Source organism: Xenopus laevis, chromosome 9_10S (genome assembly GCF_017654675.1).
Source record: "Xenopus laevis strain J_2021 chromosome 9_10S, Xenopus_laevis_v10.1, whole genome shotgun sequence".
In the NCBI taxonomy this organism is placed as follows: Eukaryota; Metazoa; Chordata; class Amphibia; order Anura; family Pipidae; genus Xenopus; species Xenopus laevis.
Window position 1 is genome coordinate 46,032,584 of NC_054388.1, and position 72,089 is coordinate 46,104,672.

General features: G+C 43.5%; 1 protein-coding gene across 5 annotated transcripts; it reads right to left on the reverse strand.

Annotated features, from left to right (window-relative positions):
* Positions 1-12,489: 12,489 nt before the first annotated feature.
* On the reverse strand, positions 12,490-44,147 carry LOC108702158 (axin-2). Of its 5 annotated transcripts, none has more exons than XM_041578054.1 (11): positions 44,056-44,147; positions 27,862-28,763; positions 22,304-22,444; positions 20,845-20,947; positions 19,590-19,724; positions 18,492-18,970; positions 17,908-18,084; positions 17,380-17,601; positions 16,108-16,197; positions 15,491-15,652; positions 12,490-14,412 (listed from the first exon to the last, which is right to left on the reverse strand). In XM_041578054.1, the coding sequence occupies exons 2-11, from the start codon at positions 28,671-28,673 to the stop codon at positions 14,286-14,288; spliced, it is 2,448 nt and encodes an 815-aa protein (XP_041433988.1). In that variant the 5' UTR covers positions 28,674-28,763; positions 44,056-44,147; the 3' UTR covers positions 12,490-14,285. The 5 variants fall into 5 exon arrangements, with proteins under 5 accessions (XP_041433988.1, XP_041433989.1, XP_018093150.1 ...); XM_041578055.1 differs by lacking the exon at positions 44,056-44,147 and adding an exon at positions 30,079-30,387 and having other exon boundaries at positions 15,445-15,652; XM_018237661.2 differs by lacking the exon at positions 44,056-44,147 and adding an exon at positions 30,079-30,386.
* Between the last annotated feature and the right edge of the window lie 27,942 nt (positions 44,148-72,089).

The following is a 72,089-nucleotide window of genomic DNA, read 5'->3' on the forward strand; positions in this document are numbered from 1 at the left end:
CCTACTGTGTCCATCTTGTCCTACTCTCATCTCCATCTTTCCCTACTGTCTCCATCTTGCCTTACTCTCACTCCATCTTGCCCTAGTGTCTCCATCTTGCCCTAAGCTTATCTTAATCTTGCCCTAGTGTCTCCATCTTGCCCTAATCTCATCTCCATCTTGTCCTACCATCTCTATCTTGCCCTACTTTCATCTTCATTTTGCCCTTCTGTATCCATTTAGCCCTAGTCTCATCGCCATCTTGCCCTAGTCTCATCTCCATCTTGCCCTAGTCTCATCTCCATCTTGCCCTAGTCTCATCTCCGTCTTGCTCTAGTCACATCTCCATCTTGGCCTACTATCTCCATCTTGTCCTACTGCCCCCATCTTGCCCTACTCTCATATCCATCTTGTCCTACTATCCCCATCTTGCCCTACTCTCATCTCCATCTTGTCCTATTGTCCCCATCTTGCGCTACTCTCATCTCCATCTAGTCCTACTGTCTCAATTTTGCCCTAAGGTGGCCATAGACGTAACAATAACGATCTTTCTTGGAAAAGATCTTCCCAAGAAAGATTGTTCCTTTCAACACACACTTGTAGAGCTGAATCGTTAGATATAAAAGGTAGAAACAATAGAATTCTACCTGTATCTGACAATTCAGTACTAACAATGGCCGAAGTTTGGGTGCCTTCAAAGGCACCCAATCAAAATTTTCTCTCCAGCCCGATCGACGAGCCGACCGATATCCAAGTCTTCTATCCACCATACATGCACCGAATATCGTACGAAAATTAGTTTTGTACTATATTATCTGTGTGTCTATGGCCACCTATACTCATCTCCCTATATATATAAATTCCTACTGCTCCACAGAGCTTAGTCTTAGTGTCAGATGATATCATATGAAAGATATGGCTGGAGCTTATCTGAGTGCTTTAGTGGGGATTTTGCGAGAGCAACTCCTGCTAACAGATATACAGGGTTCAGATAATTCCCAGAACACTGACTCCTCTCTGCCTTAAAGTGCAGCAGGAAAAAAGAAATGCAACAGCAAATGATTCCTCTTTCAGCAACTATAAATGTCTTAACTTTCCATCTTGGAAGGAGATATCAGCAATGTTTACAGTAGCTGCCATACTGATTACTGTTCTGCAGCCTGTAGTTTGTGTCTATAACCAGCTTGGCAGATGGTGCCACTGTGCAGGAAGAATAGAACCTTTGGGCACACAATAAGCTGTATCCTCCTACTGTACTGTCTAAGGGAAACACTATAAAACCTCACTTCCATATGTTTAAATAGAAATATATAGACAAGGAATATTCTAGGCACACAATAATCCATAGTTTAATATTATGCTCTAAGTGGAACTAAGCACACTACCTACCTGTAGGGTAGGTTTTTGCTTTTAAAAACTAACTCTTACATAGGAACCCCAAGGATGCCAGTAAATAATGAGGTGCTTGGGGGAATGCACCATTTACAGGGGGGGGATGAAGCATTTTGTGTTTTGCTGCAATTTCCACTTAGTTTAGGGGCCCCAGTAAAATCCGCAGGAAGGAGAGGGAAGAGGAGATCTGAGCGGCAAACCTATTTATCTGAGCCGCAATCTGTGGCCCATAGTAGGAGAGGTGGGCCAGAGACTAGGCACTTATTAAAAATGTTAATACACCCCTTTGCTTTTGATGTGTGCAGAAGACGGGGGAGACGGGTACAGCGTGGGGACTATAATCCTTTATTTGTCACCGAGTCTGAAAACCCAACCGTGCGACATCTCAAACTCATATCAATCATTTCACTTTGCACCACAGTTACTCCCACCACCCGCAGAGGCCTGGCACTTAAATAAGATTCATTTCATCCCCTTCCCTGTACAGAGCCAGTGCATGTCTGCAACTTCAGCACAAACAGCAAAGTACAGTGGCATTCCCACAGTCACAACTCCCCGCAAGACAAGTTTCCTAAGAAACAACCTGACCTAAATTCTCAGAGAGGAGAATTCAATAAACAGAGCCCCCTCATCCTGCCCTGGACCCCCCACCTCCAAGCAGATATTAAAGTATTCTTGATTCTAGTCTCCTTTAATAGACAGGTGTTTTCTCCAAGAACTGTCCCCCCTGCAGTGACCGACATGATGGGTACTTACCTGGGAATATTGAGAAATAGTGCAGAGTAACTAGCATGTTTCTCACATGTTCCTTTAAATATACCTGTATCTGTTCAGACCATTTCTTCTCTAGGGTAGAAGCTGCCATACTGTTTACTGTATGAGGGCCAGTAAAGAGCCTATTGTGTGCCCACACCATAATACACACATAATAAACAAAAGCCATGAATATCTTGTAAATTATATCCATATAAACGGTGAGTTCTGATGTCATCAGTTATAAACGGTGAGTAGTGAAGTCATTTCTGTCACATGACTCACTGAAACTTGTGTATTATAATAAATAAAGTACCCCCAGTTGTAAAATATGAGGATATTAGAAGTTAGGCAGGAAGTAAAGCAGGTTCCTGCAGGGCCGGAGCTAGGGGTAGGCAGAGTAGGCACTTGCCTAGGGCGCAAAGCTGGGGGGCGCCAGGCACGTACCTTCTATGCCTCCTACCCCTACTCCGGTCCCCTCTCTATTTGTCCATTCACGTTTGCTGCGATTTGCGCATTCGCATGAGCAGTAGTTCTTGCATGCGAGCCAGCATCAATCCGCACATTTGCACTCATCATCATCATTTATTTATATTGTGCTGACAAGATACGCAGTACTTTACCTTAGTTATAAGAAACAGGGTATAAATGGTGAATAACAAACAAGGGTTACAGAATACAGTGGGATTAGAGGGCCCTACACATGAGAGTTTACAAACTAAAGGTTAGGGTACAATTGAGACATTAGGATGTTAGAAACAATTTTGTGATTTTTGATACAGCAATGATTGATTAATTGAGGTACATTGAATAAACTTATAGGAGAAGGAAAGTCCTTTTACAAATCATACTAAAGAACTCATATTAAATAACTTATACTAGATAAAGGCATACAGATGGTACTCTCTATTGAGTCCCTTCGGGTACACTGTATCATCCATGTACACATAAAATTCATCATATTATAGACAAACATTGGCCTCTGTTACGGAAAGCTTACCTGGACATTTCCAGGAACCCCCACTTCTTTCCTATAAACGTGGGAGATAGGTTGTAGGTACTATGTGTAGTAGTTCACAGAGGGCCTTGGCACCTTTAAAAAATGGCATGTACCCTTGTGGCCAATGCTCAAGTGTTATACTGTATGTACTGATACATTTACACACCCGTACTCAGGGAAGAAGTACATTGCGTACATTGGAGAAACCATACAACCCATTTGAAATAGAATTAGTCAACATAAATCTACCACAAGGAAGGAAGTAGTGAAGTTGCCGGTACCAGCACATTTTAAGTCAGCACAACATTCCGCTGCCTCCTTTAGATTCCACAACGGAGGGGCAACAGGCTCTTACAACTCCAAAAGAGGGAAAAGTTTTGGATACACACATTTCAGACAATGTACCCGAAGGGACTCAATAGAGGGTACGATCTGTATGCCTTTATTTTGTACGAGTTATTTAGTATGATTCGATTGATCAAGGAGGGGTAGAAGTTGGGTTTCAGACTGATATGATGCACATCCCTTACTACACTATTGTCTTTTTGACTATAGAGGTTTGATCATTTATGCGCTTTTCTGTTTTGCTTAGGTTTATGTAACCTTATAGTGAATATATACCATTTAAAGTTGAGTATCAATGGATATGGATCAAACATTATGTTGTATTCTAATGTGAACCAATTTGTATCTTAATTTGAACTAATTTGTATACTAATGAGTTGGGTGTAAACATTACCTATGCCTTTAAATAGTATATGATGTCATTGTAATTACTAATGCTTGAGAAAGAAGCGGGAGCATCGAAACATTTCATATTACTTGCCAGTTTGGTAAAAATCTTTTTGTTTCATGCACAAAGTTGCCTGGACTTTTTTGTTTTATATATATATATATATATATATATATATATATATATATATATATATATATATATATATATATATATATATATATATATATATATATATATATATATATATATATATATAAAACAAAAAACAAAAAATATATATATATATATACACTGTATACAATTATTATGCAGCCTGGATGGCCTTTGCTACTGGGTCCCAGTGCCAAATAGAATCAGCGAGGGCCGACGGAGTGATCTGCAATTTGCATGAATAAGGGATGACACTCAAGCAGAATGAGGCAGGGAATTGTGACCCTCGCTAGAAACAGTAGGAAGACGTATACATGAAATTATTCTACCGGCGGGGAACACAAAGACATCTGAAACTCCCGCTGCCTTTCTTCCTTCTGCCGCATCTCTCAGATCCACAGCCCATATGTTACTGATTTCCCTCTGTCGTTTCAGAGCCGGGTTCTGTTCTATAAAGAAAGAAAATTCTATTCATCAACAGATCCTGCTGGGAGCGGCTGACCGAGAGGACACTTTCCTTATCTCTATCTGAGGAAAAATGCATATTATTTATATATCGCCCCCATCTCCCATTTTTATTCTCCAGCTCTAATTTGAAAACTTTTGTGTCTGAAGTCTAAGGGGGGGGGGGGGCAGAGCAGCAGAGAATCTAAACATAATGGGTTTGTACACAAAACCAACAGCGATGATTGGATACAAGATATTGTGATGTAATTTCTATGTGATCAAATACATGGATTTGTCTCTACTTCAACACTCACCTCTAAATGGAGATAGAATGTGTACTGTACTTCTGGGAAGGGACTGTGGCTGTTGGATAATCAGTATAGTAGGGATAACATGGTGCCTATAGTAGCAGTAGGGATAATAGCCTCTGGGAAGAGACTGTGGCTGTGGTATAGTAGGTGTAGTAGGGAGAGATGGTGTCTATAGTAGCAGTGGGATAATAGTCTCTGGGAAGGGCTGTGACTGTGGGATAGCAGGTATAGTAGGGAAAGATGGTGTCTATAGTAGCAGTCGGATAATAGTCTCTGGGAAGGGAATGTGGCTGTGGGATAGCAGGTATAGTAGGGAGATATGGTGCCTATAGTAGCAGTGGGGTAATAGTCTCTGGGAAGGGACAGTGGCTGTGGGATAGCAGGGATAGTAGGGAGAGATGGTGCCTATAGTAACAGTGGGATAATAGTCTCTGGGAAGGGACTGTGGGATGGCAGGTATAGTAGGGAGAGATAGTGCCTATAGTAACAGTGGGATAATAATCTTTGGGAAGGGACTGTGGGATAGCAGGTATAGGAGGGAGAGATGGTGCCTATAGTAGCAGTAGGGATGATAGCCTCTGGGAAGAGACTGTGGCTGAGGGATAGCAGGTATAGGAGGGAGAAATGGTGCCTATAGTTACAGTGGGGATAATAGTCTCTGGGAAGGGATCGTGACTGTGGGATAGCAGGTATAGTAGGGATGAAATGGTGCCTATAGTAGCAGTGGAGTCAGTATACTTTGGGAAGGGATTGTGGGAGAACGGATAACAAGAGCAAATTGGCAGCACTAATGATAACTTATGCACCATTAATATTGTACAATTAGTAGATGACAAGGCTGTGCCTGTACAAAAAAAAATCATATAAATTAAAAGAGTTTAGGAACCACATCACAGGCAGAATGTGGGTCCCAGCACAACAGGCCCATGAATAGTAAATGCTAATTACAAAGGAGCAAAAATCCATGGAAACAAAAGGCAGAAGGAGGCACAAATCTTTCATGTTGCACATTGCTCAGAAGAGCTGAATCTGGGTGCAATGTGCACCATGAGCATCAAAGCTCTCCTATAAGCTGGGATGTAATTTTAGATGAGGATTAATAAAGGTTATCGCTAGGAACCCAATAAAATAGAAAGAAATAAAGGGAAAGAAATCTAAAGAGCTATTTGATAATATTCATTTAGCGGCGCGAGTTGATCAAAGACTCTGGGACAATGCATCGCCGAGTGAAGGATCTGTCCCTCTCCCCTTGTTTTATTGCTTGTAAACTTGTGTTTGATGTGGCACAGACGTTCGAGGCTGCACGAGAGATGAGAGACTAGAGATGAGAAAAAATGGATTTCTTTGCTTTAAATTAAGGGCCACATAAAACGGATCAGAGCCGAGAATGGAGAGGGGGCGCAAATGAGGGAACAGATTCTTCACATGGTAAGACCTAATTATTTCTAAAGCACTACATGATTAACCACTTCATGGCACTGACACTGAACTGTAACAGGAAAATTTCATCTTTGTATTATTTTTATTGATGCATATGGGTGAGAGACGCCATTCCCTTAAAGGGATACTGTCATGGGAAAACCTGTTTTTTTCAAAACACATCAATTAATAGTGCTACTCCAGCAGACTTCTGCGCTGAAATCCAATTCTCAAAAGAGCAAACAGATTTTTTTTATTTTCAGTTTTGAAATCTGACATATTGTCAGTTTCCCAGCTGCCTCCAGTCATGTGACGATATTCGGTGCGTGTATGGCAGGAGACAAGCCGGCCGATATCAGCAGAAGACTTAGGATATTGGTCGGCTCATCAATCGGCCCAGGTGGAAAATTTTGATCGGGAGCCTATGAAGGCGTCTGAACATCAGCCATTGTTAGTGCTGAATCATCAGCTACAGGTAGAGTTATATTGTTTCTACCTGTATATCTGATGATTCAGCTTTACACGTGTTTATTGAAACAAACAATCTTTCTTGAAAATATCATATCCAGGAAAGATAGTAATTGTTACATCTATGGCCACCTGTTACCCTCTTGCTGTACTGTCTCCATCTTGTCCTACTGTGTCCACCCTGCTCTACCGTACTTTCTGTTCCTCAGTCTTGCTTAGAGGTCAGCTCAATTACACAGACTGAAAACAGCCGCTGACAACAGCCTGTGTGTCCATAGCCTTATAGGTGGAGGAGCTCCTACTCTGTCCTTACAATGTAAAGAATCATCACTGAGCTTTGCCACATTTTCCTAGCTATATCTGTTAGTTTGAGAGGTCCTTGGGCAATCAACAGTGTTTGCATCACATTAAAATCAGCTGGAACAGGATGTTATATTTGGTTTTAGGATTAGAGTGTGAGCTATGGGCACATTAGCTCCTCACTTTGGGTCCCTGAGCTACCCCATATTTGCCTGCCTGTGAATAGTAGTGTATAAAAGTGTGACTATGGGGGTGTTGGTTAATGAAGGCTCCATCGGGCTCGTTATAAATGAAGTGCAGAACATTTGCCGCTCGTTCAGTGGATTGAAAGAGACTTTCATCTCCAGTTAAACAACAGGCTGTCAGGCACTTGAAGAGACTTCTTGTGTGCAAGAGACGGCCGAGCACAGGTAGGTGGGTTTCACCAGACTGATAACGATGCGAGGAATGGAGGACGAGGGAACAGTCTCAAGCTGCCTCTGGAACATTTATCTTTCCAGGAAGAAATCTGCAGCTCAGTGTGATTCATTTTAATAGCTGCACAATAATATGCAACTTCACTTTAACTCTCGGCCCTTTGATGCCCAAACTTCAAAACCCTCCTTTCTTCTCCGGGAACAGTTGTGTCCGTTTCCTGACCCATTACCAGCCAACTTTATCAAACTCAATTAAAAATATTGAAATAAGTTTGAATAATAAGCCCCCCCCATGTGCGTCGAAAAGAGTCGATTTGCAGGAAATTAAAAAAAAAAAAACAGAGACAAACTAAATGAATCTATTGATTTGGAAAGTTCTTTCAGAAGCTCCTGATCCTGCGGCTTCCTTAACTCGCAGATTCAACGCTCGCTTGTGTGAACTCGGCATGACGTTGGCTCCCTTTGGCGCAAAGTGAAGGTTTTACTGATCTGCTTAGAAAATCGGCACAGAAAGTCTTGACTTTACTCAGAAATCAATGGACACAAAGCAAAGGAGAAGGAATTGAAGGAGAGGATCCTGACGTTGGGGGTCTGTTCAGGGGGAAAGCTGAAGCAACTCTGCTTTTCGTTGTATTCTATAGCAATGCCTCGCAATGAAGCCCAGGAGACCGTTTTGGCTATTGGTTCTACTGGCGGAAAGAAAATATATAAGCAGTCGTGGCACACTGCAGTAATAACGAAAGGGTTCTGGCCTCCTATACCAATATGGTTGCCATCTGTCCGATTTTTCACGTGGGCAGTTCAGTTCAAAACTGGGTGTCCGGGTTTCAGAGTTTGAAAACCTTGCCAAAACACTGCCCCTTAGGCTTTACCTCATCCACCAATCACTAACTACTACGATATTGGCCAATGCTCATATAATCAATCCACCCAAAATGCCTTTGCCCCACCCACTGACATCATACCAACATCATCAGGCTGACTCCTGTCCGGTTTCCAAACAGGGGAAAAGGTGGCAACGATATACAGTATATTCTGCATAGGATGTGTAGCATCACAAAATCCAGCATAGACGAGATTATATTGATGACATCAATATGGGGGTTCAATTTGGAGCCAAAGCTAGAAATCAGGCATGGATGCTAAGAGGGTAGTAACATTTAGGGAATATCAATATATCATCCTTTCAGTCTTGACAGACAAATACTTGGGTTCTGCATGCCCAGACCACATCACCATCAGTCACCAATAAAATTCCAGCCACTTGCCACTAAAGTGAGAGCAGGAAAGAACTCCTCCTTCCCTTCATATGGCATTGATATCACCTTCTTCCCCCAGTTCCAGGATAGGTAGCAATAGTGAAGGTAAAAAAACATTTAAAAAAAGAGGAGCTAGGATTGGAGAGTGAGACAAGAATAATAGTAAACAGGGATAGCTCGCGTTATAATCATGTTGAGCATCATGTGTCCAGTCTAAGTAGGCCCATAAGTAAACTAAAAAATGTTCATGTGTTTTTTATATATATAAAAATTCTTTTACAGAAACACTTTTTTGAAAATTTTCAGGAGCACATTGGAATGTACACTATGTTTGGACTGTATATAGAAACTGCTGGTAACTGAAGGATACTTGTAATAGAAATTTTCTACTCCAGAGATGGACTTTACAAATATCTAATTAACATTCGTTAACTCATGTGGCGGGTGGAGGCGGGGGAGTACACCCCTGGGTGGTTATTTAAAGCTTTGCATTGTACTCTCAGTACACACTTGATGCCCGAAATATGTCGTGTGGATTGCAATAAACATTACCAGTAATCCTGCATTTTGCCCCCCACGTTGATGGTACTTATTGGAATAGATGGTGTGAGGAAGGAGCACCAGTGGGACATACATGGGACACAATATACTGACTTTGAGTGTATAACCACAGTGTGAAGGAGCCAAGAAGAACAAAGTGCAGTGCAGACTTTAGCGGACATCCAAAGTCTCCTGCTGTTGCAAATCCCAAGGCTGTAGAACTATACAATGGTTTGTAGCCATTAAACAGAATAGGGACCATGGATGATTTGTTCCATGTTGGTCTGCTAAACTCTTTACTTTGCTAATCACTTTTAGTGATGTGGTCCCATTATGATGTACATCCATAAAAGCATTGTTAGCATTCTGTTCCATGGAAAATATTACTTAAATACTGATTTATGGGAAAATGTATATTATTATATTTAACAAAGAACTATTTCTTATGTAACCTTAACATAATAGATATCTGTCACGTTCGGCACCCAACACCAGAACAAACACCAGGCACCCTGGTCTCGGCTCGTGCTTCACCAGTAGTGTGACCGCCTTTGGGCCTCGGGAGGAGCCCTCGGCTTACTTGGATGCCACCTGGACTTAAACGAGAGGTGCAAGATGAGGGTTCTGGATAGGCAGAGGGGCACGACTGCAAAGCAAAGTCTTTGGACAGAAGACCGTAGTACAAGGCGTTAAGTAAAAGAGTAGTCAAATCAGGCCGGGTCGAGGCAGGCAGAGAATAAACGTTATCAGGCAGGCGAGGGTCAAACCAGGAAGACAATCAGAAGGGATTCAGCAGAAGGAGTAGTTGGTATACAGGCGAGGGTCAGGATCCAGAGTTGAGAATAGTCAAAAGCCAGGTAAGGGTCACAACAGGAATCAAACAAGTTCAAGATACAAAATAGCAAAAGCTCAAAAGCACCAGGTATGAACCTATCACGGGCAAGGTCCCACAGCCCTAATGGGCTTTAAATAGCGTTTGAATTACGCGCCATTGCGCGCTGACGTCACTACGTCAGCGCGCCTGTGCCTTTAAATTACACAAGAGCGCGCCGCGCGCGCCTTAAGACGCCGGCGCCTGCGGCCTAAAAGAAGCTGCTCGTTGCGGCGGGCGTCCCTGCCGTCCCCCCACTAGACCACCAGGTACGTTCCTTACAATATCTGAATGAAAAGCATGAAACAGGAGGGTGATGTAGACAACCTGTTTGTTGACAGTGACTTGAGATCTACTGATCAACACCTAAAGGTCTACTGGTAGATCCCAATTTACAGCCCATACTGTACCTAACTAAAAGGGAGTTGGGCCACCTGTAGAAAGCCAGTTGGTGGAGGAGATACCATAATTGGTCAAACTACATCTAGTTTGTGCAGAGCCTTCTCCTTGTCGTGGCAGGTTTAGAGCAGGGGGATAAATACATGTTAATAATAATAATGTTAATAATGGTACCACTATGTCCTGGTTCAGGTGAAAGGGAGATTCTACTTTGGATAAGAACCATTCTCATCACTAACTTATCCTGGTGAATTACCAGCCAGGTTTCTTTGACAAGGCATCTATTTCTGACACCTTTATGTGCACTGCTTTTACTTACTGGTGGATCCTGTAGAGTTTTGAGTCATACATTAAGGTCTTAAAAGGGTGTGGAATCTATATAAGATGGTTTGAGGACTCCCTGATGATAGGCTGCCCAGTTCTTGTAATAGAACATTGACAGAGCAGAGAACTCCACATGGTAGAACTCAGATCTTTCCTGAAGCCTCTGTTAAGACCTTTACCATGTCCTGTGTGTGGCATGGCTCCTAATCACCTCCCCTTTTATAGCACCATGTGTGGAATGTCTTGTTGTACAAGGCCATGGTGTTAATGTCCAGATTTTCCATCTACTGGCATATTTCTGATTGCAAGGGCCACTCATGTTGGCCTACCTATCAAAGCAAAGTAGAACTGCTGGTGAGAAAACAACACTAACTTTAATAGTCTTAATATTTGAATTGTTCCTACCAGTGGTTAGATTTGCTGTCTTTGGCCACAATGGCCAAAGCTTTCCTTTGTGTGCCCCAGGATTGTCGTTCTTCCAGAATATAGACTAGGTCCCTCGTGAAATCTGCCTTATTTGGAGAAAGTATGTGTGCTACAAGCCAGAGTCAGTTGTACTGAATGGGTTGTTGAAACTAGAAGCTATACTGTCTGATGGGGTTGCAGGTACCTGTCTTTGGTGGTTCCTTCCAACTATTGTCCTATAATACTCGTATTCTATTGTTATTGTCATCTGTTGTTTCCCAATTTTGCCCCATCAGTTGGGTCAATACCTGCAGGCCTTTTGTTTTCTGTTGAAACCTGGGGTATCTAAGGTTGAGGAATGTGCAGGTAGGTGTCCTTTAGATCAGTATTTGCAAGGACCATTCATATCCAGAAAATGTTGCTCAGCAATTGATGATGATGTATTAAATGTGCCTATGGGAGCTGGAAAGGGAATCTTGTAACTGTCTCTTATGGCTGAAATGAAGTTAGTTTGTGACAGATTCCTGGTATAAAGTTTTATAGTCTCCCACCTACCTGTGCATTTCCTGAAGCGAGCATACCCAGCTTGTTAGGTAGGAGTTACACTTCTCATACAGCAAGGTTATTAATAGGGATGCACCGAATCCAGGATTTGGTTCAGGATTCGCCGTTTTTCAGCTGGATTCGTATTTGGCTGAATCCTTCTGCCCGGCCGAACCGAAACCGAATTTGCATATGCAAATTAGGGGTGGGGAGGGAAATCACGTGACTTTTTGTAATACATGTTTTCCCCTTCCCACCCACAATTAGCATATGCAAATTAGGATTCGGTTCAGTATTCGGCCGAATCTTTCACAAAGGATTCGGGTGTTCGACCTAGTTATTAATAACATTGGTTAGCTCTGATTGGTTTTCAAACTGTGGCCTGCCCCTTGAGGATCCTGAAGGCCAGTTAGGGTGAGATTTGGGGTGAGTGCTTCTTTGTGCCCTGGGTACCCCTGGAACTATAGCAGGGTGACTGTTACCCCAATGTTTCTATATATCTGTAACTTTGTTATGAGCTAAGGGGGCCCAGTCTGAAGGCCAGTTAGGGTGAGATTTGGGGTGAGTGCTTATTTGTGCCCTGGGTACCCCTGGAACTAAAGCAGGGTGACTGTTACCCCAATGTTTCTATATATCTGTAACCTTGTTATGAGCTAAGGGGCCCAGCCCAAAGACCAGTTAGGGTGAGATTTGGGGTGAGTGCTTATTTTTGCCCTGGGTACCCCTGGAACTATATCCAATATTTCTTAAGCAAAATAACAGAACGGAGAAACAATATTAATTTGAAAAATATAAACCTTTTAATAAATGCTACATCTCTTAATTACAATAATTACTGTACCATGTGATCTGTTCTTTATAGGGTAACTCTGTATATAATGCATCATTTACAGTATAACTTGGACAAGAGGCCGATCGAGTCAGAAGTACGAAACATTAAAGGCAGAAAAGATCCATTAACCCCTTAAATCAAGGGAAGCTTTAGACCCTACACAGGGTGACATACAGTGAATTCTCACCATAGAGGCACAAGGATTTCATTCATTTAACACTAAGCCGTGTCATTAGAATATCAGATACATATATTACACTTTTTACAGATATACTGTACAAGGAATGTTACATACAATATACAATAGAATAATAACAGAATATTATTTCTAAGCTGATAAATCAATAGCCCACGCCCATAGGCAGCTGCAAATTACAATTCCCTGTATCTTCAGCTAAGAATACTGGGAGCTGCAGTTCACAGTAAGCTGAGGGAAGCAAGCCATAAAGGAGACGGTATAATGATGTCAGAGTAAACCTTGTTTCTGATTTATTACATACTGTTTCTCAGGGATTATTGTAGCTTTTAGTTGAAAATCAAGACGGCTGCCGGATTTCAGCGATCAGGTGACCAACATACACAGGTAAATAAAAGCAGCGACTCCGCCCATTCAGACCAAGTTGGCAGTTTATTGAGTTATAGCCAATTATGAGTCGGCAGCTTTTATCAGGCATGTTATAAAGGCCCCCAAATATGCAAATAAATTAAAGGGCAACAACCACCATTGTAGCAAGTGCTCTTGGAGTAATGGGCAGGGATTGTAGAAGCAGCATAAAATATGGAGGATGTAGTTGTGCAGGTGCTGGAGGTGGTAATAGACAGCAGTGAAAAAAAGACAAGCCCTCTGGTTTAAGCCTTTAGATATAGCCTATATTATATCCTATATCCCAATGGTATTGATGAAGCGTGGAGCATTGAACCATTATAAAATGCATTACCTTTGGTATTGGCAGTGTTTTGTCTTTCCTATGGAATAACTGAAGTGTTCCACGACACTATATGTAACTGTGTCACTGCAACTATATGTAAGTAATGTTACAGGAGCTGTAGATATGTATTAAATGCTGTAGTTTAAGGTACACATCATGACTTGGGACCCTGGATAGGCTCGTTCTGAGCAGTATCTTGTTGCAACTATTTTGTACTGCATGGACACTTGCATGTAACCACTAGTCTGGATGTGTGAACTAACACTCAGCTGGATGAACATTTACATTTTATTGTTTGAACTTTTTTCTTCTAAATGGGGACTCGTGTTTTGAAGTCTGCTTATTTGCATGGTCCCTTGTGATGTCATAAAAGGGGTGGTCCTTATGTAATCACGTGATAATGAGGTTTGGCCCCCGAAAATAATTGAAGAATGGCACAATAAAATGCGATTGAGCCTTTTGTTTTTACAAATTTCAATTATCGCGAATGCAGCAGCAAAGGCCAAACAGCGGCCGAAATGTTCAATAAATAGGAAAATAACAAAAGGCAAGTTCTCTCTGACCGACATGTTTACTGCATAGGAGCTGGGGGTCGTGCGCACATTCTGCAGTGACTCCAGCCCACAAAACTCTCACCTCATGGAAGCTCATAGTATCTTCATGGTGGATTCCAGGGCCCTGGAGGGCACATTCGATACCAGCCGTGCAAATGGCGGTGTAAATAAGTGCATAGAGTGTTTAATGTGCCAAGTTGACAGAGTCCCTATCCAGGTCGAACTTGGAATGTATATTGCATGGAAATGCACAGAGGCTCAGTCAAATCGCTCCACTTTTCCAAGTACTCGCCCTTCGCAGGTGGGCAACATGGCGTCATCTTCCCAGATTTCCTCGAACACTGCCCCGCACTCAAATTCCTGGCTGGTCTTCTTAAAGTAATACCTACATGAAGAACATGGGACATAGTGAGGTGCGTCGCTCACCAGCTGTATCACTCTGGACAGTAATAACAAGGAAGCGGCAACTCCACTGGCCAATGACTTTCCTACATCATGTGAATCCCATGAGTCACTTAAAGTGATCAGTTATTAGTGCTGCTCCAGCAAACTTCTGCACTGAAATCTGTTTATCAAAAGAGCATTATTTTTTTTATATTTAATTTTGAAATTTGGTATGGTGCTAGACATATTGACAGTTTCCAAGGTGCCCCCAGTCATGTGATTGTGTTCTGATAAACTTCAGTCACTCTTTACTTTTGTACTGCAAGTTGGAGTGATATCACCCCCTCCCTTTCCCCCCAGCAGCCTAACAACAGAACAATGGGAAGGTAAAAAGATAACAGCTGCCTGGTAGATATAAAAACAGCACTCAATAGTAAAATCCAGGTCCCACTGTGACACATTCAGTAACATTGAGTAGGAGAAACAATTGCCTGCCAGAAAGCATTTCCACAGTGCAGCACTAGCTCTTTCTGAATATATATTACAACTAAAAAAAATACTCTTGTTGGGTTAAGAATGAAATTTTACACGCTAGAGTGAATTATTTGCTGTGTAAACAGTGTAATTGTAATTTAGTAATAATAACTACACCATAAAAATCACAAAAGAATCCCTTTAATAACCAGATTTTAAATAAGCATTATAGAGAATTAAGCAGATTCAACTTGCTGCTAATAAAGAAGAGACACTGTTTCTGTCTATATCCTAAAATGCTCATCTCTTCCCCAGACCCAGAGAATGAGGCAAAGTGGAGCAAACAAAGTGTAGTGAATGTGAATAGAGAGAATTAGAGAGAAGATTGCATGCAATGACTGGAGGGGCAGTTCCATGTTTTCATTACAAATATAGGAGATTTTGCACAGGGCGGTGTCCCCCCTCCCTCACACTAACAGCGCAATGAGGGAGCTAACAACACAAAGTGGATCCCCGACACACAAACAAGACAGAGCCGTGGCCGGCGTGTCAGACTCACAGGGTTGGCGAGATTCCTTAAACGGGAATACTTGTGGGCCCCGTACCTATAGTTTCCTTTCTTGCTCAGCTGCTCCTTGAAGTGCCCCAAGGTTAGGTTGCGGGATTTCAGCGTCCACCGATATGGGATTTTATCTTCGCAAAAGAAATAAGTGACCATGAGCTCAGTGGGAGAATGGGGAGCCTGCAGCCTCTTTGGCTCCTTGTGTCTGGTGGGGATAAAGGAGAGAAAGAAACCATGGTATTGGGGTGTCACTTAGGCCTGTATGGTTCATCAAAAACACAGACTAGAGTACAAAGTCTCATGGGGAGAATTGGGTCTTTAAATATCTTGGGGGTACCCCCAGGCACCATGCAAATAATTAGATTGGGGGGACAGTTTGCAACTAGTGTCGTTTTCTGTATTTATTTGGAATTATTTAGCAGAATTTTAACTTGTAAGTGTTATCTGGTTGCTAAGGTCCCAGTCCCCCTAGCAACCAATGACTGTAAGATAAATATGAGATTTGTGATGCAATAATAATAATCATCCCTAAAGTTGCTCTCTAGTTGCTGGGGTCTCTGACCCTAAATGTTAGGGGTCTGTTGGGTGGCACACATTGTATATGCAATGGAATAATACTTTAGATCTCAAGCTCTGATAGTCAGCACATATATCACTTACTCGTCAGACACTGGGGCGGCAGTGGTATTGGGTGAAGGTGCCAACTGGCTGTTGACAGGGTGGATTCTCTGCTGCCCAGTAACAGAACATCTGCAAAAGATTGAACCCAATCAATACAATAGGGGGCAACACATAATCAGAGCATTCATTGGGTGGGCAGACGCACACAAACACAAATATTGGAGATGAGGGTTAAGTTGCTACTGAACAAATATCCATATTTCCCTTTAGCTTGTGTCCCTGGTGTTTTTCTGTATGGCAGCGCCAGTCCTCCCCATATCGGCATGGTACACAAGCAGAGACATGAGTGATGGGCAAGTGAATAGAATTCCGTTTGTGCCCAGTGTCTGCCTGGGAAATGCAAATGAGCAAAACAAATAAGTTGCAGAGCGGCTGGGGGGGGGCAATCACACAAAAGATTTAGAGGGGGTTCCAGCTGAGCTTTCAAGTGCAGAAAGTTTGGTAGCAGCAGGTTATGGAGCAGCGGGGCTCCTCGCTCAGCCTGAGAGTTGGGAGGAGGGGAGAGAGGCTAAAAAGAGATGAGTGCAGAAGCCTTTGAAGTGGGTGTCAGGTTTGTTTGGGCTGCAGAATATAGAACTGACAGCAGCACTGGTGTCCTTGCTAGAGACGCTCTGTATTGAGCCTTGTTCTATGCGCCACAGACTCAGGTGATTAGAAACAACAGGCCCAACCCCTTCCCCAGCATACAGAGGGGGGCCTTAGAAGTTCACTTTTTGATCAAAGCTTTCTGGTTTTTCAATATAATTTCTTTCCATTGCAGCTAGGGTTGCCACCTTTTCTGAAAAAAAAAAATACCGGCCTTCCTATATATTTATCTTTTTTCCTTATTAGTAACATTGGGATCAACCATCGTTTTTACCGGGCCTGCTGAAAAAATTCCTTCCTGCAGCAGAGGGCGCTGTCCTGTTACTGCTAATGAAAAACACGTTCCTCTCAGCATCACAGGTGGGAAGTGGTACTGCAAGTGATTTTAATGTTGGAACAATTTTTGAGCTCAGAGTAAAGGCACAAACAGCGTTTGAATGAGCCCGGAGAAGTCTATTAACTTGATCTGCAACTTGTGGTTCTACTACTAAGAAAGAACTTCTGTCTGTCACTGGTATGTGAGAATTGCAGTACAGCAATAGCTGCAGAGTTAAATATGCCCTTTAAATGAAAAGGGATCAGGGAGCCTCTGTTCCAGCACAATCATCACAGGCTCCCCTGGTACTTCTAGCCTCCCGCACACTTGCAACAACAGTAAGAACCTACCTCTGTTTTTGCGGCTTGGACACTTCATTAAGTCTGCGGCAGGCCTCCTCAAGCTGGGCCAGTGTACTGGGAGGGGGCACAGGGGGTACTGCCTGTTCCTGGGGAGAAAGCTGGGAAGGCTGTAGGTTTCGTGGGTGACCGTTGCAAGTATGATGGCGGATGGTATGCTCTGCAGATGAGGAATGAGGTTCGCTAGAAGGGGTTTTCTTGATGTGCTGCAGACTGTGGAGATAAAGACAAGAAAGGCATTAACTCCAAGCAGTCATGTGCAGCCCCCATACACACCTGTAGAGGGCGATGTTACCTGCAGGAATGTCATTATAAATCTTAAGAGAATGAAGCGCCCAATGATGCTGGGAGAAATATTATATTTTAAGACAAAAGAACTGTAGGCCCATCAAATGATGCATACAGCCCCAAATTACCCAGAGGTTCAATAATCTTATGTGCAAGCACTCAGGGGACGAGGATGGAATACAGTCTCAGAGCATGAAGTTACATCCACAATTTGATAAGTGTTCATCCTACCTGTGAGCTTTGTGTCTGCTTTGTCTTTCTTTTTCACACCCTACAACCTGCTGCCAGTTGTTTGCTGTAAATTCTTCACCCGGCAATTGGTATATAAGTGTGGCACCATCTACAGGGCCGTCACCAGGACAGTCAGTCATTTTGCAGCACTTCCTGGATATGGAGCCACAGCGAGCACTGAATCAAAAAGAAATGAGCACACAATGTCACCCACAGCCACAAACTCAGCATCACTATTAGCTTAAAGGGAAATACCCCTGATCTTTTTCAGTTGTCATTGGGGTGCAGTATGTTGTATTGAAACAACAGCTGATAGGCTACAAGTTGGACATCACTGATATTTAGTGTTACTTGCCCCTACTGCCACCAACTTACTCTGTGGTCACCATCTGGCACTACAGACTTGTCCTACTAAACCAGCAATTATACTAACAACTACTGCTGTGCTGATGCTCAGGATTTGTCACCCTCTTACTGAGAGCTCTGAGGACACACATGTAGCACAGCCCATTGTACATGTGTATATACTATTTGCAAGAGCTATCAATGCCCCACATAGGGCACAGTCAGGGTCCCCTTCTTACCCAGCATGCTCTAGAGGTAGCAGGGAGTAGTCGAGGCTCTTGGAATGAGTTTTAGTTGGCAGGTAGCAGCAGTACTGGGAGGAGCTGCTGCAGATACACTGTACTCTCCGCGCAGCTTCAGCCTCAATCTCTGCCTTGGACTTGGGTGCCGTGTGGTGGTGGATGTAGTGGTGGTGCACATGCTTTGTGGTTTGCTTTGTGACAAAGCCCTTGGCAAGAAGAGCACAGGGTGATACTGGCTGCAGGGTGGGCCATAAAGGGCAGGGTCGGTCTGGAGAATGGGGGCATAGACTGTGTCTGTCCATCCCTGGAGACTGGCATCCCGGAGTCTTCAAAACCCTGGACAAGTGGTCATCGAGAATGGCTTGAGCGTCTTCGTTACTTAAACTCAATGACAGTGAGGGCAGAGGCTGGTGTGCGGGGACCATAGGTTGAATGCACTTAGGAGTCTTGTAGTCTTCCTCCTCCTCCTCCTCCTCCTGTGGGGGGAGACAGACCAAATCCTTAACCAGTGCCAGTATTAGTTGCTTTTATGTCAGCTGTGGGACACACATATAGGAAACACATGTCTTTGTGGAAGGGATTTGGGGAGCTGGCCCAGATTTCTCCAGTAACAGATAGATGGTCCCTTTAGCATTTCCCTCAGGAAGTCCCCAAAATCCATACCCTGTGCCATTCTCTGTACTGCATACCGCAACATAGTGGCACATGTATTTATATACACACATATCTGTACCCACCAACCTATCTACCTACCTGCACACACGTGTATACACTACCCGTCACACATACACTCCATGTACTTATTATACACAGATGTGCTTGTCACCTCTGCCCAAAAGTGGACATCCTGACTGGATATTTAGCAGTTCGTTTGGGTGATTGCCACAGACTTCACTTGTTCCCTTATATCCAAATATTATGCATCTGAATGAATTGCTAATTAGCCAAACAGAATGTGATCAGTTTAAAGGGGGTGAGGTGGCAAAGGAATGCTACACTACACTATATTGCATACATACACACAAGCCACTAGGCCATTGCTATTGAATGGTTCCTTGCACAGCTGCCCCCTCTAGTGCCAGGGCATATAATTACCTCTGTGATGTTCTGCTCTTCCACGCTGTCCTTCTCCTCCTGCTTCTCCTTCACTTTCTCCAGCCGAACGATAAGCTCAGCCGCAAACTCCGCTGGTTCCACAGGCGTCATCTCTCTGGGCAGCCGGTGTGTTCTCTACAGAGAGCAGGGAGAGGAAGGGAGAGCCATGGGTTAGCGGAGAGCAGCCAGTTGCACGGCTGAGTGTTAGAGCTGCAGTAATGTGCCTGGGCTGGATATTTATCAGTCAGAGCGATGGCTTCACGGAGAGGCATCCTGCCCAGCAGCCTTTGCCTTTAGCTCTAGCAGTTGGTTACACTCTGTGGAACCCTGCTTGTTCCCTCTGTACTACAACCAGCCTATCAGGAACTGCTCTGTAGTCGGAAATCTTCAAAGACTGTTGTCAGACATCAAAAACTGTGGGAGGTGGGAGAGAACGACTGAGGAGAGGAGAGAGAGGGAGTAGGCAGGAGAGAGGGAATGAGGGAAAGAGAGACAGGGATGGAAGGAGGGAGGGGAGAGAGTGAGTAGGCAGGAGACAGTGAATGAGAGAGAAAGACTGAGAAAGAGAGGAGAGAGATAATGAGAGAAAGGGATGGGGAATAGAAGAGAGAAAGGAATGACAAACAGAGAGAAACAGGGAATAGAGGGAGAGGGGGAGGAGTAGAGGAGATAGAGAATAAGTAAAGGAGAGTGAGAGACAGGCTAGGAGAGAGAGGATATTAAGGAGAGACAGAGAGTGACAGGGTAGTAGAGAGAGAGAGAGAGCAAGAAAGAAAGAATGACAGGCAGGAGAGGAGAGGAGAGAGGGGCAGCATGAAATAGAAAGTCACAGGACAGGTCAGGAGAAAAAGAACAGTAAGTGTGTCACATATAGACCCACAGAGTAAGACTGAAGGTATGCCTGAGAGTGAGAATACAGAAGGCAGGCAAGAGAGTGATAATGTTCCTGTTGCTAACAGCCAAACGTTGGGTTATCTTGATAACAGCCCATCAGTGAGTACATTACAGTGACCATCACTGCCATTTTCTAAACCAAAATGACTTGCGTGAAAAAAGCCTTTGGCTGCCAGTGGGTGCTGGGAGTTGCACTGCAGAATTCCGAATTGGAAAGCAGTCATGTAAAGTGTCACTTTCCTCTTGCCCCCACCACTTGTCTCTATTCTGCTCTGTCTCTCCAAAAATTGTGTTTATGTCTAAATCTTTATTTGAAAATGAATGCCCCCCCCACCCAACAAAGGGAGTGACCCAAACTTACATGAAAAGGAGGCAGCGAGACCAGTCCATTGGCTTTGACACTCCGAGCCATTTCCCTCTGCAGTTGCTTCTTGCTTCCCATCCTGTAGGGCTGGACCCCATCTCTGTGGGAAGAGAAAGACAGAAATGGTCATTTGCAGTCGTACCTGAGCAATATAGCAGGGGTGCTGGCGGTGAGATTGGGGGGGTATAATAGTCTGCATAATGTGGGAAAACACACCCTAACATAAGGACTTTCCCAGAGTAGGACACAGCTCAGTAGAACCACCACATTATGTCAGATGGTTCAATGTTAAATGAGCAGCTTGGGCTTTTAGTCGTAGGTCCCTTTGAAGCAGAAATCGGCATGACTACATATATTTGATACGAAACGCGTCAGGACTTTGATGTTTTTAATTTACTGAAATGAAGTCGTCTTTTATACAACAACAGTGCTTGCTGATTTCTTCTTCGATTGCACTTCACCTCCTGCTATAGTTTCGGGGCGACGCACCAGGGACACACTGCATTTTGCCTTCAAGATTTATGCAGTATTAAAGGGGTTGTTCACCTTTACATTAACTTTTAGTATGGTGTACAGAGTGATATTCTGCTTCCGTTTGCAATTGGTTTTCAGTTTTTATCATTTTATCATGAGTTATTTAGCTTTTTATTCAGCAGCTCTCCAGTTTGCAATTTCAGCAATTTGGTTGCTAGGGTTCAAATTACCATAGCAAACATGCACTGATTTGAATTAGACTGGAATATGAATAGGAGAGGCCCTGAATAGAAATATGAGTAATAAAAAGTAGCAATAACAGTACATTTGTAGCCTTTCTGAGCTTTTGTTGTTTAAATGGGACCCCCATTTGAAAGCTCGAGAGAGTCAGAAGAAAAAGGCAATTAATTCAAAAACTATAAAAAATAATAATGAAGACCAATGGAAAAGTTGCTTAGAATTGGTCATTCTATAACATACTACAAGTTAACTTGAAGGTGAACCACCCCTTTAAGGAGCTTGTAAACCCATGAGTGCAGGACCTGGGGTATATATACCTAGGGCAGAGAATTCACAGCATGAGGGACTAAAGTTTAGGTGTTTTATTGCTACTTAAGCTTATAGACATAAAATTTAAAATATTGTATTTAATTGTAGCGACCAGGTTCTTTATTAATGGATTTATGAACTGAGCTGCACTGATCAATATAGGTCCTTTGCAAAAGGAAAAGCACCCCCACCAACCAGAGTCCACCCCACCAACCAGTAGCCCATCCCTGCCAACCAGTAGCCCATCCCTGCCAGTCAGTAGCCCATACCCTGCCAACCCATCAGATCTGACACAGAGACTCTGACCATCTGTCCTTTCAGTCCCCTTCATTATTTACTGAGCCATTTCTGCTTGAGGTTTGTTTCCTGAAAGTCACCTCCACCCTGACCCTGGATAGATGACACAAGTTTAGGGTGCAAGGGATGTACTTACAGGCTGCTGTCTGTCACAGACATTGAATCGTCAGTCAGAGCATCGCTGGAGATCTCACTTTCATTGGCACTGGTGGCTGGGGCAAAAACATGCCCAGAGATAACATGATAAGGGTTGATGAGGTTGTTCCTCTTATAGGACCTAAGTAGGGGGAGGAGTGAGAGTTGAGTATTGTAAAACCCCCAGGAGATCCATTATTTAGTCCTATTCAACATGCAGTAGTGTCAGCCATAAAGCTGTCTTAAACTACACTCCCAGAATGCACTGCCAGTCAGCTCTAAACCTTTGGGCTCATCTCTCTCTCCCACTCTCTTCTCTATTAAGTCAATCATTTACAGCAGATACAGTGTCGGACTGGCCCACCGGGATATCAGGAAAACTCCCAGTGGGCCCAGGTGTCAGTGGGCCTTCATGCTTCTAAACATTTGGCTTATTTCATGGCCATTCTCTATTTCTATGAGAATAAAGAGGTTAGATGGACTAATAGGTTATAATATGTAAAGAAAAGAGAATAGAGGTTGAGTAAGTAAAGGAAGAAAATAATACTTTCAGTGGGCCCCTGGTCTAAAGGTTTTTGGGTGGGCCCCTGGTCTAAAGGTTTTTTGTGGGCCCCTGGTGTCCCAGTCCGACACTGCAGATAGGTGAGGCTCAAGGGAGATTTATTTGAACCCAATATAATAAGATATTACAGAGACACAGACAGTCACAGTTCAGTACAATTAGATGCTTTAGCCACAGCAGCACAGAATTCATTGCAGCCTGCAGCACGTTAACTGCTCTTTAGGAATGAAGTTCAAGGTGTCAGTCCCAGTGGAGCCAGAGTATTTCACTCACAGCTGGGGGACATTCCACTGAATTGGAACTGGGGGTAAACAACTACCTCCATTACAGGGTCTCTCATAGCAAAATATGTGACACTGAGGCCCCTCCCTGCCCTTTTCTCTGTGGGGATAATGATACTTAACAGGGGGGGGGCACAATTCTCTGGGAACCAATCATGCAAAAAATTCAAGAGCAAAAAAAGTCAAGGTGTAGAGTAGGGCAAAGTGTAGAGAGCAGAGCAAGGTGCACTGTAGAGAGAAGGGCAAAGTGTAGAGAGTAGAGCAAGATGTAGAGAGTAGAGCAAGGTGTAGAGAGTAGAACAAGGTGTAGAGAGTAAATAAACGGTGTAGAGAGTAAATAAAATAAACGGTGTAGAGAGTAGAGCAAGATGTAGAGAGTAGGGCAAGGTGTAGTGAGTAGGGCAAGGTCTAGAGTAGGGCAAGGTGTAGAGAGTAGAGCAAGATGTAGAGAGTAGAACAAGGTGTAGAGAGTAAGGCAAGTTGTAGTGAGTAGGGCAAGGTGAAGAGAGTAGGGCAAGGTGTAGAGAGTAGAACAAGGTGTAGAGAATAGAACAAGAGAGTAGAACAAGGTGTAGAGAGTAGAACAAGGTGTAGAGAGTAGAGCAAGATGTAGAGAGTAGGGCAAGGTGTAGAGAGTAAAGCAAGGTGTAGAGAGTAAAGCAAGGTGTAGTGAGTAGGGCAAGGTGTAGAGAGTAGGGCAAGGCGTAGAGAGCAGGGCAAGATGGAGAAAAAAGTCAAGATGGAGACAGTAGGGGAAGAGGGAACATTTGATACTTTACATGTTATCCAACCTGCAGTCCTTTAGCAGTTCAATGTCAGCTGCTGGACTATCTGTCAGACTGGGCTTCTTTATTTTATAGGTGCCCATTTAAGGAACAGTAACACCAAAAACTGAAAGTGTGTCAAAGTAATGGAAATATAATGTACTGTTGATCTGCACTGGTAAAACTGGCGTTTGCTTCAGAAAGACCTCTATAGTAGTGATGTGCGGGTCAAGAAAAACTTGACCTGACCCTAACCAGCCGCGCTCCCCTCTTTATATACCCACTCCCGCCCCCAGTGATGTCACAAAATGAGTGGGACGGGGCCTGCGCCAGTATATAAAAAGGCGTAAGCAGAGGCAGAAGTGGGGCAGAAGAAGGCGGGTGGGGAAAATGGAGGCTACAGTTCAACTCAAACCTGCCTGCGGTCCGAGGACATACTACGGAAGTCGGCCCCAACACGCGGGCATCAGGCAGCCTGCACATCACTACTCTATAGTTTATATAAATAAGCTGCTGTGTAGCCATGGGGGCAGCCATTCAAGCTGGAAAAAAGGAAAAAAGGCACAGGGCACATAGATGCTTGTTTATTTAAAGGGGACCTGTCACCCAAAAAAATAATTAAAAATCCTATTTTATCACATTAGACAAGCAAAATGAACTTTAATTACACTGTATAAATTATTTGAATCTTGTTTCCCTCAGCCTGGGAATTCAAAATCATAGCAAGCAGGCAGGAGCCATTTTGTGGACACTGTTATTAAGACAAGCCTTAAATCATCTCAGAATCCTGTTTGTGCACCAGAATGGGGGACCTGATGTCCATCTCCATGCCCTGGCTACACAATTAAATGGTGAAGCAAATGGGCGAATGTGGGGAGAGCAGTGACATCTAGGAAGTGCTGAATGGAAAGTGAAAGTAATTGTCTGCCCCGCCTCTATGCCCAGGGCATAGAGGAGGGGCAGACAATATTTGATTGACAGCTGAGATTTGACTAGGAATGCTTTAATAAAAAAATAGAAATTGGATTTCATGTTTAATTTGAAAAGGACTTTTATTATACAGCTTTTTGTGTCTGGATGACAGGTCCCCTTTAAACTTTAGTAGTCTTTCTAAAGCAAGCACACAGCTTTTACCAGTGCATTCTACCAATACATTATATGTTAAAGAAGAAGAGATGGTCTTTTTACTTGGGGGTGTCAAAAGTTAGGCACTCCCAAGTCATCACATTTCCTTACCTGAAACCCCAGGGCCGGTGCAGTTTTCTCCTAATAGTGAGCACCACGGAGCGATCGTCTTCCTGCTTCTTGTATCTTCAAATCTCCCGGGGTAGACGCATGCGCAGTAGAACAAAATAGTCGGCATTTTCATTAAAATTCGGCCTTTTGCTCTACTGCACATGTGCAGCCGCGAGAAAAAAGAAGAAGAAGCCGGAAGACGATCGCTCTGTGGTGCTCACTGGAAGAATCCTGGGCCGATGCAGTTTTCTTCTAATAGGTTCACCAGCCCGGGGTTTCAGGTAAGTAAATGCGATCACGTGGGGGTGCCTAAGGAAAGACATTTTCTTCTCCTTTAATTACTTTAAAACACTTTCATTTTTTGATGTTTTTGTTCCCTTAACTTTTGATTTAAGTGACATGGTGGAGATTTCAGTGACATGAGGAGTCATGCCTAAAATCACAATGATAGACCAAAGCAATAGCAAGAGGTAGGAGCACAACCTTTTGCCGTCAACAACTCTAACCTTTAAAACCAAACCCAGATGAACTCCAAATGGTGCCTGACATTTTATCGTGGTGTCTGCTGCAGACTGAACCTGTTTCTGTACAGCCATGCAGCATGCAACGTCAAGGTCAGCCTGAGACAGCATCCATAATATAGGCACAAGGCCAGAGGGGCCACTGGAAATATATACTTGTATAGTGCTACTGCCCAAACACCCAGCCTATAACACTGCCTTTTTAACCCCTTCTCTGCTCCCCAGACAGTGCTCTCAATAACGTGAATAGTGCTTTATTAAAGAAATAGAGGTATTGATTCAAATGGAATTTAGATGCTGTCCGCAATGGCAATTTATATCTGTTGCTAATCAGCCATGCAGGATGTAGAATTAATATACGTCTGCTTCTAGTGGAAAGTTGGTGTTTTTAACTACAGGGTATCTGCTGGCAGAGGTAAGTCCACTCTCTGGGAGTATCAGGCAGTGTAGGTACAAACACAGCCACAAGAGGGAAGTCTTCACAGTCTCATACAGCAAGGTCAGTTCGGGTGAGAGGAAAGTGATTAGCGCTTTAAGTAGTATGGGTGGCAAGGCATCAGGGCTCCTTTTAGCCCTCCTCACTCAGATCTCTCTCTAGCAGTGCTGGACAGGCAAGCTAATACCTCTACATGGGGGCTACAATATCTAGGTTCACCCCTTTATAAGCAGCCACGTGTTAAATACAATTTGGCTCATTTATAAACACTGGGCACATTTGCTCCAGGGCAGTAACCCATAGCAACCAATCAGTGATTTTTTTATCAGCCAGCTGTAGGAGCTATGAAAATAAACATTTGATTGATTGCCCTGGGTCATTGCCCAGTGAATACATTATCCTGTCTTCAAGCCATTATATAAGATTCATGCTGCAGACTACACTTGCTCTGTAGAACCACGCACTATGCATTTAATATAAGTGCTTACTTGGCAACCACACATTAACTGCCACTCATAGTTCTAAACAGACTGGCACTTGCTTCCCGTTTTGACTCTCAGCCTGTCAGTTGCTCCGTGCATCAGTTCTAAGTGTGAGAGGGTGAGGAGCACCTATTTCTGTAGCTACTTGCACAACCTAGAGGCCTTGCACCCACAAGACATCTTTATGCCTCACATGGCACCCTGTTATAGCATATAACTCCCTGTGCTGGGAGATTGTTACATATAAGCACAACTCCTCTCGTCACTCCCATTCTAGCGTTTCCTCCCCTGAAGGACTTCTTGGATTCCATTCGAAAATCTGAGAGCTTTTACTTAAACTCATGACATCACAGCCCAATCCTGGCCAACCTCTTTGCCTCACAACCCAGCACTGTCTAAGCTTTTGATCTGTCATCCCCTGAGGCTTCCAAATACCATCTCAGTAGCCCAGCACCCCCCACATGGTCACAATTAGGAGATCAGAGAAACTAGAAGAAACACTCCTAAATGTCAGGGAAACAGATAAATGTAATGAATTCCAACTACAAGCATGGGGTTAAAACATTCTATCCTTCCCACTCCAAGCAAGGCGTTTATGCCCTCTACTCAGGGGTTAACCATTACACTTTGCCCACCCCAAGTAAGGCGTTAACCTGTTATACCTTGCCCACTCGAAGCAAGGGGTTAGCCCCCTCTACACTACCCTCTCTAGTAAAAGGAATAACCCATACACTCTGCCAACCCCATGTAAGGGGATAATCCTCTCCACTCAAGCCTTTCTCAAGCGAGGGGGATAACTTGTTCCACTCTGCCCACTTTAAGCAAGGGGTTAACCCAATCCACTTTGCCCACTTCATGCAAGGGTTAATCCATTCCACTCTGTCCTCCCCAAGAAAGGGGTTAACCTATTCCACTTTGGCCACCCCAAGTAAGAGACTAACCCCCTTTACTCTGCTCACTGCAAAAGAGGGTTTGATCCATTCTACTCTGCCCACCTTGAGCAAGGGTTTATCCCCCTCTACTGTGCTAAACCCATGCAATAGGCTAACCTGATTTTACCTTGTCAACTGAAAGCAGAGTGTTATACTGGCTAAGTTGTGCCAAACCTTAGCTCAGCGATGAATAAAAACAGGGCTACTGTGGCCCTTCTTCACTGCACTACTACACATCTGGCTCCCAAGTGACATCACGCCACCAGGAAGCATCTCAGTACCACCTGTTAGACATCAGCAATGAGGTACTTGAGAAGCTCTATATCACAGAAAGTGGGTGCTTACCTGTAGCCATTCTCCACTGACTCCTTGGATCTCAGACTGATGGTAGCCCTTAGGGCTTTGCTAGAGAGACCCACCACAGAGGGCAAGGTCTTCTGCTTCAAGTCCACACAACTCCACTCCTCTTCTTCATTCACAGTCGGTAGGTATCCACTGACGACTTTCAAAATCCCTGACTCCCTGACGTTGCTGAAATAAGCAGCATTCTCCCCACCACTTTGCACACACTCCAGGTATATGTTCGATGTCAGAAACACCTGGTAGGCATTGTCCTCCATGACTGCATGGATCTCGGATTGTGCTTGGTCGAACATGGTGGAGTTGATGAGCTGCTTTTTGATGAAATCTTTTAGGAAGCTTTTGGTCAGGGGCTTGAGTTGTTTGGAGATGATGCTGCAGCTCTCAATATACCTTTTGTAAATAGCTTTGGCCACTCTCAGAGTCTTAGCATCCTTAAGGTCCATCTGCCTAAATCCATTACAGGCAAACCAGAAATCTAGTGTGTCCACGCATTTCTCCCTTTCCAAAAAAATCCTAAATAGGTCGGCTCCTTCCTTGTCACCCAGCAGAGAATGCAGCGACTTGGTCCATCGTGTGAGAGGGGAATCTGGTGAGGCGCTGCCTTCAGGTTCACCCATGCCGTCTTCATCTCTCCTAGGGTTGGATGAGACGGGCACTGACTTTGATCTTTGGCTTCTCATGGGAAGTTGGCATGTCGTCTGCCCTTCTTCCCCTGGCACTGGGGGACGTGGGGCATCTTCTCTGAAGCTGCTGCTATGATCTGAGAGGAGGGTTGCCAACAAAGAACTACTCATAGCTCTGTAATTCTTATTTTATGGTTTAAATTCCACGATAATCTGCTCTCCGTCTCAAGTCAGCGGGGGATCCTGTGCGTCCTCTTCCCTCTGTAAATGAAAGAAAGTATTGATCTAATCAAGTCCAGATCCACCCCAACATCAAAAGGAGAGCCATGGAGTTAGCAGCTTTCAACTACTCGCTGCCACATAACAGCAACCTTGGCCACAGACACATCTACAATGCAAATCAAAAAGCAGCGTCTACTATGCCTTTAACCCTGAGACGCTTTGATCTGCAGGGAGAATTGCTGTAAGAGCAAGCTGCACACTGCCATATGCCACCACACTGCAACTCCCAGCATCTATAGGGGCACTGGGAGTTGTGGTGCAATAGTAAGGTTCTGATGCAGAAGGGTTAAACACTGATGTGAGTTGCAAGCGCTAAACATATTGTTCTGATCCAGAGCCAGATACAGGCAGTAGCAGAGAACAGGGGTACAGAATGGGGGATTTGGAAAATAAAGTCATTTTAACAGCCAACATCCCCCCTCCTTCAGAAAGGGAACGGTGCCTCTGTCTATTTGTCACTCATCTCTCCCATTCCTTCTCCCCTTTTAAGATTAAGATCACAAGCAAGAAAATCTCCCTCGAGCTGAAAACACAAGATTCACTGCCTGGGGGTGGGGGGAGATTTATATTGACAAATATATTAAAATAACCGCCCTGAGTGGAATAGCACAGCTCACAATCACATGAATAATACTTCATCCTGCCTTTAAAAAAACAAAATGAAAAAAAACCTCCAAAACTAATTTGTAGCAGCTTCCAACAAAGCAATTTTGTTAAATAAAGGGATAAATTAATAAAGGCAGCGTTACCGGCAAGTGAATTGTTATGGAGTCAGGATAACCCTACTGCTCAGTCCTTGGTTGGGGGGTTAGTTATCCCTGGCAACTGCTGCACAAGTTGAGGTGTATAATAGGTGCACCCCCTCCCATTAAAATAAGAGGCCCAACATTACCTGGGTGCATAATCATCCATCTCTGCATTCTGAAGATCTGCCCAAAAATTACCAATCCATGGGCCCACCCAGGCATACTCCTGTTGGGTGCTGGAGAATACTGGGGGTGGCAGGGTGACAAGTGGGCAGGATTGGGGGCACAGTCCCAGCTCCCAAAGCCACTTTCTGCCTCCAGGAGACCTGTACAACTAAGTGACACCTAGGCATGCACACACAACTCCTTTAGCCATCCCGGGGGGGGGGGGTGTGCCTGGGAGGGACTGGGGGAGGAGGCAGGAGTTAAAGGGTGGGTAGAGACAAATCTGTCACATATACCCTAAAGAGGGGATTAAAACTGAGTATTTTAAAAACTCCCAGCACAGCCCCTGCTGCCTCTCCTGACACCGTATCACAGGCACTTACCATGCGCGTGTTGGAGACTCCATTCTGTACACCCCCTGTTTCCTGTCAGTGCACCCCACTTCTGCAGCTGCATTTGATCCACAAAATGTGTCTCCTTCTCTGCTCCCCTGACTACAAAGGCTGAGATTCCTCCTCCTCCCCCTTTAGTACACCAGCAGGTCCTGTTTCACAGTCAGTCCTTGCACCAAATTTCCTGTGGGCTCCATCCAAGCTCAGCTCCACATCAAAGGCTCCATGTGCTGGCAGCAGCGCTGTGTGTGTGATTCATCATCATCATCCCAGGCTTCTACTCCCTCTCAAGCCCCCTCCGCACACACAACCCCCCTTCCTCTCCCACAAACACACAAACACACTCTCTATCCCAGGTGCTGCCCCCCTGTGGTGCAAGAGCAGAGGGACAGCAGCAGAGTCTCAGTTGTTCAGGGACCTTGTCACAGAGGAGCAGATCAATCAAGTCCCAGAGGATTCAGAACTCACTCATCCTGCCGCCCCAATCACATTACCCCCTGCCTCCCTTCCCTGCTCCACTCTTAAAGGGACAGACACCTTGGCTACTGGGTTAGACCCTAGGATGAGCACAGGGTAAAATACCCAAATGGAACTCATTTTAACACCTTGGCTGCCAGGGTAGGTATCAACCTTTTTTTGCCATGTGGGCTGACAGTAATCAAAATTATATATATAATATTTCATCTGTGTAAAAATCAGATCACTGGAAATCTGGGACATATGATACAACCCATTATCAGCCTAATAACTGACCATAGCCATGTCCCCCAAATATACATACAGCGGGGCCCCACAAGCAAAGAACGCATAGACTTCTGGTATAATAGGAAACTCTGGAACAAAGAGCTTACAGTCTAGTGGTATAATGGAAGATCCACCCAAGGAGCTTACAGTCCAGTGATATAATAAAGGAGTTGGCCCAAAGGAGCTTACAATCAAATGGTATAACAGCAGATATTACTCAATGGAGCTTACAGTCTAGTTGTATAATAGCAACCACCTGTGTAAGGAACTGGTGGGATTCTGTAAGCGTTACTCCAAAATATCTGGCTAAGAACAGTTTGTGTTTTGGCAATGGTGGCCTGGCAGGGGTTAAACTCTCAGCTCCCCCCTCCTATAAACCCCTTTCTCAGTGCCTGACTTTCCCAACCTGTAAATAATCTGCTCTGCTCATCTTTAAAACATTATTTAAATGCCATAACGAAACATGGAGCCATCTTTCATCTGGGAGCTCCGCCTCTTCCTTCCACATGTCAGCAATTTAAGGCAGAGCAAGAATTCCCCTCCTTGCCCTCCAGCAGGTTTTCATTTGTGGGCCCTCGCCAACCCGATCTGAGCCTCCCATCTGTACCCATCCCATCGGACACGTGTGTAGTGTCACCATAGCAACCCCCAGTTACTCAATTCATTGCATTTATTCAATATGCCAACAACTGCAAGCTCTGTGGGACACTGAACTCATACAAGAATTCATTATTCCTAATATCAATGATACAGCACCTAATCTGCCTCCTACTGTATACTCCAATCAAGAGATAATGTACCCCCTACTGTAAATTATAAGGATATTAGAAGTCACTGAGGGGTTCTGTGACCATATAAAGGCACAAGGCTGGAGGCTGAGTTATACAGGGAACTCTGAGTATCACTCATGTATTATAAGGGACTATGTACCCCCTACTGTAAATTATAAGGATATTAGAAGTCACTGAGAGGTTCTGTGACTATATAAAGGCACAAGGCTACAGTTCAGGATCTGGTGCCAAAACTAGTGGAAACCCCCTGATCAGTTCTTAAATTAATATATTCCCAACAGTCAACTGAAACAGTTGGGTTATAGGAGGCTTAGTTGGAGGGAAGGCAGGCTGATTACTTTTTATTGGTAATAAGGCAATCAGTGTGGTGGCTTCAGCCTTTGAAGTGCAGAGCAGAGAAATACTTTTTATTGCAGGCTTATCGCAGTACAAACATCATGCTCTATCACATGAACTTGTTATGACTGTGAGATACATACAATAATCACGCTATCTTGCTAATAACTTGTACGATCCAGCAAACTCCCATAATTCCATGCTAGCTCTATAATGTTGAATTAAAGAGTCCAGGTAATGGTTAGTATCAACATGGAACAGAACCTTACATTCCCCTCCTGCTAAAATACTCTCAGCCCTGGTTATGCACCACCACAAACAGGACTCCATTAACCCACAACAACCAGATGTTATATCATTATTAAGATAATTGCCTAATAAGACCAACAAGACCATCATGACTGCTGCTCAGGGGTGTAATCTGAGTGGGCAAATTTATCTCATTACCCCAAGATCACCCAAAAATGGCATGTAAATAAAATGCAGGCTATTCCCAGCATGCAGAGCTGATGGCGCCCACACCTGATGTCTTTCTGGGTAGGACCAGATGATGCTGGAAAGCTCAAGGTGGGAGTCCATTTCTCTGGTGCTACCCTGGTGCCAGATGTGCCTGCACCTGAATACTCTGCCTGTAGAACTGCAGACAGACCCAGCGGATTTCAGCGCCAGAACCTGGCACAACTACCTGCACCTGAGTTGAGGCAATGTATTTGGTTACCAACCAACCAGCAGCAGAAGAGTTGTTTCTCCACAGGTCGAGTTCTGCATTGTCTTTCCCTAACCTGAAAGGGGATCTAAACACCCCTAATGTGAAAAGCCCCATCCACTACCATCCATAGTGCCCCCTCCCTGCAAAGTGCATTAGTGAAAAATGTGTCCCTAGTTGTCAATCTCAAGTATCCACGCAGAGTAGCACAGCGGAGCTCAAGGGCGCCATCTTCTGCATTCTCGTTTTTTCAGAAAGGGACTGACAACATTGAGCTATTTGAAACATGCGCAGTTGGAGGCAGTCCGGTGTTCGCAGTGTTAGACTGGGGTGCCAGGGGCCCACCAGAAAACCTTAGATCATGGGCCTGTTCTCCAAGCTATTTTTTTTCCAATCCTCACTCAACATTGGTATCGCCTTAGTACTTTTTCATTATATGATATACTCAATTTTTCCACCTATTTGGCCCCTTTGTTTCCATACAGAAATAGGAAACATGACATTTTTAGAAATGCTTAGAAGCAGGAGGGGCCACTGACACCTGGGCCCAACAATAGTTTTCCTGGTATCTTGGTGGGCCACTTCGACACTATGTGTTCACGCCAACTGTGTCAGAAAGGTTCGGTAAATGGCAGAAGGGAAGGGGATCCGAAAAAACCAAGATGAGAAAGATGGCGCTGTTGAGCTCCACTGCTTTACTCTGCATGGATACGTGAGATTGACAGTTAGGGACACATGTTTCACTAATGCACTTTGTGGGGAGGAAGCACTATGGATGGGGCTTTTTCTTTAGGGTGTGTTAGTTCTCCTTTAAGGTGGCTACACGGGCCAATATCATCTTACGATAATATTGGCACAATCTGATAAAATCATCTACTGATCGTTACATTAATGTCAGTGCAAATGATCCTATGGTTCTGCTAAAATCCGACAAGAGCTGATTCTTCCTGTGTGTAGCTAGCAAGGCTTATTATTGATGTAAACTAGGAGATAATTGGGTTACTGGTGGGTTAATTGGTGTCATTATGGAAATTTGGATCTCATCCAGTGGAATTTGGTTTCTGTTGTTTTTAAAGTGTACGTGTAATTCCAACTTTTATATAGACCAGTGTCCTTCTTGTTCTTTTCCTTCTAGCTAAAGCAGTCCCAGGGCTCACCAACTAGCAGTACTGCCATAAGAGATAACTGCTGGGAATAGATCTGATGTTACTTATAAAGGGGGCTTTGAGACACATCGGTGTAAGATTAAGCTGTTTATATCCTTATGTTTTGGGGGTAATACCTGCCTTTGATGAATTTCCTGTCCAGGGCCCCTGTGTAACCACAGCAATATGGCCCTACAATAAAAACCATGTGAAGGGTGAACCATTGTATATGGGTCCTGTGATCACTTGGCTGTCAGTCACCTGGGTGTCCGGTTGCCTTTAGCCCGGGGTTAAACTGCTAACACTTTGCTTTGAAGTGATTATCCTTTTATGTACAGGTCGGGAGCTAAGGATTCCAGAGACAAAAGCAAAAAGGAAAGTGCTTTCATGAACCCCCAATGACTGAGCAGTCAAACCCATTTGCACATCAAATAGAATATAAGGGCAAAAAGATGTGGCCCCCCTTGTGCAGATTTTAGGGGACCCGAATATTGCTTTACAAGCCACCTCTTATAGACACACAGGCGTCACCTGCCATATTGCTTCAGTTTGAGATATTTAAAGGAAAGGAAAACCGTTCCCACCCATGGATTTTATATTTGGTTTATATGGTTTAGACCCAATTAAAATCCTATGGTCCAAATAGTCTACTTCCTTGGGAGCGGCTGCAGTGCAATATATTCTCAATGGGGTGACAGTGATCAATCCACAAGAGTCCATACTCTACCCTTATTTCATCCTATCATCTGGAAAGGGATTAGCAAGCACAAGAAGGGCCATCTTCATAGAACTAATCCCTGGTTCTATGAGACACATTGCCCAAAAAAGTTATTTTGGGGAGTAAATTCAACCTGAATACACTTAATTGTTTTTCGGATTCATTCAAAATAAGCATTATATTTGTATATATTAGGGCTCTCTGACCTACAGCTCTAACTACAACTCCTAACAACCGCCATCAATCTCTATTTTGCCCTACAGTCCCCACTGTCTCTATAGTAACTGGTGTACTATGGTATTGTGCCTTTCGTCTTGCCTACAGTCTCCCGTCTTGCCTTACGGTCTCCATCTTGCAATACTGTCTCCGCCTTGCCCAACTGTCACTATGGTAGCTAGGGTTACCACCTTTTCTGGAAAAATATACCTGCCTTCCTATATATTTATCTTTTTTCCCTATTAATAACATTGGGATCAACCAGCATTTTTACCAGCCAGGCCGATAAAATACCGGCCAGGTGGCAACCCTAATGGTAGCTGGTGTATCCTGATGACCCAGTAGATGACATGTGTGGCCTGGCCAATCTAATCTGACAAAAAACCCAGCTGCTTGGTGCTATGGGGTCTGGCAGGGGTCATTGGAGGGTATCTGGGTGGGATATTTGCTGGTGGGAGGTCTCTGTATGTTGTTGCAGACTCCCATTGGTTAGGGATAATGTCAATGCCCTTCAGTACCTTGGACTGTCCCCGTGTTTTTCCCCTCCTGATAGGCCAAGGCACTTCCAGAGCAGGATGTTTTTCAATGGCCCTTTTCTTTGAGATTAGGCTCCATGTTTTGCCAGGTGCTGTTACTATCTCTCAGACTCAAGAGCCTGTTTGCCCTACACAGCACTAATCCACTTAGCAGCAAACAAACAGGGGGCAGACACAAGGCAACAAGTGCACTGCATATCAAAGGAGCCCTTAAAGCAGATGTGGCCGATTGTTCAGGGAAGAGACATCTGCAATTCAATATGGCCCCCGGACTTCCTTCAGAATCAGACAAACACAGTTCAATCTGTCATCGGGGGCAAATGACAGCTTCCTCTGGGCAAGGAACACCCCCCCTCCTGCCTCTCTTTAATAACTGCCATTATTGTTATGCAAGTGGGTGATGTCCTCAACAGGTCAAATAGGGAAAACATGGGTAGTCATTACCAGAGCAGGGAACCATGGGAGAAGGGGCATTTGATGCATGAAGTGATCTGAAACCAATGCAATATTTACTCCAATATTCCCTAATCAGTAAAATAGAAATAAAGGGAAGCCTAGGTTGCATTGTGTATTTGATCATTAACCCTGTGCATGTTGGGCTTGCAGGGAGTTGCCCTGGGGCAGAAGGGCCTGAGTGCAGAACAGTAGCCATTAAGCAGAATTGTGTCAACACAACATCAAATGTTTTTCTGAACCCCCTTGTCCTAGGAGATGGTGAACAAATAATAAACAGCCCCATCTTAACTGCCCTTTTTGGGCTATTCCACACGGGGAGATAGCGACGCGTTTGCGGTCGCGGCGACAAAGTGCCGCGACAGTCGCCCGACCGGCGCAGGCGACAGTTTTGTATGGGCGCCTATGTAAAAACGCCTGTGCTAACCACACGAGGCGATGCGCTTTTCAACAGTCGCCTGAAAATGCCTCGCCAGGCAAGGAGGAGTATTAGAGTGCAAGGCAGGTATCCTGGTGCAGCCAACTAGGGGAGCAGATAGTTACATGTCCATTGTGCCACGTGCCAGCTGTTATGTAACTACAACTCTCAGCATCTAAGAAGTTCACTATCTCTGCAGGACACAGTGAAATACATTACTCAAGGGCTGATTTACTAACACAGGAAATAAATATCATCAGGGAATGAGTGTGGGTTCAGCTCTGCCGGGTGCAGCCATACTGTATGCATGCTTTACCTTCCTGAGCAACCAATGTTCCCTCTTATTTCTTCTAGACTATGTGCACAATAAAAAAAAATCTGCTCACATCAGAATAAATGTAAAATGTGTTTTCAAACAAAATTCTTTGTGCGCACCACAATTTGATGTGTGAGCTGGCCTCAAAATACATGTGCACGAGTGATGTGCGGGTTGAGAAATTTTAGACCCGCGCCCGACCCTTACCTGCGGGTAACACTAATGTGCACATCTTAGAGGGAACATTGTGAGCAACTAACTAGTACCATGTCTTGATCCCGCCCCCTCATTGGACATCCGGAAACACGGGCAGGGGAAGAATACACTGCCGCCTAGTGTTTTCCAGCAAATGTTACACAGACAGGAGAAGCTGACATTTTAGAGTGTGATATTGTAAATGGGTAGAAAATATACTCTTGGAGGTAATTTATCTGAAATGGTAACTCCCTCTGTGCCATCTGTAACCAAGTGACTTAAGGCTGGAATAAGAAGATCAGTTTTTATCTAAGAAGGTATAAAAGAATCAGGGGGCCCAGTCTGTGATGTCCCTAAACTCCACCATTTACTAGAAACTCTGCCTATATTGAATTAAGAGCATTCTCCCCAAATGTCACCCTAACTGGTTTTCAGACTTTGTCACCTGGCACTACTCCTAGGCCCCCCCCCCCCACAGGGGAGCAGATCTATAGTTAAGGCTGGGAACACCTAATATAAGGAATGCCCTACATATACTAACATATATATATATATATATATATATATATATACACATATATACAGGGCCGCCATCAGGGGGGGACAGGGGGGACAAGCGTACCAGGCCCGGGCATGAAGGGGGGCCCGGCAGCGCTGCATTTTTTTGAAGATCCGGGCCCCCCTTACGAGCGCCCGAGCCGTACGTCTTGCCTCTTCAGTGCCGAATGCGGAAGTGCCGAAAAGCCGAAGCCGATGCGACGAAAAGACCCGAAGTCACGGAAAAAGCCGAAGTCCCGAAGTCACGAAGCGCCGAAAAGACCCGAAGTCACGAAAACAGCCGAAGCCGAAGTCCTGAAGCAGTGCAAAGACCCGAAGTCACGAAAACAGCCGAAGCCGAAGTCCTGAAGCGGTGAAAAGACCCGAAGTCACGAAAGGAGGCGAAGTTGAAGTACTGAAGCCATGAGTTCAATTCTACTGAACACCAGTTTTGTGTTTTTTTTTATTTTAATCCCCTGGCCACCAATGTATTATTTTAATATTCTATAGGCCCCTGCCACCAATCTTTTTTTTAAAACTTTTGTTTTTGGGGCCCCAATTTTTTTTTTAACTCGTAAGGGGCCCCTTGCCACCATTGTTTTTTTTGGGGTTTTTTTTTTTAAAAAAAAATTAATTTTCTTTTTGGTGGCCCCAAATTTTTTTAACTTGTAAGGGGGCCCCTGCCACCAGTTTTTTTTTTTTTTCAAAAAAAAATTATTTTTTTTTTAAATTTTTTTGGGGCCCCCAATTTGTTTTTAACTTGTAAGGGGGCCCCTGCCACCATTTTTTTTTTTTTCAAAAAAATTTTTTTTTCTCCAAATTTTTTTTTTGGGGCCCCAATTTGTTTTTAACTTATAAGGGGGCCCCTGCCGCCAATGTTTTTTTTTTTTTCAAAAAAAATTAATTTTTTTTCAAATTTTTTTTTGGGGCCCCAATTTGTTTTTAACTTATAAGGGGGCCCCTGCGGCCAATGTTTTTTTTTTTGATCAAAAAAAAATTATTTTTTTTCAAATTTTTTTTGGGGCCCCAATTTGTTTTTAACTTAGAAGGGGGCCCCTGCCACCAATGTTTGTTTATTTTTTAGTTTTTTTTACATTTTTTTTTGTTGGAGCCCCAAGTTTTTTTTAACAGGGGGCCCCTGCCTGTATTATGTATTCAAAATTCATTTATAGTACCAAGTATACGACTGGTTCTAATAAGACCAAAAAACTGATCAAAGATCACTGGGGCATAATACAGGCGGATGCGAGCCTGAGCGATGTGGTCCCTGTGGACCTCATGACGTGCTACCGACGAGGTACTAACCTTAAAGATCTTCTGGTTAAAACGGACCCAGTAGGTTGCTATTCCAATAGACGGAGTACTTGGCTTCGCAATGATCAGCCGGGTTGTTTTAAATGCCCAAATTGCACCTCTTGCAGATTTATGACACCAGGTAACAGTTTTCTACATCCACAATCCGGTAAACGATATTTGATTAAACATCATATTACCTGTACAACCACACATATAATCTATTTAATAACCTGCCCTTGCGGCTTGTCATATGTGGGTAAATCAGATCAGACACTACGTCTACGTATGGATGGCCACAGATCAGCTATTAGCACTGCATTTCGAGATGGGTACACCAATAAGCCAGTGGCGAATCACTTTTTGAAGGCTGGCCATAGGTTACCTACATTCCGCTACATAGCCATAGATCACATCCCCCCACTTAGGAGAGGGGGTGACAGGTCAAAAATTTTGCTCCAGAGAGAGGTGTTTTGGATCAGGAAGTTGAATACCCTGGCACCGACGGGGTTAAATGAACACTGTTCTTTTTTATGTTTTTTGAATCAACGCTGATGTGATCTGGGCAGGTAGCTAATTATGTTGCAAAGTAACAGTATATGTTATGTGATTGATACATTTGTTGTGGCTATTGATACAGTTATTGAACAAGATGGAGACATATGAATAGTTTGGTTACTTTGTTATAAGTAGTGTAACCTGAAATGAAGCTTTAGTCAGACAGAAGCACCAATATTGTCCTGAATTTGACACAGTTTTTATGGGTAACACAGCCCCCACAAGGGGAGTGGTGATCCTGATCACATGGGTCATTTGAGAACACGGGGTTGGGTGAGAGTAATTGGTTTTAGCTATTTATTCACAAAATTGTTTTTAAAGTTGTGTGTATGGTCTTGAGAAAGGTCTTAGGCAAAGACCGAAACGTTGACCTGTTTTTTTAAAAAGATGTATTAAATAAAGGAAAAATTTTTAAACTCTTTAAAGGCTCCTGGTGTGCACCTCGCCCTTCTGAGATTGTATATATATATATATACACATATATATATATATATATATATATACACATATATATATATATATATACACATATATATATATATATACATATATACACATATATTACATATATATATATATATCTATATACACATATATAGATTAGCTCATAAGGATCCGCACACCAAAATTCTTTCATCAAAATTCAGTGCTTTATTCAGTACATAGATCCGACGTTTCGGCCCACATTAGGGCCTTTTTCAAGGATCCTTGAAAAAGGCCCTAATGTGGGCCGAAACGTAGGATCTATGTACTGAATAAAGCACTGAATTTTGATGAAAGAATTTTGGTGTGCGGATCCTTATGAGCTAATCTACATATAAATTTTTGGACCCTGCACCCACAGGAATTATACTAAGTCCGGTCTACAGAGTGCGGTCGTTTTACACAGACTATATACACATATATATATATATATATATATATATATATACACATATATATACATATATATATATATATACACATATATACATGTATAGGCTGTACACCTTCTGTTAGTCAGAGACCTGGGTGCTCGTACAGAAATTGATAAAATCAGGCCTGCATGGTCCCAGAGACGGGCGCTTCCGCTCACCTCCGCCCTCCTAGCGCCAGCCGCAGCAATTTAAGGCACAGAAGCACTGGGGAGCTTTGCGTTTCCAGCGTGCCTAAGGATGCGGCTGGGTGGCATGCCGCCCTTAAAATTTCGCCGCCCTAGGCCCGGGCCTTTATGGCCTTGCCACAAATCTGGGCCTGGATAAAATAGAATGTCTGTAGTGATGGCACTCACAGGATTTACACAACCAAAGCAAATGTGGTTAAAGTGGACCTGTCACCCAGACACAACAATCTGTATAATAAAAGTCCATGAAACATGAAATCCAATTTCTATTTTTTATTAAAGCATTCATAGTTGCTGTAAACTCATTTAAAAATCTCAGCAGTCAATTAAATATTGTCTGTCACTCCTCTATGCCCTGGGCATAAAGACGGGGCAGACAATTACTTTCACTTTCCATTCAGCACTTCCTATTTGTCACTGCTCTCCACATATTCCTCCGTTCTCTTTACCATTTAATTGTGCAGCCAGGGCATGGGGATGGACATCAGGTCCCCCATTCTGGTGCACAAACAAGATTCTGAGATGATACAAGGCTTGCCTTAATAACAGTGTCCACAAAATGGCTGCTGCCTGCTTGCTATAATTATAAATTCCCAGACTGATGGAAACAAGATTCAAATAATTTATATAGAGTAATTAAAGTTCATTTTGCTTGACTAATGTGATAAAATAGGATTTTGAATATTTTTTTTGGGTGACGGGTCCCCTTTAAAAAAGGAAACAGGTTTTATTAGTTCAAAGTTTCGGCCCCCCACAGGAACCTTGATAAAGGCCCCAAAAAGCTTAATACAGCTAAGGGCTCTCTCATCATATAATAAGCACCTTGTCACTGCGTTACACATCATCACCCAGTGCTATGTATTTGGCCTATTATATAGTTATGTTTCTTTCTTTTTACATATACTAAAATTCAGTGGTTGCTTTGCCTCAGCATAGCTTTTTAAACATTCCCATTTTTTTAACTAAATCAGAAACAGGTATCTCCAGCCAGCAATCTCCAAAGGCAAGTTGCTTATTTTCCCTGATTTCAGTCAGTAGGACACCTGCAAAGAAATATACTAGTCTCCAAGAGCAGAGACAGACGAGAAGATTCGGGGAGACAAATCGCCTCTTCTTCGGGCAACTAATCTCCCGAACTACCTCCCTGCTGGCTAGAATCTAAATTACCGGTGGGATGGTACAAGGAGTGCTTTATTTTCCGAAGTCGACCAAAGTTGTCTCACAAGGAAACTTCGGGCAACTTCAGAAAGCCGAATCGATCCGACTGCCATCCTGCCGGCGATTTACATTCTAGCTGGCGGGAATACAGTTTGGGGAGATGTCGCCCGAAGAAGTGATTTGTTGCTGGGTGACTAATCTCCCGAAATAGCAGCGTGTGCCCTGGCCCTAAAGAACTAAAGAATCTATGGCAGCCCTGTCATAAAGCAAGAGCAGACCACTGAGCTCATTCCTACTAAGTAGCACTGTCCTTAATGTATCTAGGACTCTCTGTAGAGTGAAACCCTTTACCCCAATTATCTTGTGTAGCAAAGTCACAAAAAATTCAGCTCTAATGACAAAGGAGCTGCATTCCTGATACCAAGTAGAGATCTGATTATGCCATGTGTCCCTTCTGCCATTGCAGCAGCACACTAGTCCATGAAACTACTACTACTACTTCATACTACTATTGCCATATAAGAGGCACATCATCCCAGGATACAACACAGCAAGTCACATTTAGGTAGCAGTTCCCAGGTGGAAACCAGTACCACTGGACCAGCCTGCAAGCTCTAGCCCGATCTGCATTACAAATGGTGGACTGGACTCCAACTGGGCCAATGACCAATGATCAGAAACAAACACATGTAATGCTCTGCAAAGTCTATGGGACTCTAGGGCTTAAAACACACAAGGGCTTAAGACACACACACAAACACACAAAAAGCTTGGCCATGGGGGCAAATTCACTAACCTCCGAAAATTCGCCAGCGACGGTTTCGTTCACAGCGCAACACTTTGCCAGATGTAGATTCGCCAGGACAATGCTAATTCACTAAAATCCGAAGTTGCGTCCAGGGCGCAGAACACCTGCGAAGTTGCGCTAGCGTTACTGTGCCAAGCAAAGCGAAGTTGCACTAGCGTTGCCTAATTTGCATACGGCAGGAAGTTAAAGTTGAATGGACGTACATGTTGCAGCAAATACATTACACTACATAAGCCCAGGAAAAATTAATAAAATAAAGTTGTTATATTGCCCTACACATGAGCCCAGTGTATAGTTTATGTGCCATATGTTAGGAAATGTAGGGGGGAAGCTGGTTACCCCAAAAAAAATTTACGCTATTTTTCAGCCTATCACCCTAAAAAAAGGAAAAGACGCTAGCGTTTTTGGGACTTAGAAAAATTTTCCACTATTTTTTTTAGGAACTCCTATCTATTCGATTGCACTTTACCTGGTCTGAGGTGGTGAAGGCAAGTCTAGTGCAAAAGGTAAAGTTCAGTAAAATCCGCATATTTGTGAATTTGCATAGTTACGTCCATTCGTCAGAGTGCAAATTCGCCTGGCACTAGGGAGCGAAGTACCACTATAGTCTATCTCCTTCGCTAGCAAAGTTGCTCCAGCGACCGTTAGTAAATCGGTGAAGTTCCGAAATGATGTCACACTGGCGAATTTTTGTCAGCTTCGCCTTTTAGTAAATTTGCCCCATGGTATCTTCCAACCAGGATGCCTTCAGGGTGACAAGCTTGTCTTGGAAAAGCTGCAGATCACCCTATGACACTGGACTGGCAGGTACATATCTTGGGCAGTGACTGATAACATGCTGGCTAGTAATGAGAGTAACAAGAGTAATGGCAATGTGGAAAAATAGTACCAAATATCTTTAATATATTAAATAGTAATAATTGGTAAATAAGGCACAAACAGGTTCAGTTTGGAATAAATAGCAATAAAATAGGCTGTAAGGATTTGTACAATAAAAAAATATCCCCAAATGCACAGACATGGCTAGTAATCTCTGGGTCACTTGAGCGACATGGGAAAATGGAGGAGAAAAGGGAGGAGAAAATGAAAGGGAATGGGGTATAATGGGCAGATTGTAGAATCGTATATTATTAATGGGGCTCATGGTCTGGCTGCGGTGTCCAACTCCAGCTGCCAAAACAAGGGGAAGTCATAACCTGGAAGAAAGATGTATTGGGATAGGTAAGTCTCTGTGCTGGGGGGTATCTCTGGGCTAAAAAAAGAGAGTTGGGTGTGATATTCCCAAGGAAGTGAAAGGCCTATAACAAATCAGAAAGTAGAAATTGGCTTATATTGTACAAAAATACACATAAAGCAACAGCTAAGGCTGAAAAAAGACATTTGTTAACCTATTTTTACTAATCCAGAATTCTCAACGCTATTTATTAAGATCAAAGACGAGGCCCAGAATGTTGGCTGCAGATGCCAGTCTCAAGTATCTCCTGGTACGTACCACTACTGCATAGTTGTCTCCCTGTTTTGCACTGTGGAGTGAGCCTGTGCCCACAACATGAAACCAGTCCCTGTTGCTGGGTAATGAGGGTAAGGGACGTTCGGCCCTACACTGTATGTAATTCCCTTACCATGCAATGTGGTTAGGCCTGGGCAGCCTTCCAATCAGCTCTTATCAGAGGGAAAAAAGTTGATTTACTTCCTCAAAATATAAAACAACTTTAAAACCTTTTTTATTCCATCAGACTTTTCAAGGCACAGGAATAGGTGGAGAGCATGGCATGTGCCCATCCCTCTTACCTTTTACTCTTCTGAATATCAAAGTCTTCCTGGAGAACCTGTGCCCTCTTCTGAAAAAAGTTTATGTGCAACAGAGGCCCAGTTGGTTACATATACCACACCTGACAAACACTGATAAAAATCCATCTCATTGCCCTTGCACTGTACCTGGGATTTCAGTGATGTGATGGTATCTTCAAGCTCTTGCCTCACTGTAGCTGGCATGAGACCTTTAATCTACAGCTCATAATCCTGGCGAATCTAAGTTACCTGTGGAAAGAGAGAGAGGAGGCGCGGGTAAGTTTATGGGCACACAGGCTGTTGGTTCGGACTGTTGTCAGCCTGTGTATTTTTGCAGGCTAAGAGCAGCAGTTCTGCTAAGTGCTCCTGCTCCATTTATTTGAATCTGATTAGCCTGTATGCGGACACAGGCTGAGGTTGGCCCAAATACTGACCTCAGCTTCAGCTCCGCTGTGTGTGACCACACACAGGCTGATCGGATTCAAATCAATGGAGCAGGGGCACTGAGCAGATCTATCACTTACTAAACTAAAGGTGGCCATACATTCCCATTCGTTATGATGTGATCGTTGGGCCCTAGGGCCCAGGATTGGATCAGCCTGATATTGCGGTGGGCATATCGGAGAGAGATCCGCTCGTTTGGCGACATCGACAAACGAGCGGATCTCTCCATGTATGGCCACCTTTAGGGCTGTTGGGCTTAATGAAAACCTTTGATAGATAACTGGCTACAGGATCAGGTACAGAGGGTGGTTGTTACTGGTACATATTCTACTTGGAGTAAGGTTTTTAGTGGGGTCCCTCAGGGTTCTGTATTGGGTCCACTATTGGGTGCCATGGCAAAGTGGCAGATGAGATCCAATGTCGATAAATGTAAAGTCCTGCACCTGGGATGTAAAAATATCCATAATAAAAAAGGACCTTGGAGTCCTTGTATATAATCACCTTCAGGGCTGGTCCTATCAAATGTGGGGCCCAATTGGGACCATGTTGGCGGGGCCCCTAGACAAAGTGTTGCTGGCTACTGACACACCAAGTATTTAGGAAAATAAGGGCATACAGGCACAAATTAGAAAGGAAAGGGGCAGACAAGGTAAGAGAATGAGAGGGATGAAATAGGGGCACATAATAGGGGCACACAGGGTAAGAGAGAGAGGGAGGAAATAGGAAAGTGGACTGGGCCAATTAGTTTGGGGCAGGCTGGGCTGATTCGGTTTGGGAGCAGGCTTGGTTGGATTGGGGGCAGGCAGGGACTATCAAGGTTGGAGGAAAGCTGGGCCTATGAGAGTTGGGGGCAGGCTAGACCTATGGAGTTGGGGGATAGGCTGGCTTATCAGAGTTGGGGGTGGGCTGGACCTATGGATTTGGGGATGGGCTGGACTCTCAAAGTTGGGGGCAGGCCAGGCAGCATCATGTGCTGAGGGAAATATTATCTGTGCTGCCCTGTGGTGCGGGGCCCCCCCGAGGTGCGGGGCCCTATTGGGCCCAATTGGTCCAATAGGCCTAAGGCCGGCCCTGATCACCTTGGCTGTAGCAAGCAAGCAATGTCAGCAGCATCAAGGGCAAATAAAGATTTGACCTGTATTAAAAGGGGCATAGATTTGCAGGAGGAGGGGTTAATTCTTTCACTGTACAGAGCACTTGTAAGGCCCCATCTAGAATATGCCGTACAGTTTTGGTCTCCATCACTCAAACAGGACATTATTGAATTAGCGAGGGTACAGAGAAGGGCAACTAAGCTGGTAAAAAAGGGCATGGAAAAGCTTAGCTATGAGGAAAGACTGGCTAAGTTGGGGATGTTCACACTGGAAAAGAGGTGCTTGAGGGATGATATGATAACTATGTATAAATATATAAGGGGATCATATAATAATCTCTCTAATGCTCTATTTACCAGTAGGTTCCAGCGGACACAAGACTGCCCATTCCAATTAGAAGAAAGGACGTTCCGGCTAAATATTCGGAAGGGTTTTTTTTACAGTGAGAGCCGTAAGGATGTGGATTTCTCTCCCTTAATCAGTCGTGATGACATTAGATAGCTTTAAAAAAAGAAAACTTGCACTCACTTGAACATAGGAAAAAGATGAAAAGGGAAATATCTGTCTCGCCATTGTTTATATTTATATCTATTTATTGCAATGCCTGGACAGCAATATTTACAGTACATTCTGTGTCCCGCCTGCAGGGCCTAACTTATCTTCTTACTCCATGTACACCCACAGAGCCAGATGCCCTGGGGTTGCAAAAGAATGGCTAGTGGCACCTGAAATATAACATCTGAATCTCTCTCAACCGTTATTATACTTTCCACAGTATGATTCATCAGAGCAGTCTTTAGGCTAGGCCTGACGGGGCCGAAATCAGCCTACTGAAATCCGCAGGCCAATTTCAGACCCTCTCCGCTAGCACTATCCTCTTCTTGCTTTGCATCCAGAAGCCTTGCGTTAACTTCGACACAAACACATTTGGAGGTTTCCGGCGCAAAATGCAAAGTCAAAGGCTGATTTTGGCCGTCTGGCCCTAGCCTTAGGGTTCATATAAAGTAAAATGCTGTGACTGAAAGGGTGGGCATAGCAAATAAATGAAGATGAAGACAATAGAGCAAGAATAAATAGTAGGGCAAGATGGAGACATATATCCAAGATTAGATAGTAAAACAGAGATAGAGACAGTAGGGTATCATGGAGATTGTATGGCGGGATATAAATAAGAGGTTTGCACAGTCAGTTCTCTTAACATGGCTCTGGCTGAGAATGTTCCCATAATGCTATAACCTTCCTCCCACCACTCTCTGGGCACAAACCTGTGCCAGCTGTAGGCTGTTCCTGGGCATATGTGGAACATGCCAGAAAGGGATATGTATTCGAAGGGTGACATAAAGCAAATTTATGTTATTGTTTTGTTTCTAGAATTGCACTGAGCAGTGTGGAGCCATTGCCTTGTGCCAGGATAAATACTGCCTGTGCCAAGGGTTTTTTGGTAACAGGCTCTGTGGATGGATGGAGAAAGCAGACTGTCAGCAACAACAGCTTACGCGCCCCTTTTTCCATCCTGGACAAAATGGATGAATGTAAGTGTGTGTGTGTGTGGGGGGGGTAATTTTGTGCTTGTGGTGCCAAGACCAGGAATCCAGCGAGGAAATGTTAATAATTACATACCAGACAGTAAATGCTACGAGTGTAGGTGCCCCCTTTCCTGCTTTCTAAAACTTTTCTACATTTTCTGGTTTCTAAAAAGCCAGAAACAGCCAGTGGCTAGCTTATGGCTACAATACCCAGCATGCTCAGCAAGTCAATGTTATAACCATTTTACATATAATTTAGGGAGAGAAAACCAATTGCAAATGTCTGTATCATATCATATGTCTCGCTTCCACTTTTATCAAGCATATTCCCTAAGTGTCCAAATGAAGGCCAGATGTAAGTCTGTTTAGAGATTATTCAGAAAGATATTAGCCACAGAGCCTCCGTGGGCTAGTGACTCCAACAGAAGTGCCTGGTTGGGGGGGGGGTGCTGGGTTTTAGAGAAACATGTTGCCATACGAGGTGCAAGTAGCTGAGGATTAAATGCTGGTGTGTAAAGAGATCCCCAGTGCTCAAGGCTGAAAGCTGGGACAGGAGCCAGCACTCGTTTCAGACCCTCGGCTGAGGGAATTTCTGAATGACTAGAATAATGACTTCCCAAAATAGCAGGCGGTGGTCTGAAAGAAACGTTAGTGGTCTTGGTGACACTGCAGGTACGCTTCTGTATAGGGGGCAGATAGGATTCCAAGGGGATTGGAAGGTTGTATATACACAAAGTCTATTCCTGGGCTTGACCTGTCCTGGGGGTGCACTTGCGTCAATACTACTCCTATCTGCTCTTTGGAAATGAGCTTAACCTCTCTGATGGGTACAGGCTCAGGTTGGAAGCAATGTTTTGGACGCAAATTAAAGGAACAGACACAAACCTTAACCCCCCCATGCTATTGCAGGCAAATTCTTAAAGGGATAGCAGCACAAGGAAAATCTTCTTACTGCCCCAGGCTCTGACACACCAGCAGCTACAGACCGATTTACGGCCTGCTAAGAATAGCACAGGACTGGCCATGGAAGGAGAATAGCCAAAGAGGCCTGTGCAAGCCAACAGGGGCTCTTTTCTTGACTTCCCACCAATTACAGCACACTTCTGGATAGAGCTATATATTTACACCATTTTTTTCTGTATCCATATACTGGCTACAGTAGTCTTTCTGTAGCCTGGGACTACTGGGGAATATTCTCTGCTTACACATCCAACCCGCCATATAATATAATCCCACAGATTTCAAGTCTCATGATTTATGTTAGATAGAGCCAACGTTTGCCCTGTGTGCCACACATCCCTCAGTTCCATACTGAATCTCAAACCTGGTGGCACATGCCAGTCACATCGTTGGGAGGCTTTGATCAGACACATTTCTGTCCGGTGCCTCCACGGACTGAGTGTCATTTGCACTTTGAGTCGCTTTGAAATGAAATCCTTCCTAAGAACAGGTTTTTGGAGGCAGCACAAGCTGACCTGGGCTTGACCCAGTGAGACCAGTATGACAAAGTACCCAGTGTATAAGAAAGGACATATCTCCCACATTCCCTCAGTCTGGCACTGTCTGGCAGATGAATTTAAAGTGGAGGTATCATAGTGAAACAGCCACCTATTACACATAAGAGTCTCCTGGGTATCTGGAAGGGGTTTCTGTACATGTGCCAAAGCAATGCCACTAACATTGATCCAGATTTACCGACATTATTTAGTCCTCGTCAGACCTATGGCAGGGACCAAGATCTTCCCCATACTAGCTGGAATAAAGATTTTGCCTTCTAATGATGCCAACTCACATTCGCACAAAATTTTTGTGGAGGAGTGCCAGACACTTACATTGTTCTCACTGCAAAATCAATCTTTCAGTCAGATGAAATAACCCAGCCAAGAGGATGCCCATGTGCCATAACCCAAATGCAACTAGCCAGCAGATCATAAGCCAAATAGCTGATCTGGTAGTTTATGTTTGCCAGTGTCAGGCTGTTATTGGTCAGTTAGATCAGTGCTGTCCAACTTCTGTGGTACAGAGGGCCAGGATTTACATGGTGGAAGGGAGATAATGGAAGCCAGTGTTGTCCACTCCCTGTTTTTAACCCATCCCTAATTTAAAACACACCCATGTTACCACAAGAACTTTTAAGACCATATCCACATTAATGGTGGTAGCACACCAAAAAAAAAAACAAATGGTTGGTGCTCACTGTAGGCATATTAGCTATCACTCATGTAAAAAAAGGTTTATTAGGTACTATTAAGACATACCATTATATCCATATGCCTTCCCCTCCCCTGTGGATAGCACAGCAACACCCAAAACAAAATTAAAATTATTTCCAAATGCTAACAAACTCTGAGAACAAACCCCAACCAGGCTTACCTTTCACAGGCAGCATAGGGCAGGCAGAGTATAGGTCATACAGGTAGGCAGAGTATGGTAAATACATGCAGCATAAGGCAGGTAGAGTATAGAACACACAGGTTGGCAGAATATTCTAAACACAAGGAGCATAAGGCAGAAAGAGTATAGGCCACACAGGGAGAAATAATATGACACATTCAGGGAGCAAAGTATGGCACAAACGAGTAGCCACATGCAGGGAAAATACGGCAGGCACAGTATGGCAGATACAGGTAGGCAAAGAATGGCACACACAGAAAGCATAAGCCAGGCACAGGCAGAGCAGGGCATGAGACAACAAAATATATCAGGACCATGCAAATAACTGATCAGGACCACTCTAAGATGAACAGTACGTACTCTACTACATACAGTGATACAATGCCAGTGCCCCTCCGTCAGTCTATATGAGGTGTAAACAGGTAAATAAGCAGCCAGACATCAATGGGAGGATGCACAAGGGTGGATTGCAGGCCTGACACAGACTATGGCCCACCACTTTGACAGCACTAAGTTAGAGGACAAGTCATTCATCAGGTGTAAAGTATAAGTGGTATGTATATAAATGTGATGTGTTCACATGGCCAGATTGCAGGGCTGTAATTCTGCAGCAAAGAGTGTAAAGCTGGCCATAGACGCAAAGATCTGATCGTACGAATCAAGGATTCGTACGATTTTCGGACCGTGTGTGGAGAGTCCCGACATTTTTAGTCCGGCGGAGGTCGGTCGTTTGGTCGATCGGACAGGTTAAAAGATTTCTGTCGAGTACTGATAATATCTCTGCGTGTATTGCCGATAATACGATTTTCAGTGGGAGACTGTCACTAGCTTTGGTCGGACATAACTTTCTTACGATTGCTGTCAGGTGCAGAACATCGCTGATCAGTTCTTTTCTACTTTATTTGATCTGAATGGTTAGTGGCAGGTCGGGAGATGGGGAAGTCCGATCGTTTGATGATTTGTACGATCAGATCTTTGCGTCTATGGCCAGCTTAAGCCCTTGGAGCTCTCTGACTAAATATGGCCAGGCCCGGACTGGCAATATGTGGGTTCTGGCAAATGCCAGAGGGGCTGCTGTAACGTCCCATAGACGCTAGTTTAATGGGCAGGTGGAGGACTATTTGGGCCTCTGGGTACTTGGAATGCCAGGGCCTATTTTGACTCCCAGTCCAAACCCGAATATGGCTAAATATAAGAGCTGAGGAAGCATTAAGCAGTCAAATAGATGCCCTGCAGTCAGACAGTCCTGTGAAATTGCGCATGCTTTGCTATCACCAAGGATGCTTGAGGGCTAGATGGGTTGGTGGGTAAGCCTCAGACAGGCTGTCTCGCTAGCCTGACCCCTGCTGCCCCCTTATCTCAGCCAGTATAGAAATAGAGCCATTCAGGGGAAACAATACGGCATGAAAGGGAGGGCCGCAGCTTTAAATGGTGCAAATATGTCAATGACTGTCAGGTTCCAACTTGGTATGATGCTCCAATCATGACAGGAATGCTACAGTGACCTGCACATCCTGGATTACAAGGTGGCAACCTGCCATGCTGGAATTCTGCACATGGTGCCTGAGACAGGCTGAATCTGCAGGTATATCATACCCTAACCTTGGAATAAAGCATACATGTATATTCACTTCTCATTCATTTGTATATTAGTGTTTACTCATATGAGTAGGAGCTTGATGCTTGCTCTATAGCTAGCTTTTATGACAATAACATTGAAATAAAACATAGATGACGCATACCTATGCTATCTATCTATATATATATATATATATATATATATATATATATATATATATATATATATATTATATATATATATATATATATATATATATATATATATATATATCTATATATATATATATATATCTATATATCTATCTATATATCTATCTATATATCTATATATATATCTATATATCTATATATATCTATATATATATATATATATGAGTTGGAATCCACAGATTGCCAGTTCGGACCTGAGCAGTGTGCAACCCAATCATGCCCCCTAACTACACCCACCCCAAAGTGGCCCACACCAGCAACTAGGCCTTGCGAATGTCCCAGCAGTGAGTACAGGGAAGCAGAAAGGAGGCAAATGATAAGCCCCAAGTAGAGGCACAGTTCAGCAATTAAACATACCCAATGTCACCCCAACGTCCTCCCTCCCAACAACGTTCAATGCTTCTGTGTAGAGACCCTGATAGGGTACAAAATGGATCCCCCCCACTTCAGTTTTCACTGGCTGCTTCATGCTGCTCTCTCTCTCCCTCTCTAGTGCAGAACAGTCCTTGAAGCCACATGTAAGAATGTTATTTTCCCACGAACAATAAAAGAGCTGGGAAGGTTTTATATTCCCTATGGGCCCTGAACTTCTGGAACTGGTTTCCCCCATACCCCCAAGTCCTAACACATTCTCTTCTGTTCCTCACACATCTGTGTCATTAACTGCTCTCTTCCTGCTCAGCACATCCCATCCTTTAGCCTCTGCCAGTCTAAAGTTGGGTGACTGGGTATCTGGGTGGCATTATAAATGGGCAGATGTGGCACCCCCTCCTTACAAAACTGCTAGCTATCAATACCCATACTATATACGACTCCCTGGGATACCCCTAAAACCACCAGGTCGGTGTAACAACCATGTACATGGAAACTAGTGTCGAAGCAGACTATTTGGAGAAAGGGTTAAAGGGTTGGATTTCTTATTATTTGCTTGTCCCGCCCAAAAGTTTATATTGTAAATAAACTGAAGGTAATAAAGACAAATAAGGGCTATAATTAACAGGAAAGGGTTACAAATACAATGACCCATTACCGGCCACTGTGTCACTAATATACTGATGTGTCAGAGAGATTTATAAAGCAGCTTCCAAAATGTCCTTTAGCTCATTGGACAATCTCAGGAATATGAATATATGTGTATTCACCCAAAGAAAGCAACATCATTGGACTGAATCTCCTAGGGCCCACAGAAAAGACCCTGGACTAGCTCTTACAAAAAACAGTAAGATATAGATAGTTCCAATAATTACTGACTAATGGTTGAACTGGCCTACCAGACAACCAGAGGATCATCCAGTGGGCCCCAATCAAGGACAATTCCCATCAGCCAATCCTTATATGTTCCTGGCTTTAGGTTGTTACTTCATCTTTCAGAACCTGCATAGAAATAAGAACTTTTAGAGAGTAATGCACAGATCCCCTGTCAAGGGGCTGTTAAACCAGATAAGGGGCAGTATACGGATTAGCACACTGCATTGTTTCCTGTTGTGATCTAAGTGTTGGCACCAGGGTCCAAGGAAAAGATCAGGCGAATTTGGCAGCATTTGGGTGGTGTAATCAGATTGTGCTTGTTTTGTGAGCTAACAGACTGATCAGATCTGCATTTGTGTGTCTAAGGGCAACACCAGGATTAACAACTCAAGCTGGCCATACATTATAAGAGCTACTTGATTGGTGAAACGGCCAAATGAGCAGATCTTTCACCGATATTCCCACCTTGCAATATCCGGCTGATCCAATTGTTTGGCACTCGACCATCATAATTGGTGCTATGCCAGCTGTCAGACTGAGAATTGCATCAAGGTGCAAATGCAGTCCTCGATCAGATAGGAAAATCAAACCTGCCTGATCAACATCTGCCTAATTTATGGACAATTAGTAGACCAATTGGAGAGCCCCACACACGAGCAGATAAGATGGTAAATGGAAAGGCTGCAGTACCCTAATTCATAGATATGTGACATCCTACCATGAGAGAGGAGATTGCTTGCCACATAATAAGTGCTGCTGCCACTGCTGCACCCAACCTTGGCACAGATGGCTGCTGGCACCACAACAAAGGAACCTGGTAGTGTTGTTTAGCCAAAGCCAAACCAAGCACTTCAACCTAAAAAACAGCTGGCACACCAAGCTATACTCTCATACTGTACTGTTTAAGAAAAACAATATGGCCTTTCCTTCCATATGTATTAATACAAATAAATAGAGAAGGAATGTTCTGGGCACACAATAACCTATACCTTTATACTGTACTGTCTAAGAGAAACAATATGGCACCCCTTCCTCCCATATGTATAAATACAATATATAGAGAAGGAATATCATACTGTACTAAGGAAAACAATATGGCAGCTCCTATTCATATTTACAAATACAAATATGCACAGACTGGAGAAAACTAACTGGATTTATTAAGTGCACAAAAAGATATCTGAATTGGCTAGTATTTTACAAAGCATTAATGTGGTCAGGGATCAGATTTGGCTCAGTGTTTCCATTGCCCCCAATTCCAAAGCATCAATATATCCCTGAAAGCCTCCTTCCCACTCAGGTCTCCTTTTGGTTACGATAGAACGGTATCTTGTGTTTTTAAGTGAATCCATATGTCTGTGGGCTCCATATGGTAAGAATCCCTCCTGATGGGAATATTCCCCCTGGATAAGCGCTTGCACAACTCCATATATATCTCAGCACTGAGGCTTTGAAGTTGGAGTGCGGGGTCCATTTGAGGGGCAGCTCTGGACTCAGGGAAGGGAGAGGAGGAACTAAGCTCCATATTAACCAAAACAAATAAGCTAAAATGCTTTTCTTCCACAAATAGATATAAGTAGAAAGCGGCATTTATGTATTTCCGAGATAGAAATCCTAGTGGGCCAATAAGTCCTATTATACGTTACATGAGCAATGTAGCAACTCCTGGCTTTAACCCTTTCCCTTCCAAAAGGTAAATGTGATTATGGCCCAATAAACTCTTCTGTTACTAGAGAGTACCTGGGATTCTTGGTTGGAAAGATTATATACTGGATAAGGAGATCCAGACGCTTCCCAGAGGGACCACTCTGTTACCTTCAGATGGTGGGAGCATTTGTTAAGTGGATAGGTTTTGATTGTTCGGATCTCTATGGGGAGTTTAGGGGCAGATTCAATCCAGATCAGCATTTGATTTAATAGGCTTGTTAAGGGGTCGTCAGTCTGCTTGGTTTATCAGTGTTGGTGCCATCCTGCAATTCAATTGGCCAAAATCCCCACCATGTTCTTACCAATTTTTGCCCATTTAACACCCATGTTGTTGATCATTATAAGCTGGCAGATGTCTAGAGGGAAGTGGATCCATAAGGCAACACAAGTCATGTGTGGGTCCAGTAAATCAGAACAGAGGCATTTCATGTTCTGCTGCTGTTGTTTGGGACAGGGCAGAGAGATTATTGGTTCTGGGTCCCCAGGACTTTCAACAATGTTGAAGTCTTGGGTGTCAAGAGGCAACCTAGCAGCCCTACATATCCGACTCCTGCATGTGCCCCACCATCGCTAAAACCAGAACTCAGTACAAGCTTCCCTCACACAGAACATGGTCCATCCTTGCTCTGAAGCACTTTATGAATTGGTTCTGAATGAATTTCATCTTGGATCAAGTACAGTTTTACTAGTTTCATAGAGTTTATTAGCCAAATGTTCCCTCTTTTGCCAGCATAGTAGAACAGCTTGAAAGCCGATTCCATACTAATTAGAATTAAAACACCATAGGTGAGAAAGTAGAAAGGAGAGATTGGGGGTGTTGAGGAGTAGTAAGGGGGGCTAAATGGAGACTCACTTACACTGAGCCATGACCAAACTAAATACCATCCCCACACTGCTTGACTACATACTACACTTTCAATCTAATGACCTGGTTACCTAAAACCTCAAAGGTTTGTATTATATTCACGTCTCTCCCAAACTAAACGCTGCATTGGCTTCTTGGCATACAAAATGCAGATAGTAAATTGCAGATCTGATTCTTGACCATGTAGAGCAGGGGTCCCCAACATTTTTCACCCATGAGCCACATTCAATTTTAAAAAGAGTTGGGGAGCAACACAAGCATGAAAAATGTTCCTGGGAGTTGCCTAATAAGGGCTGTGATTGGCTAAAACATCCATAATGCTTATGTATTTTGATCTTATACTAAAACGAGGAAGCTTGTGTACCTCATGTACCCCAGGAACTGCCTGCAACTCAACAGTCGTCTTGTTCTTGACACTGGTACACTAGATGGAATGTTCTTCTCTATTACTCTCCTACTTTCTCCCAGGGCATGAGAGAGAAATCAGTATCAAGTATAAACCAGTAATCCATAATTCCCTCTCAAATGAAAGGGAAAGAAACCGTGCAAGGCTGGAGAGGAAATCAGATTATACTGGAAAGGCAGAGAGAGTTGGAAGCTTTGCAGCAAAATATTTATCAAATGGTGAATTCCTTTTAATACGGCAGCAGAAAGAGAATTAGCCTCCAATGAAAAGCCGTCAATAGGATAGGGAAGATTAGTGAGAACGCTCAGGCTTTGAAGTGGGAGAATTAAGCACAAAGCAAAGAGCTTGCATCTTGTAGGCATATTAGGATGTGACTAGGAAGTAAATCACACACACAGTTATTTAGCAGTGGCACATCTGTGCACAACACAAGCCTGGGTTTAATCTTTTATGGCCGGATAACAACTGCCTATAAGTTTCCAGGTGTGCAGATCCCTCACATGGAAATCTGGACCCAAGAATGGGGAGGCAGACATGGAAAGGGCAAATAAAATACAGGACAACTGTTCATTCAGTGGGAAATGGGAAGATAAAAGGAAGATGGAAGCGGGGATGGGGGGTGGATGCCAAAAGACAGATGGGAGGAAGAAGGCATTTGAACCTGGGGAGGCAAAAAAACTAAAGGATCTAAAAGAGAACTAGGAGAAATCAGGGTATACAGGGGCAGGAAAGAAACCATAGAGGTGGTGGGTCAGGTTTTTGTACAAGCTATGGTAGGGAGTAGATACTTCTAGTCAGACTGTGCCAGACAGACCACCCCAGGGCCACTTGTGCTATTCTGATCACTACACTGCAGTATAAGTCTGCAAACCCAACCTGCCAGGAACTACATATTGTTCTGTGCTTCAGTGACAGGGACAATTGTGTCACTTACAGATAAAACCAGAACAAGAGTGCTGGGTCAGCTAGGACAACATAGTAGGTCTGTTGTGCATCACTTTTGAACAGAACATTAAATTTGTATATCTGATGGGCTCCTGACACTTTTAGCCAAGAATGTCATTTAAGAAAACAAAGTTAAGTAGGAAATTATATAGGGAATTATTTAGGGCAATTATTTAGGGCAATTACATTGGGCAATTTCAGGTCCAAGCAAGACACAAGCCTACAGAAAGGCTAGTATCACAATTGTCCAAAAGAAAGACTAAAAAAGCTGAGAGGCAGATACTTGGCTCTTTGCTTTTGTACATTTAATCTCCTGTTGGCAGTAACGGCAAACACAGGGAAGATTGAGATCGTAGGAAGAATTCCGCTCTGACAGGATCATTGGAATGTGAGAGGCACTTTCATGGAGTCGGACCAGTCCATCTGGCCAGCAAATACATCAATATATAATAATATGTAAGCGGCTGCAGACAGGCTTAGAGACCACTAATGGCAAAGGTGTCACTAGAAGTAGAATTCCCCCATCTAGTAACATTAGAAAGGTTGATTTATCAGACATTTTGTGAAGTTGAAGAAGTGGGGATGTGTAAGTGAAAGAAAAATTCCCTGGGATCCAGTAAAACAGGAATGTGGATGATGTAACTGTAGCGCAGAAGGTAAAACCATTTGCCAGCTGCTGCTTTGAATGATAGGATACTTCCTCCCAAGGAGGAAACAGGCAAAACTGTTGTGATAATGAAGGGGATCAGCAGCTGCCAGTGACAGCCCCAGATCAGCCCTAGGCATCGTTGAAGCAGAAGTCCTGGACATGGTTTTTAGTGGTTGGTCATTCAAATTCAATATCATGGGTTTATCAGTCCTATAGTATGTTCACCTATAAACATATATATGTCAGATGTCTAATGCAGTCCTTATGTAAAGAGCTTCACAATGCCAGAAGAAATAACATGCAATAAAAATGCAATAAACAGGGGGTGAATAGCCATAGCCCTGCAAATACTGGGGGCGCACAGAGAAACAGCTGTACATGATCATTGGTATAGCAGGATAGGATGGCAGCTGTAGGGCACACAGGAGACAGTAGAGCATGTTAGTTGTAGTAAGGTAAGTTCAGGACAGAATGGCTGCAGTAGGTAAATATGGAGACAGCAGAGCATGATTGAAGTAGTAAGGCAAAACGGAGACAGAAGAGCAAGATGGTGACAACAGGACAAGAAGGCGGTCGTACTGTTTCCATCTTGTCCTATTGTCACTAGAGACAGTGGGCCAAGATAGGGAGGGCAGGCCAAGATAGAGGGAAAAAAGTCAAGATGAAGACCGTAGCAAAAGATGGAAACAGTAGGGCAAGATGGAGTCAGTAGTGCAAGATGGAGAAAGTAAGGCAATGAGAGGGCAAAATGAAAACAGTAGACCAAATTTTAAAGAACCATTCCTCTGCTACTGCTTATCCACTCAAAAGATGTGATAACTAATTTGAAGATCGGATAAAAGAATTCCTTACTTACATCCCTGTGCTGACCTTTAGAGACTTTCAACTCTCTAAAGTCTCAGAGAACCATCTCGCCAAACTATGGTTTTAATGTTGGCTGTGCTCTCAAAATACAACTATTAAAGGAAAGACAGAAGAGCATCAAACAACAGTTACTGTGCAGCTTATTCCATTGTTTGAAGTGAGAACAAAGAAACATTAGGTAAGAAAAAGTGCTTCTTCATTAATGCTTCTTCTCCCGTAGAGAATGAACATGGTCCAGCTGGTCAAGTCATGTAACTGAAATGCACAGCAAATTGTGGCCAACATATTCACGAATGGACCAAAAGGTACAGAGAAATGGATTGAAGATGTATCTACTGATGCTACAGCATGGACTAATCTGATTGGCCAATATGAGTTGGGACTGTTCAGGGGCGCTGCGCCAATAGGGTTGCCATCTTTTTAGGAAAAAAATACCGACCTTCCTATATATTTAAATTTTTTCCCTATTAATTACATTGGGGTCAAGCAGCATTTTTACCTGTCAGGGCGCAGAGAGCGCAATTATGCTCTCTGCGCTAGCGTTCTGGCCCTCTCCGCTCACCAATGTGAACACAAGGGGGCAGTAGGGACCGCAAGCTGCCTCGAGCGGCGGCGGGGCCAGTATCGCCCCTGCGACTGTTTCCAATATTAATGTTAAACTTGCTCAATAATCAAGGCCTCATGGGGCCCCCTATACCTCCTGGGCCTCTATGCAACTGCAGGGTCTCCTTCCGCTGTAGTTACGAGCCTGAATCTTGCCCAGTAACCCTGGTAGATGAATCTGAAGCAGTGTCCAGTCAAATGATAACTAAAAGGGTGCCAATTCTCCTCTGCAAGTTGAATGATGGGTTAAATGTGGCCTGGCTTGTGCTGACAAAGCAAACAACAATAAAGGGACAGGGCTGTTGCTGCTAAAAGCTTCACTCAGCCTTTTGATTTCAGGTTCACTTCAAGAAGCATGGAAGCAGTTATGGGCTGTCTATGGCCCCATCCGTGAGATCAGGTTACAAACAACCTAAAAAGTGATAGAAGTAAGTGATGGACCCACTTAGCTCAGTGGTTCCCTGGAATAACTGATAGCACTGGTCCAATTAAACACAAGGGAACACAAACATTGAGTCTGTTTGCTCTGTTACAGATTTAGGCAAAGTGTATTTGAGTTTCCCCCCAACTTCCCCGTCAGTCAATATTAGTGCACAGGCCCGGACTGGCAATCTGTGGGTTCTGGCAAATGCCAGAGGGGCTGCTATAAGGTCCCATTGAAAGTCAGTATTTAGCGGGCTGGTGGGGCTGTTTGGGCCTCTATGTGGGCTGAGTGGGCCTCTGTGTACCTGAAATGCCAGGGCCTATTTTAATTCTCAGTCCGGACCTAATAGTGCTCTGCCCAGAACTACTGTACTCAGAATGACTATCTCAACCACCGTGATCTGTTATATGCCTGTGGCTGCCAAGCCCCCCGTGATATCAAATAGCAGACTAGTCTCTGTGTGTGCCATCACCCTAAACCGCTACATCCTAACCAAGCCTGAGCCAAGCCTCTTCTATTTTATGACCCTTTATGATGGGATCACTGCAGCATTTGCACACTGGAGAGGAAACAGCTCCTGCATAAACATAACAATAACATAAGCAGCCAATAGAGGATGACTGATGATTGAATAATATAGCTATTTACATGCTGACCACACCAAACTGGTCTGGGATAACAGACAATGGCCCAATATGGTATAATTAAAACAAATGATCCCTGAATTTCACAATGAAAACCATCTGGGGATTTGTGGAAACATTTGACTTAAAGGCAAAACATGATCTGGCCTAAATGCAGACATTGGTTTTCGGGAGCTATAAATAGCCCCTGAGAGCTGAATATGCAGCAATTTATTGAGAGCTTCCCCAAAAAATGTCAAATTATGATTTGGCTCCTGCGTGGGGGCATTTAGGCTGTGTGGAAACATAAGCAAATCCTACATGTGTTGCAGGGGCTGTCAAGTTCAACTCCTGGTAAATGTTTTAAAGTAGCTGTAAAACACAGCCCCAGGTAATTAACTGTGCCCTTGTTTTGAGAGCAGATACATCATACAGAAGCAGGTGTCTCTTACTAAGCAACAGAAGGAAAGCAGAACTGAACAATATCTTAGGAGAGCATTTCCCTTACACCCACTTAATTCTTCTGGTTGGACCAGAACCTGCAGTCAGTGGAAAGAAGAACAGGGAGGGAGAATGCTTGACTCCAAAAGACATGACACACTACAAAGGCCTGAGGAGGACTTTATTTTTGTTTTCTACAAAGGGCAATTTGTCATTTCCTGCAAAGACACAAATAGGAAATTTATTAAGAAGCCTTGTGGGTTCTGTAAGTTGGATGAGATACATGTGTGTGGGATAGACAACTTGACTGGGAGATTTCTTACCACAAGAAATTCTGTTCATTATTCACACGTTGCATTCCCTAAATGATTTTATAATGACCGCAATCAATATACAGATATATTTTCATAATAATAACAGTCTGACATCACTAACCTGATCACTGTTTTTGGTAGAAATTATATTTCTACATGGCAAATAATTTACTAATAAGTATAGCAGATTAATAGAAAACCAACAGGTTATAGTGCATTTCTCTCTGAAAATCTGAGTAAAATTCTAGAAGAAGAACAGCGTACTTTGATTAAAAAGCTGATTGGAGAGGGCAAACATGTCAAAAAAAGAACAGAAAATGATAGGCTGCTCAGCTAAATTTATCTCAAATGGTTTTAAAATTAAAAAATGCTACCAAAATTTAAAAGATGTAGAAGAAAAGAGAAAACTACCATTCAAATGGATAGAAGAATAGCCAAAACAGCAAAGCCAATGATCAGCTTCAGGAAGCCAAGCTATGGGCAAGAAAAGACATGCTGAAGAGGTTACAATCTGCCAAAGAACACACTGACTGGCCTAAAGAGAAATGGCCCAAAAAGATTGTTATTTTTAGGTCTATGGGCCGCAGACAGTTTGTCAGATGACCCCCAAACACTGAATCCAAGCTACAGTACAGTGTGAAGACAGTGAAGCATGGTGGCACAAGCATCATGATATGGGGATGTTTCTCATACTATGGTGTTGGGATTATTTATTGCATAGGGATCATGGATCAGTTTCAATAAAAATACTTGAAGAGGTCATGTTGTTTTATGCCGAAGAGGAAATGTCCTTGAAATGTGGGCTTCAACCAGACAACAACCCCAAACACATCAGTAAATGAGCAACATCTTGGTTCCAGACCAACAAGATTAATGTTATGGAGTGGCCAGCCCAATCCCTGGACCTTAATCCAATGGAAAACTTGTGGGTGACAAAACCAAGAAATGCAGAAGAAATGTGGAATGTAACTTGTCAGAAGTTGGTGGACTCCATGCAACACAGATGTGCAGCAGATCTCAGAAATACTGATTATACAACTAAATATTAGTTCAGTGATTTAAATGAAAGCAAAATCTTGAAACATTTTTCAGTTTATACAGTGAATGAGTTTGTAAAGAAGAATGCACACACTGCTATTTTTTGGAACAGCCTAATATTCCCTTTTCTTCACTTTCTGTAAAGGAATAAGACAAATTTGATACATTTTTTTCTTCATGTTTTGATTTGGAATAGAATGTGCAGTAACAATGCATTTGTGTGTATGGAAAAGCTATTATAAGGATTTTGAGCTTTATTCACTTTGCTATTATTCTGAACACGGCTGTAGCTATGGGTGGGAGCACTCCAACCATGTAGACACTTTCCAACAAGCTAAGTATGGGAAGCAATTGATTCTTTATACAGGACAGAGACGTTTTCAGACTTTTTCATACCGTTATAGCTTTATGGTTGCATATAATCAGTTGCCTCTTCCCTTCATCGTGCCTCTGAGCAGCCTCTTGAAGCCTCCGGTCCATAATGAGTTGCTGCCGGCTGCTCTCCTCTCGAACCGAGGTGATGGATGACTGGAGCTCGTTCACCATCTATGGACAAGAAAACTGGGTAAGGGCAGTGGCACGTGGGAAGACTTGTTGCTTGTGATTTTTTAAACGCAGCTGCGGATGATAAATCTCCCAAAAATGCCTCCCCATTTCCGATAATTGAAATCTTCCGGTATGCCACTGCCATAAAGGTTTTGCCAATCACTTGTACTTTCCCTGCTACTTACCTTCACATTAGCTGGACAGTAATGAGGTTTCACTATTTACACTGGAGTCAATCTCTTCAACCCCAGCCAAATATCATTCTATTCTTGGATAATTCTAAGATACATTTCAATATGTTCCTGTGGTTATGAAGATTTATCTAAATGTAATTTCAATATTCTGCACTACTGGTTTTGACTTCTGAAACAATGTAGTAGAAGCCAGCTGATTAACATATCTGTAGTTAAACTGATATCTGAAAAGTAAAGGCCCCCATGCCCCGTGTGTGGGGCCATCTGATGGGCGTCCCTGATCGATATTTGGACGAAAGTCAGGCAGGGTAAAAAATCCCGTCGGTTTGCGCCTGCATCTGTTCGTTGATGTGATCCAACTGCCCGTATCAACTCCATTCCGCCAACCTCAATGTGGGCATATTGGGGAGAGATCCGCTAGTTTGTCGACACCACCAAACAAGTGGATCTCCCTGTGTATGGTCACCTTAAGAACACTCATTAATATTTGTAGGAAAGTGGTTTAGAATGATAGTTTCTTTCATTATGCAAAAAAACAACTGCTTTTTGAAGCAGTTTTCCTTTTAATATATACTGAGTCTTACTCAAAATGCATAAGTGTGCAGAGAGCCCTGCTGGTAGTGTGTGGAGAGATTAAGGACAGGAGCAGTCACCTTTAGATAAAGTTCTTACTCTTTCAATACAAATATCAATAAATAACCCTGTGACATTGACAGTGAGGTGGGGGATGATGGTGATGTGTTATGTAAGTCTGTCATACCTACACGGGAGCAGAAAGCTGGGGACATTTGTACAAGGCAGGAAAAGTATTGGCCCCAGTACCTTTCCTTCCCTAATCTGAGCTATTGGTAATCCAGGTACTGGGTATGAGAATCGCACAATGCTTGTGGCAGGCTTTTCTGCCAAAAATAAACAAGAACAGAAGAGGGGTCAAAGAAGCCATAAACTCAGGCATTTCCTTGTATGTGAAGAGCAGCCTGCATATCACCAGTTCTATCTACTGAGGGGCCTTGAAGGCTTCGCAAGTCTATTTGGCAAGGTGGGGATCAGACCATTACTTAGAGCCCAGAGTCAACCATCAAGTTGTGGTGTGTAATGAATTCATCAATCCCTACTGAATATTTAGACTTCTCCTTGACCAAAGGTTAGATAAAAGCTGGATGTACTGCTGTGCCGGCCTACACAATCCTAGGGTAACCAAAAGACCATATGGGCCGACTTAGAAAGGCTATTGCTAATTCTTCCAGCTGGCAGGACAGCGGCATCCTGGGATACAAACAAAAGCACTGGAATCCAGGGAACAGTGATGGGGCAAAGCCAAAAAAAGAAAAATTGAGTGCCGTGGAAAAGGAATGTTCCTATTTTATGCACTTTGTTGTGGAAAACAGATTCTAGAGAGAGCTTATTACTAGTGAAACAGCAACCAGAGCTAGGGGGTGTGTAAACTGATTCCCTTTGCACTAAACTGTTTAAGGTGCTATGATTTAGTAATTCCAAATCATGACCTGGCCACTGTGCCAGAACCCTTGTACCTATTGCAGTCACAATCTTGACCCAGTCCCTGTGACAGAACCCTTGTACCTATTGCAGTCACAATCCAGATCCATTCACTGCACCTAAAGCCTTGTACCTACTGCAGTGCAAGCTTATAACTAGGGAAATAGCAACCAGGAATACACTGACTGCTACTGCACTAACCATTTAAAGGTGCTATGATTTTCTTATTCTCAATCCTGACCCAATCACTGTGCCCGAACCCTTGCTCGAACTATTGTAGCGTGAATGTGTATCATGTTGTACTTTGATTTTTAGCTGCATGCCATGGGTAAAAATATGACATAACATGTGACATATAGGAGAACACTTATCAGATATGGAAAAGCAACTGTTGAAACTCTGATAAAACTCCCTTTTGTAATTTGCCCAGGATTCAGATGAATAAAGTGGCCCTATTAAGTGACCCATTCATCTTCTTCTCACACCTGCTTCAAACCATACCCACTTGCCCTTGTCACACCTGGCTCAAACCACAACCACCCCTCACCAGGCCCGGACTAGCAATTTGTGACTTCTGGCAAATGCCAGAGGGACTGCTGTAATATCCCATAGATAGGATTGCCACCTTTTTTAAAATTGTTTATGGCTGGTGGGGGGCGGGGACATAAAGGGGTGGGCTGTGACGTCAAAATGGGCGGGTCGTGATGTCAAAAGGGACGGGGCCGTGCCACGGACATTAAAAGAAGGAAAAGAAAAGATAAGTTCCAGGGGATTGGGGGCAGGCCGAGGGCTCTTTTTAATCGTATTACAAATTTACCAGCAGCTACATTTACCGGCCGGGTGGCAACCCTTCCCATAGACGATCACTGTGGAGTGGGCTGGTGGGAGACTGATTGAGCCTCTGTGGTAGAACGTGCTAGTAGTCAGCATGAAATCCCTGCAATGATGGGTAGAACCTCTACTGCAGCAGCCACTCCAGTTATGACTGTGCCATGAAAGTACAAGTTCCCCAGTCGGCTGAAGATCTATGAGGGCATATTTCCCAATCTGGAGGGTCAGGAGCAGCTCTCGCCATGAATTTTCAGAAAAACAGCTAATTGTTTATTTTGTACAAAGTTCAGAGAAAGCATTTGCTTGAAGCACTGCCCCATGTGGGTGTCAGATTAGTATAGGGCTGTCAGCTGTTCCGCTGCACGACATGACCCCCCCATCTACTTAAAGAAAAATGACAACACTGAACAATGTAGATCACTATATATAGCATAAAAGAGCTCATATGTAAAACCATTTTCATAATAATATACTTTCGTAGTAGAATGTGCTATTGGGTAATCCTGATAGAAAACTGGCATTTTAAGAAATAAGGGCCACCCCTTGGGATCCTATGATTCACAGTGCACATAAACCAACCAACCAAATCATACATGTTAGGTCACATGAGCCAATTAACAGACTAAATTCTGTCTTTTGTTTCCATACTTCTTAGGGCTATATTTTTCCTTTAATTGCATCAGCACCAGCAATGTCACTTTCACCCATTTACTGCCAATAGGCATCACGAGATAGGGCTGTATCTTATCACACACTTTTTCTGCTAAGTGCACACCAAATATCTCAGGATATGGTGGCCTGTACCCCTATTCGATGCTATAGGTTTGCAACTCCGTTCAAATGGAATATGAGAGCTAGAAGAGGAGTGTTATGGTTGAAACAAAAGGAAAGTGTTTCTGTGGCATTTCAGATGTAGGAAAGAAGGTGGTGATACAAGATATCCATGGATCCCAGAAAAGGAATCTGGTCAATTATCAACCATTAAAATCCCACCGGATGAGGAGTGCTTCGGCTCATTGATAGATATATATATTTATATATATATGGGATTGAGCTAGTTGTGGTGATTGGAATGTATATGGGAACAGTATATGGGAGTAAGCGCCATGGTGCATGTTGGGTGGGATGATATATTGGGGATGAATACATTGGTGATGGTGGGGTAGGGAGGGCACAAAAGAATTACATTATTTGTTGGGCAGTACAGTTAGGCTGGTGTTCTCTCCCATACCTGTGTGGATTTGGCCAGCTTGTTGCTGTACTCCTCAATGTGCTTGAACCTGCTGTTGGCCTGCACAGAAGGGAGAGAGAGGGAGAGATTAGTGGGATAAAGAACAGTCAGAGACACTTTGCTAGTGACCTCTATGTTTGGCACCTCATCTGCATGCCGGAGTCACTGGGCTGCCAGCCAATTCCAACGCCCTCTCTCTGGCAGCCAGAAAAGCAGGACGACTGCTCTTTGATCTCCTTACAACTATTCATTACATGAAAGGAGGGGGGGAGAGAGAGCAAAATCGGCTCTGCTGCCAATTAGAAGGGAAAACAAAGCCCGTGTGGACAGAAGAGAAGGAGAGAGGCTTTATCAGAATGACTTCATCTGGCTTAGGAGGAATGAGCCGAGGGGGAACATATGGGCCGGGGGATCAGATAAACACCAAGCACTTCTCTGGATTCAAGGAAACATACAGCAATATATTAAATAAACTGCACCCTCCTCACCGACTCTGGTTCAACTGGAGGGTCCCTAATTGCTCACTTGCACCAGGGCTGCTTCCTGCCAATGTTGCCCCTTTTCATTTTAAATGCCCCATTTTTAGTCCCTTGGTCCCCTAGTTCAACAAATGACATGCTTCTCCAGGCAGCAGTGCTATCACTATAAATCGGCTTTTAAGGAGCATGGGCGTCCGGGGGGGGGGGGCAAGAAAGAAAACATATTACACAAATTACTTGTACCCACACTTTGGTTTCCACACAAACCTAACAACAGCTTTTCTATGAATATTAGAACTGTTGCACATGTATAGCATTGCCATTCTATTCGTGACACAAACTCCTTGTTTGCCAGGACAACACTTGGTATTTTCTACTTTCTTAACAAAATTACTAGCCAGAGGTTTGTAGAATGTTATTCTCTCTAGAGTTCTAGTTACAACTAGATACATACAATGAAGCCTCCATTTTACATACCCTCATTTTAAGTATTTCCATATGTTATACAACTTTTTGTGGTCCCACCAATATTTAATGCATAATACATTTTTTTTTACATATGGCAAGAGAATATCCTCTATTATGATGTGTGTGTGAGAGAGTGTGTGTGTGTGTGTGTAAGAGAGTGTGTGTGGGTGAGAGAGGGTGTGTGGGTGAGAGAGTGTGTGTGGGTGAGAGAGGGTGTGTGTGTGTGTGTAAGAGAGGGAGTGTGTGTGTGAGAGAGGGTGTGTGAGAGAGTGTGTGTGGGTGAGAGAGGGTGTGTGTGTGTGTGTGTGTGTGAGAGAGAGGGAGTGTGTGTGTGAGAGAGGGAGTATGTGTGTGAGAGAGGGAGTGTGCGTGTGTGTGAGAGAGAGAGGGTGTGTGTGTGTGTGTGAGAGAGAGTGTGTGTGTGAGAGGGAGTTTGTGTGTGTATGTGAGAGAGAGTGCGTGTGAGAGGGAGTGTGGGAGAGAGAGAGAGAGAGAGAGAGAGTGTGTGTGTGTGTGAGAGAGGGAGTGTGTGTGTGTGAGAGAGAGGGAGTGTGTGTGAGAGAGTGTGTGTGTGTGTGTGTGTGTATGTGAGAGGGAGTGTGTGTGAGAGGGAGTGTGTGTGAGAGGGAGTGTGTGTGTGTGAGAGAGAGAGAGAGAGAGAGAGAGAGAGAGAGTGTGTGTGTGAGAGAGAGGGAGTGTGTGTGAGAGAGAGTGTGTGTGTGAGAGAGGGAGTGTGTGTGTATGTGGAAAAACAATTTGTTTTTCTCTCAGTCCTCATTAAAGGAAGCACTGCATGCAAACACTGTCCTTGTCAGATTTAATTAGGTGGATGCCTTCCTCAGCACCTGCTACAGTATTGTACATACAAAATATCTGCGGTTTCCAGAAACTGCTTCTGATGTAGGAGCCGTGTTATCTCTTGGAGAGGACAGGAGCGTATTTATATTAAGGCACCCGAGGGCCTGTGGCTAAGGTGGCAGGTTTTGGGGGGCGGCCCTCAGGTGTCTATAAATTTATTTTTTAAATTAAAAAAAAAAAAGATTCCCCAGCCTCTGCTATGGATTTCCATTGGAAATCCGGTGACAGAGCTGGGGGGGGGGTGGTAAGGGGTTAGGGTGCACAGCATAGGGGGAATGTTTAGACCCTTGTTGGGTCTACTTCATCCTACTAAAGCATATTTGTTGGGTGCAGCTCTAGTCTCAGTCTCTATAGATAAGTGACAATAGGCTGCTGTGGCAATAGGCTGCAAGCTTCAAGGGATACTATACAGGGGCACTGATCAGAGCTTGACTGGTTATGAAAAGCCCCAGTGGGCCCATTACTCACCTGGGCCTCTAATGGAAACCAGCGTCTTCTGCACCTATAACACCCTGCCAGTAACATACAGCTTTACAGTAATGGCACAGAGGGGGATGTGGGGTTTTGTCCCCATGTGATTTCCAGTTCAGTGTATGGCCAACCAAATGCTCACTCCCAAATGATCACTCCCATTCATTTCTAAATTCAATTTAATTGAGCCCTGGTGAAAGCAATTGGCATAGAAATGAATGAGGGTGATTCCAAGTGTTCATTTAACTATTAGTTTGTGCATTTTGTCACCAGGACCCAACCTTGGTTAGCAGGGGAGGCTAGGGCCCTTCATTGCACCAATCAATTCTGTCTCTCCCAATCAGCTCCTTCATTCTGTTAAAGTTGCTGCTGATTGGTGTTACTGGTTATTTGTAAATGCTGATCCAGAGGAAAGTAGGGCCATGACAAAAAAAATGGGCTGATTAAGGTATAAATATGCTGCTATTACCTCTGCTCTTTATTGTGTTTATTGCAGCTGGATTAGGTGGGATATTTATATAGATTTGACACTGCCCAGCCTTAATCCCACCCATTTATTAATGTAAGAAGGTATAATCTTTAGAGGTTTTATGAAACAGATGTTGAGAATCAGACTCCTGGAATGAACACAGGGTTGAACATAGCTAGCTGTACTCTATGGAGGAAGGTTATACAAGCTAAAAGTGCATTTCACAATTCCCTCTGTAAAAAGCTGATAAAGCAATAGGGTAATACTGAGACTGTGGGTGGTTAAATGACAGCAAGACCAGCAGTTTAGACATACAGTATGAATGAGGGTATTATAGATAAAGTGATCATGCAGGCAATTGGTTGGCGGAAGTGATGTCATGCGCACAGTGTAGGGGGCGTGTTTAGGTCAGGTGCCTAGGGTGGCATCAGACTTAAATACAGCTCTAGGAGAGAAACAAATTATCTGAAATTAAATGTTAGTACCTTAAAATATTCAATATCATGAAATCTTTACGAGTAGTAAAGGGAACCAACAGCACTGCTTGTGGTATTTATTTCAGAACATGGAATAGTACATTAGCTCTGATCTCTGTTTGTAAGGGATATCTATTGTTAATGTGGCTACACTTTCGAACAAGTTAAGCCTATTGTGTGTATGTCAGAGCACGGGAATGAGATACCTGTACTTGGATTCTTTCTGGCACATCTAGATAAGTACACCAAATGGGATTCTTTACACTTACAAATTACAGCAGAGTTCTGGTAAGCCCAGAGGAATGTCCAAGATGACAGTTTTATGGTATTTCTCTTCACCAAAATGCACCATTTCAGGGGCCCCTAACTACTCAAAAGTGCTGCACATTATACTTCATGTTTGTAACTCAACACAATACTTTTTAAAAAAAAAAACAAATATACAAATTTTTGAGATACTATCTAGGCGGTTTTTATTGTGCAGCATAGCGGGATGTCTAAGCAGTTACTGAATGAAGCAAAATTGCAGTGAGTTGGGACAAAGTGTATCATTTACGTTATATAAATACTTGAAGTCATATGGTGTCTGAGCAGCACATAACAGTTTCACAGGCAACACAAAGACAAAGGAGGTATGATAACCAATATGTTTTTACCAGGTGTAATTACTTAGTCAGTGTCGACTGGCCCACCAGAATACCAGGAGAACTCCCGGTGGGCCCAGGTGTCAGTGGCCCTCATGCTGCTAAACATTTGGCATATTTCATGGTCATTCTTTATTTCTATGAGAACAAAAAGACTAAATAGCTGAAAATGAACACAAGTGTGTGTGTGTGTGAGAGAGTGAGTGTGATAGACAGAGAGAGGGAGTGTGTGTGAGAGGAAATGCATGTGTGAGAAAGTGTGTGTGTGAGAGAGAGAGTGTGTGTGTGAGAGAGAGAGTGTGTGTGTGAGAGAGTGTGTGAGAGAGTGTGTGTGAGAGAGAGAGAGAGAGAGAGAGAGAGAGAGAGAGAGAGTGCATGTGCGTGAGAGAGCATGTGTGTGAGAGGGAGTGTGTGTGTGTGAGAGTGTGTGTGTCTGAGAGAGGGAGTGTGTGTGCAAGAGAGAGTGTGTGTGTGAGAATGTGTGAGAGTTGGAAAGTGTGTGTGTGTGTGTGAGAATGTGTGAGAGTTGGAAAGTGTGTGTGTGTGTGTGTAAAAGTATTGCTAAACAGAGAAGAGTCACAGAAAAGAAACGATATGGCTATGGAGACATAGAAGAGTGTAGATGTAGCCTTATGTAGTTCTTTCATTTCCTTACCAACTGTTAGAAGTCAGGAAAAGCAAAGTGTGTCTTATTTAATTAGTTACATTGTGATTACATTATGGCTCCCTCCCCTGCACCCCTGTGGCTTGGGCTCAGTTGCAGCTAGGGTTGCCTCCTTTTCTGGAAAAAAATACCGGCCTTCCTATATACAGTATTTATCTTTTTTCCCTATTAATAACATTGGGATCAACCATCATTTTTACCGGCCAGGCCGGTAAAATACCGGCCAGGTGGCAACCCTAGTTGCACCACTCGGCACTGACAGAGATACCAGGAGGTGAATTGACTGAACAGTGAACACATCAATGAGCGCTGTCACATAAGAATACCACCGGTAACTGCGCACAACGTGAGACAAGGTAGAGTAAATGATGGACCAGGGGTGGAAGCAACAGACTGTTCTCATCCCTCCCCGATCTCCCTTAGTGGATGAGCCCAGAATGCTACATCTCCCCACCCCCGCCTCAAAATCAGTAGCAGGGGGTGGGGCACCCAGGCCCAGCCAGCCCTCTCTGTCATTTTTCGCAGCTGCAAGTTCTCCAGCTGTAGCTACCGAGCCCCTAACAGTTTCTGCTCAGGGCGCAGTAATTATCCTTTGTAGTAATAAGAGAATGATGATTATGTGGTGGGTAAGTGCCTTCTCCCTCAGGGTCCTGGGCTGTGCCATTACAGATGCACATGGGCAAGATAGGCATGAAGTACAAGTCCAGGGGGGGGGGCAGTGCCCCTTTGTCCCTATCTGTGGACGCCCATGTTAAGGATAACTAAAGCTTAACTAAAGAAGTGGGTTAGAAATGTTGTACATTATGTTTTGGGCTTCTGTACCAGCCCAAGGCAACCACAACACTTCAGCAGTAAAGATGTGTGTCTATGAAGATGCCCCAGTATCTTCTTTTCTGCTGATTCACTGCACATGCTCTGTGCTGCTGTCACTTACTGAGCTTAGGGACTGGCTTACAATATACAGTACACATAGAATAGAAATGTCACAATATAAAGCTGATTAGTTATTAATACAGATAATTACTACATGGCAGCACAGAAACCAGTGCAATTAGCATCAGAATTTAATAGCAGCCCTGCAGCATCAGCTTATATTACAGAAAAAACAAATTTTCTGCTTGATAATTTGCAACAACCCCTAAGTTTAGCTTCTCAAAGCCCACTGAGCATGTGTCACATGCCTCCCCCCCCCCCCCCCCGTGACAAGTTTGAAGTCCTGGATCATTGCTGCTAATGAGAAGCTGGAACTTTAGGCTGGTGCAATAAGTTCAGTATATAAAATATGGCATTTTTTTTATCCATATTCATTTTTTGGGTTTAGTTCTCCTATAATTCTAACAGGACTAGAAAAGGATTGCTGCTACAGAAAGAGACCGACAATTGAGTGCCAAGAATGACCACCCCCATGCATTTGTTGCAACGTTGCAGCCAGAAAAGGCTGTCAGTGAATAAAGCAGCACATCAGGCAGCCTCATGAATGGAAATACCCCAGGCTGCTCATGAAGGGAAGTGGACATTATTTGTGCTTGTCAGATTAGCAGCCTAACCCATTGCATTTCCAGGAGGAAATAGGAATAGGACTTGCTAGACTGGGACCTAGCCATGCTGCCTTTTAATTGGCTAATGATATTGGTTTTGTGAGAATTTTTGCAAACTTTTTGTGATGTAATAAAACCTTTTTTTGAGAGTTTGCAATCCTTCCTTTGATTTTTGACTACTTCTTTAGTTAAGCTTTAGTTCTGCTTTAAAGCTCCAACTGCCCACGTGAATCCTGACTCGATATGGACATTTCCAGGTTCTTGCTAAACACATGCCTGATTTCTTACTTTTTCTTCTGTTACATATCCAAACTATCATCTATTTCATGTTTCCATCATTCTGTGGGAATATTCCTGTTGTGCATATTAGCCATATAATATAACCATGCAGACACATAGTTACACACCTCTATGGAGTCATTTCCATTCTACATTTGCC

Excerpts from the sequence above, each read along its gene's own strand:
- LOC108702158 (XM_041578054.1), bottom strand. The coding sequence starts at position 28,673 with ATGAGTAGTTCTTTGTTGGCAACCCTCCTCTCAGATCATAGCAGCAGC. Across the intron at positions 18,971-19,589 it reads AAGAGCAGAACATCACAGAG|GAGGAGGAGGAGGAGGAGGA; the intron begins GTAATTATATGC and ends CTCCCCCCACAG. Across the intron at positions 14,413-15,490 it reads AGCAAGAAAGGAAACTATAG|GTATTACTTTAAGAAGACCA; the intron begins GTACGGGGCCCA and ends TTCTTCATGTAG.